General features: G+C 36.7%; 1 protein-coding gene across 1 annotated transcript; it reads left to right on the plus strand.

Moving 5' to 3' along the window:
• Positions 1 to 1,278: 1,278 nt before the first annotated feature.
• LOC102049132 (sodium channel protein type 5 subunit alpha-like) lies at positions 1,279 to 55,207 on the plus strand. Its single transcript, XM_055709925.1, has 28 exons — positions 1,279 to 1,445; positions 7,460 to 7,767; positions 9,184 to 9,302; positions 10,691 to 10,780; positions 11,852 to 11,980; positions 16,282 to 16,370; positions 18,465 to 18,671; positions 19,295 to 19,358; positions 19,981 to 20,125; positions 21,421 to 21,615; positions 23,141 to 23,332; positions 28,767 to 28,869; positions 30,574 to 30,812; positions 30,933 to 31,085; positions 32,229 to 32,582; positions 33,366 to 33,815; positions 36,539 to 36,658; positions 38,000 to 38,111; positions 39,180 to 39,334; positions 42,686 to 42,859; positions 44,267 to 44,404; positions 45,350 to 45,604; positions 46,510 to 46,563; positions 47,485 to 47,626; positions 49,072 to 49,172; positions 50,554 to 50,818; positions 52,112 to 54,301; positions 54,440 to 55,207. Exons 2-27 carry the CDS (start codon positions 7,498 to 7,500, stop codon positions 53,260 to 53,262), a joined length of 5,466 nt encoding a protein of 1,821 aa, XP_055565900.1. The 5' UTR covers positions 1,279 to 1,445; positions 7,460 to 7,497; the 3' UTR covers positions 53,263 to 54,301; positions 54,440 to 55,207.
• Positions 55,208 to 66,312: the final 11,105 nt, after the last annotated feature.

A 66,312-nucleotide genomic window follows, 5' to 3' on the forward strand; every position in this document is an offset into this window, starting at 1 on the left:
TCACTTCTTTGAGTGAACTCTTCACTTCTTTCTCCTCCATTTTTCACAGGGACAGATTGATGAAGAAGATACAGCAGAAAAAATAAGTCCAGGTAAGGATCTTTTTTGTATTTAGTGATACTACCTGGTACAGCATTATAAATGTGGCTACTTTTGACCACAGCAGATATAATGCCATTACAGAATGATGCTTTACTGGTCTTTAAAATTCTGGTCTCTTAATTGAACTTGTCTTGAGAACATACTATTGCTTTCTGGAAAATTAACTTACACTGGAACTTAAAATGGCTTATTGCTGCTTGCATTACAGAACACTTAGCAATTTATTTTTTTAAAACCATCTTTAGTTGTTTCCTTTGTTGATGATACCTATCAAGCAAAGTGTTTGATCACAATTGTTTTTCTGTTTGCATGCATTAGGGCTGCCTGGCTTTTAAGTACAGCATAGTTCTTTCAGTAGAATTCTTCCAGCAAAACCCATAGTAACTCTCTTATCGTCAGGAAAGATGGTAGAAAGGATTTAGAATCTACCCTATAAAGAGTAAAAAAATTTTTAGACAGTAATAGGTTCTGGTAACTGTAAGAGAAATAACTGTACATAGCGATAGGGTTTACCATTAATGTGTATGTGTTACTATCCAATACCTGTTGCTAGCAAGCTTTATACATAATTTTTATTTAAATAAATACAACCGATTTCAGATGTGAGGATAAATGTTGTGGTTTTATTTTTCTCAAACAAGGGTTGTGTGTTTTAATGGAAGTTACAGCATAATGTGATATTGAATGTATTTTGGACTCTGATCTTTTATATAAGATTATATTTGATTTTGAGATTTTCTCTTTATAAGGTGTAATGAACATACATCATAGCCTGGGAATAATAAAAAATAGAAATTAAGGAATGAAAACCAGTAATATATAACTCTAATTTCTAACCAAAAGCTTTTAATGAAGGGAAGATGTTGTGCCAATATTTAATATATGACAGAAAGTTCATCTGTTTAAAATCTCAAAAATGAAATGTGAAACAGTTTTTTTGTGAAAGCTTTTGCTTTCATATGTTTTTACATATATGTTTCTGATTGAAGAAAAGAAACCCTCTTTGCTTTTAATAAATGTAATTATAATTGCAGCAGAAATAAAATAATTGATTAATATTTAGGTGATTATTCTTCAAAAGTATCACCCATGTACTTTTTCCTTTTTTACAGTGTTCCAAATGAGATCAGAAAATTTAATTTCTTGCTGGCAGAAGAGCAACAATGCTCCTCCCTCCAGCCCTCCCCCAGACATCCCAATACAAAAGAAAACTTTCTGCATGGGAGGTAGCTGGGATGTTCTTTTGAGCAGAATGGTGAAAGTGACAAAATGAAGACTTTCTGTCTCTGAAAATACAAACTTAAGAAATCACTGTGAAGGTTTTTTATTTTGAAGGGGATGTTGTAAGTATTTTGGTTTTCCTAAATATTTGTATACAATGAGAAATCTCAATTGCTAATTTTCTTAATTTAAATCTATCTATGTTTGTTCAAAATATTTAGGGATATATGTATACAAGTGCATGCATGTATATATAGATATAAAAAAACGTGCACACGTTTTTAAGTCTTAGATATGGTACTATTTTAGGTACAGGCAGCATGTACATAAGAAAATGTGTATTTAACGTAGAACTACTATATTGCTGTAAACATGTAGTTCTTCCTATAGTTTACATGTGGCAGTATAACATTTTAATAAACGTTAATACAGTTCTCATATAAATTACTGACTACTTTCTGTCTTGTTTTGTTATATTGGCTTATGCACAGTAGTCCTCAAATTGGCTTTAGTACTATCTAATCGGAGTTATACTATGTCTTGACATAAGTGGAACTTCTTTACCTGCACAAATCTAAATGCTTTTCACACAAAAATGCTGGTGAGTGGGTTTTTTCAGGGTGTTTAAGTAAGGCACTGTCTAGCCTGTTACATACATTTCTGATTTTGTAGGTAATCAGTGAATAAATTTAATTATATTATATTGTTATTGTGAATAACTTTGTATATTACATCTGTTAAATAAACCAAAACAAAATAAAACACTGCCATCACACACACTGGTAGGTACTTGTCAAAAAAAGGTTTTGTTGGGGCAGGGGCGTGAGTGGGAAGCAGAGAGTGGGGGACAAAGTGCTAGATTGAAGAAATGTCCATGTACTTTAGAAAGAGCAGTAGTCCAATACAATATCCATGCTTGATTTTACCTAAGTACTAAAATCTGTTAAATCTGTTACTAATTATTGGTAGTTAAAGAGAAGAAAATGGTTATCAGACAGTGGAAGTATTTTCTCTTTATTGAAACTGAGCAGGCGATAGCAGTAGCCTTTTGCAAGGTATTGTACAACATAGGAAAAAGAGAATTCCTAGCCTGTTTCATAAGGTAATTGCTGTGAGCTGCTTTCTCAGTTTTTCTTATTCCAGATGAACAGTAGTTCATCTTGTAGAAAAATACCTGAGCTACATGTAAATAGTGTTTTGATTTCTTTTTTAATTACTTTTTTTTGTGGGATGTAAGTTATTATTTTTAATAATGGGCATTCATTACAGTATACATGTCTAGTGCATCCATGGTGATGATGAGCTTGTAGATGCTTATAATATTTGAAATTTTCAGATCACTGTTTCCTGTTGTATATGGTGAACTGACTGAATGTAAAGTTTGAAATCTGAAATAGCTCATGCAGACTATTGGTTTTCCTGACATCCAGTTCTGCTCTTGTGGGTCATATAGGAAGGTGACTCCAGAGTATTAGAGGTCTCTGTTTAACAGCAAGGAAATGGTAAAGGCAGCGATGGAATGATTCAGTGCAAGACTGATAGCTATATTTAGGTGTCTAAATTCAGTGCTTTGTCTGTGATCTAGGTGTTTAAACTCCCATTACAGTCAGTGGAGGTTTAGTTAATGTTGTTACTGGAGTTTTAGATGATTTTAAAACAGCTGTCTGCTTTTGGTTATTTGAATATCTCTACGGCCTTGATTGACTATACATACCACTAGATATCTGTTGACTGTAATGGGAGTTATGATGTCTTGTTCACATGCAGGACCTCAATGAAGATGTCTTTATCTACAGGCTGTGTCCATCCATAATATCTTTGTGTTTCTGTATGTCTGGCCTATGTGCTAATATATATTTGTATATTTTTAAGGTACTAATAAGGCTACTGATTTTGTTGATAAAGCTGAAAAGGCCATCTTGTTCCATGAACCACAAGTGAATGTGCTAAGTGTAGTTAAGTATTCCATTACGAACTACTTGGAAATATCTGGTTCTGGCTGTTTTGTTATTATCATTGTCTGAACTTTGTATAAGATTTGTTAAAATTTGATTTTGCAAATGCCCACTTAAAATGAGTTTTGGCAAATACATAGATTGGTCAAAACAAGCTATTTGGAAATACTGTGGATCGGTACTGAAAAAGCAACAGGACTCTGACTAGAGCATAGATTTTAACAATTCCAGTCCTGTGGTGGTGAATCTCATGGTATGTATTGCTACGTGTCTTATTCTTTTTATTTATTTATGTATTAATTTTAAGATACTTCTTGACCTATGTTAAGCAGATAGTTATTTGATTTTCAGCTTTCAGACAAAATCCTACCACAGGGACTTGTTTTTATTCTTTATTCCCATGTGAAAGAATCTACTAAATACATACTAAAGCCAAACTAAACAGATAGTTTATCCTTTAATTTTTCAGATCCAGGTGCTCACAGGAAATATTCAGTGGGTAGGTATTGACAAGGGAACAGATAGAAATAATTTGAGACTCAGAACTGGTTATAATACATTCTAGAACTAGATTGATGCACAGATAAGGACATTTTTCTACATACGTTCCTACTAGTTTTCCTATCTTATAGTTGGGAAACTTTTCCTTCAAAAAATGCCTCTTGCTGACTTTGATAGTCTTTTCCTGAGCGTATTAATTTAAATTCCTCTCTTAAGCACCATTGAATATTTTACGGTCAATAGTTTGATTGCTGTTACTTTGCTGCAAATAAAAAGAACTCTACATGCTTTTAGGGAGCTGGAAGGAGTTCTGAAATTCAGATAAATGGAACCAAATTAAAGAGTTGCATATAGGCCTTGAATTTGTATTTGGTTTTCATTCTAAAACTCTAAATCTGTTAGTTATTATCTCTAGTGATTAGTCGTTACCACAGTGAGCATTTTGTAACTTGTGTCAGTGAAACATTGTGTTAATAGACTCATTTTTTGGCAGTACTTTGCTGTTCTAGGAAAATTGTCCTAAAGGACAGCTTCCATCTTAAGAAATTTTTTTAGATAATTGTACTATTAGTAGTGCCCATGTGTCCATTTCATGTAATGACTTGTCATCCTATTCTAATACTTTGCAGATCATTTGTTCAGTGCGTTTCATCAGTATATCTGGAATTCCTTGGGTTTTGACAGAAAAAAATTCTGTGTCATTTTCACAGTACGCCAAGTCAGCCTTAAGCCAGTTAGACTAACCTAAACCCATGGCTAGCTATATATACTGAATGCAGTTCATCGCAAGATGAGAAAAATAAGAAATTTCAACTTTCATTTTTAAAAAAAGATGAATTTGAGGACATATTTTTTATCCCTGATCCTATAGAGAGTGGTCCTTTAGTAACTGAAGGTCCCACCAGTACTTTTGTATGTTACTGATGGACTGTTCTCTACTATAGGACCAGAGATACCAAAACTTGTCATAGGGTTTGCAATGCTTAATTTAATTTAAATGGAAATTTCTTACATATCCTGTGCTGGAAATTAACAGATCTGGACTCTGCCTTTGTATTTACCTTCAGCAGTGTGATTTAGGTAGTATATTGTTCCAATTTTCCCACACTAACTTGTATACACACCCAAGTTTGTTCTCCCAGGTTCTAGAAAAAAGCCCATTCAGTAGTACTTTAGCTTACCTCTGAGATTTGTTCTGTAGCTGCCCTCCCAGAATCATTTTCTAGGGAGACCTTTCTATCCAATCCAAAGACTGAAATTATTTCTAAGGGTAATACTTTACCTCAGTGTCTTGACTGAAAAATCCAGCTACTTCAGCAGCATATGATGAGGAGGCTGAGTTTAGCTGAGTTTCAGGAATTTGGAGTAGTCACTCTGTTTTCAAAATTTTATAGTCATCTGTATCACAAGGATTTCAGTCTGATTTTTTCACATCTTCTTAGCTTCCTTTTTCTAACTTCAGTCACCATTTGTAAATACATGGCGGTTGATGAAAGGCCAAAAAGTCTGTTGTTCCATGTGAGCACAAGTACATTGTGGTACCGGTCTTCTGAGGAAATCCTCTCATGTTGTCCATGAATGTTTGTCCAATTATGACTTTTAGTCACTGCTGCTGAAGGGAATTTGTAGGGTTTTTTTGCTCTTCATCACTACTTTTGACAGATCAGCCTTCAAAATTCAGCTTCCAAATCCTTGACACTAAAACGTTTGTATTTACTAAAACCATGTTCTTTGCTTCATTTATTAGTCAGTGTAGTTACCTAAAAGCTCAGTCTCTTTGTTGTCCTTAAAAGTGTTTTGAAGATAAAATGAATCTTCTTAGAATTATTAAAATGTGGGGGGGGAAAAGAGCATGTTGATTTTCATTTTATCTTTTGAGCTTTCAATTGGAAATGAGTCTGTGTGCTTTTACAAAGTAACAGTTTTTTGATTATATACTTCCAATTTGTTATCATGGTAAATTTTGATCTCTGAGCTGTGCTCCCTGATCAGATCTGAACTGGCTTGTAAAGTCCCAGAAGAAGAAAAAAAAAACCTAAATCCCCTAAACTGAAACAATATCATTGCCCCCTCATTCTGGCTCCAGGCAGTTGCATGTTCTTTTTAAATAAATATATCTATGCATGTAAAGAAGAGAGCTGTAATTAGATGAGAATATTGATTCTCTAGCATGGTCCACATGTGAGCTCACAAAGCTGAGGTAGCACAGCTGGACCTCAGGCAATCAAAAATGCAGAGTATTTTAAAGATTCGTTGGTGACCAGAAGTGTTTATTAGATGGGAGCAACTGGTTTTGACATGAGTCACAAAGGACAAATCATCCTGTAATGGGTCAAAATTTTCTTCATCTTTTGTGGATGAGAACTGCAGTCATATAAACTACTGTTAACTACAAGTAACGTAGTGAATTCGGGCCAGAAGTCATCAGTAACTGAATACTCATGGGGATTTGCCTTAAGTCTTCAGTGCTTCTTGCCGCCCTTCTTCTTTGTCAGTGATTTCAGCTCGAGGAGAATAGTTGAAAATAAATTCTTGAAGGTAATCTGCTACTACCCAGAACTGCAGTATTTGTGAATATGTGAGAAGGTGATTTTGCTTCATCACATTTACCTTTTTCCAGGATGGTATGGGAGGCAGAATTGATCCATACCTGTCAGCATGAATAAACAAGTCAATGACTTGGATCAAAATCCGAGTAGTTAATAGTAATTAAATGCTTCCTGTGATGTGTGGAAAAGAGTAGTTAGTAAACAACAAGGTCTCCAGAAATCACAAACACTGGTGCAGAGCCACAAAGTGTTAAGGCACCTGCAAAATTCTAGGTGAGACTCATCTTCCTATTGGCATGCAGGTGTGAGGAGGGCAATCCCAGGTTTACTTGATTATTTGGTTTGGATTAGTCCTTTATGGCATCTTTAGATTGTTTAAATTCTGCATAACAGTCAGTGGGTATGGAGCTTTGTGAGGGTTGATGGGTGGTCAAATCGTCTCCTAATAAATTTGTTCTGAGGAAATGCTTTTCTAAGCACATAGAACAGGAGGGTGGCTCGCAAGCAGAATTAATAGCAGAGCTATCCCAGTTCCGTCACTGATGTTACTGTAATTTTTTGAGAACTGTGTAATAAATGGTTCTTAAATAACAAGGTGTGAAAGCATGCAGGACTCATTGCCAGCAAAGTTTGTGAAATAGTATCAAGCAACATGCTACGCTTTGTAGTGTGATGCGTCATATATATGTAGCCTTGTGATAAGTTGTGTCTAAGTTAATTTCAACAGTTGTCTTATAAAAACTTTAGGAAATCTGGAGTTACATTTGAAATTCAGATGCTTCCCAGACACTGCATCTTGGTTTTGGCTTAGGTTTATAAAAGTTCATAATACAGTTTGTTATTTAATGTTAATGCAAATATTCTTTCATCAAACCACATATAGTAAAGCCTTAGTTGTGGCCACATTCTCAGTTTGCTACTCAACAAAATTAGAAAAAAGCTTCATGAGTCCTCAGTTGGACTAGATTATCATTGTTGGTCCCTTTCAACTGAAATAGTCCTGTTCTGTTCTCTTCTGTTCTATTTTCATACAGGGTTTCACAGAAGGAGAAAATCTGTCTAATGGATATTAGGTTTAAGTTGTGTATTATTTCTGTTATTTTCTAATTGTCATTAGCTTTCTCTTTTAAGTTACTTCTAGCACTGGAAACAAACATACAGAAGGAAAAATGGATCCCATGGTTTGGCCATCAGAAACTAACAGCTTTCGACGCTTCACCCCTGAGTCATTGGCAGCAATCGAGGAAAGAATTGCTAAGAAGAAAAAGGAGCAAGCAAAAGATAACCAGGAGAATAAGGACCAAGGAGCTGAAGATAAACTTACTCCTCAGCTTGATCTGAAAACCTACAAAAAACTGCCATCTCTGTATGGGGATCTTCCTGTGGAGCTCATTGGGGAACCCCTGGAAGATTTTGATCCATACTACAGTGATCACAAGGTTAAAACTTTCAAAAGCATTTTTATTTTAATTTTGTCTGCTGACCTCTTAAGAGATAGTAAAACCTCTATTCAGGAGATGCTGGTTGATTGTTCTGTAGATCTTTGAACATTACTAGTATTTTTGGGGGCAGGAGTGCTAAGATATGCTCCATATTATGTAATGAAAAGGTATTTCAAATTCCAGTTACCAATCAGAATTAATTATGAAAACATGGTACACCTCATAGATACACTTTGATAGGAAATATATTCTGGGATAACTGATGCTATGTTTCTCTGATGTCAGTGGGGCAGAACTCACTGTTGTATGGACAGGGCCTGTCAAACTGTACATCAGGCTGGAATTGCTGACTCACTACAGATGCTTTTGCAAAATTACAAATATTATACAATTTAGGAGAGACATATGTGAGATATTTCCAGTACTCTGTAGCAAAAACATATATTTTCATTATAGTAAATTAATTTTCTGTTATTTTCTGTGTCATCGGCTTTGTTTATTGTACCATATTTATATTGCACATATCAATGCTATTGCAAACTGTTTTGTGTTGTTGCCTATAGGAGTGTGTAAAGTAGATGCTCTAGGAATCCCTTGTAAATTAAATATCTATTGTATGATTGCTCTACTATTGAGGTGGACTTGACCTGAGGAGCAGAAGGTTCCACCCAGTCCTATGTTGCTGTCTTTTATGTATACAAGCAAGTCACTGGTATATAATAATTTAATCAGGGAACATGCAGAAAGCTTTGTTCTTCCAGAATTATTTTTTTTCTCAAAGTAATCAAAGTGATATTCTTTATGAAGAGAAACTTAAGGTTGAATCAGTTGAATAAATTTACATAAAAGTTGGTGAGCTGTGGTTTTGGCATAAGAGATTTCATTTTCACTTCTTGTGGTAAAAGTACTGAGCTGCATGGACCTTAAGGTGCCTTAGAGGGAATTTATAGTTTTACTTGGTAACTTAGAGATATTTCAAAATTAAAATTTTGGTTTTGACAGAACTGGATTCTGGAAGTCATACACAATACGTATTTTGTAAATAATCTTTTGTAGCCTATAAAACTATCCAAGAGTAAGGTTCTTCTGAGTATGATTAACACCATTGTTGCAGTCTTAGAATAATATCCTTTAATTACTTTGTCCAAGTGAATATGATCACCTGCTCTTCAAATTAATTCTCATTGCTACTTCTTCCTCATAGACAATAATGAACTTTTGTATAGCTGCTGTCTTTCTTTGAAAATGTAGGATTATCAAGTCATAGTTCCAGGTATGAATACAGGAAAGCTTTACTCATAATTGCAGTTAGATATAGTTCTAGATGCAGATTTGAAAACCTAAACATTACATTTTGGGGGAAAATTTTGTTCTATTGAAATATTTCATATACCATGAATCTTTCTTTTATAGACTTTTATGGTGATAAATAAAAGGAGGACTATTTTCCGGTTCACTGCGACACCTGCCTTGTGTATAGTTGGTCCTTTTAATCCACTCAGAAAAGCAGCAATTAAAATTATGACCCATTCATATCCTTTTGTTGGTTTCCCTTATTTCAGTTTTAAAATACACTGTATGATTTTCTATTGTTCTGTTCTTCTGTTCATATTAACGTAAATGTAAGCTCACGTGGCTGTGACAGATTTTTAAAAAGTTATATGGAATCTTGGTTTACAACAGTTATTTACATGGTGTTGGTACAAGTAAAAATGTCAAAAAAAGCTTATATTTAAAGTCAGAATTGCAGATACTGTTATGAAATAGCATTTGTAGCTACCGTATGTTATTTTAGCCCTTTTCCAGAAGTTTTTCTAAATCTCTACTGTGATGACAAGCTTAAATTAAAAAAAAAACCAAACACCAAAACCAACCCAACAAAAAACCCCAATCAAAACAGTGAATCCCTAGTTATTAAAATATGAAGGATGTGATTTACAGCAATGCTTTGCTGAAAGAGTCTGGTGTTATCCTAAGAAATATATTTCACAGTCAAGTATAGAAGCTTCTAAGAAGCACTCATTTTTTATATTTTTTCAAAAATACAAACATGGTTTGGAGAATGTAAGAATGTGGAGGATCGCAGGTGCAAAACCATATGCTGAGTAGTTTCTGCTCCTTCTGGCAAACATCTGTTTTCATCTGGAATTATTAATTTTTAGAAATAGGTCCTTTTATGGGAACTTACGGCTGACTTGAATGCATATTCATGCTATTAGAAATTGCTAGATTTGCTGTGGCTTAGTTTCATATAAACCCTATATTTAAGGCCAGTGTTTGTTTTAAGAAAAAGCCACCACTTTTTTTAGGTGATAAGTGAACTTTCATGAAAGGATGTTTTTTCTTATGTATGTTTTCATCACCTGCCACATAAAATGAGAAAGCTTTCTGAAGTTATGGCACAGCATAGGTATCTCTTGTGAACATATATGGACTCCCAGTGTCAAAGAACGCTGGTAATTGATAATTAAACTTTTTCGTCTGGTTTTCCTAGGCTTAAAAACTCTAGGTATTATGGGGTTGTGGCCCATTTCTTTTTATTCTGTGCTCTTGCTAGGAAGAAATTGAGGTTTCTGAAGTTTCAAATAATAGTAGACAGCAGAGTACTCAGATTTTTTTCAGTTACCTTTATGTTCCTCATCTCTTCTGTCAAATATATTATGTCCCACTAATGTCCTGACTTTGAAAATGATCTCCAAATGCAGATAATTCATTGTTATTTTTAAATCATGAAGTTCACTTAACTGAGCAGAAGTTTGATCTGACATCACTTTCTTTGGAAAACACATGAGAAGTTCTGAGCATATTCAAACCCAAAGTAATTATTTGAATATCTTTAGGGGGTTTTGTGTGTAAATCAGCAAATTTCTGAAGTTCTTTGTTTTATAATGCAGCACTTTTTCCTTAACTTATTATTCACATGGTTTTTTTGCTTTATTACATGTACTGTGATACTTAATTGTGTTTCCATAGCTGTAAATAAGCTTCCAGAAAAACTCAGCTGGGCTGAGTAAGTATCTCAGTTGCTATTGTTCACTCTTTGTCTGAGGCTACTAACACGCTGGGCTGAAAAATCTAAATAATGTGTGATCTAATTCTGGGGCTTGAAAATTCCTAGCCAGACCTCTGGTGAAGATTCAGAATTACTGTATTACACATTCTTCTGTGGAGCTTCAGTGCTTTTTCTTAGCAGCTAACGCCATCTGCCCTTTTCTCTATGTTGGCTAATTTTGCCAACTGGTGTAACATAGAAGGCTGCCCCATTTTTCCTTTTAAGGATTAAGCCTTTTGGAGAGACTGTGCAGCAGGACTCTAATTTAAATATTTATTTCTCATTCTAAGGCAATAACCTGAATGTCTAGTATGGCCAGCTCATGCAAAAGGTCTAAAGGGATAAATACTCCTTCCGTTCTTTGTTACTGTTTTCTGGGGATAGCCCTATTTCAGTTGTTCGCATTAGGAAGCCATCTATTTATGAAGTCTTGTTACCTGTCATAATTGTGCACTGTATCCAGTGTAACTTCAGTTCATGTTCTAGAATTAAATCTGGAAAATGTGCCTGGAGCCTCAAAGGTTTTATGATTTTAATTACTCTTATTTTGGGCTAAGATGGTGATAATGATAGCTGAATTTTATGTAGAATTTCTTTCAGTTATAGGGTATTTGTCGGAATAATTGCGTAAGATGTGCAAAATTTACAGGCTAAAATAAGGCTTTGTTGTTATTGTTCTGCCAAAACACTGAGGTTTTGAAATTTTCCAGCCTGCTTTAAAGCATAAACACAGTCCTAAAATTTTTTCATAGCAAAATGTGAGCTATCCTTCATCCAGAAATAGTATGGTATGCTTATATGAACATTTGTGATTATAGTATTACATGGAAATCTTACTAAAATTCAGGAAAGCATCTTATACTCATGATGTTTTGAAAGTAATGTAACCTGTCCTATTTTACTTCACATTTTCTACTTTAATCTCCATCCAGTGATTAAATCGTAGAAAAGGTAAAAGCATGCCTGAACGTGTCTCAATCTAATTAATATTTTTATATCTATAACTTTAATACACACTTTCTTTCTCAGACATCTTTTTACTGCCATATATACTGGTGAAATACTGATAAAAATATTAGCAAGAGGATTTGTTTGGAATGAGTTTACCTTTCTTCGAGATCCATGGAACTGCTTGGATCTTGTTGCTATTATCGTCACGTAAGTAAAACTCATTTGTTGTTTTACATTCAGGAGACAAACATGCAGATAAAATGCTATTTGATATTGCTGAAGTTCTTTAGAGTGGCTGGCATCCTACCTGCTTAAGAGTTACCGTAGTTGAGTCACCTTTGCATATGTGCAAAGAGAAAAATAGTCATAGACCTTAAAGCAAGACCTAAATGCAAAGGTCATCTTAGAACTATGTGATTGTTCTCAATTTAAATTTTGTTAAGAGACAATTGTGTGTACAGCCAAAACTAAATATGCCTTTTTATATTGTCTCAGTTGTACTCTGGATCAGATGAAACTCATTTGAGAAGGATCCAAAGTGGGTCACAAAGTGTTGAATGAGATGGTGATAAATAACAGATGAAATCCCAAGAATGTAAAGTAATGCTTGAGGAAAAACAGACCTGACTTTACATACACAGTTATGGGCTCTGAAATAGATTTCTTTTGTTGGGAAGATGATGCTGGAGTTAAAATAAACAGTCTTGTGAAAACACCACTCCAGTGTGCAATCATGGTCAGAGAAGGAAATAGATAATGAGGACATTACGGGTAAGAAATAAAAAAGTAGAACACATAGTTATTTCACTGTGTGGCCTGTATTTTTCTTCAGGACTACACACAGTTTTACTCCTGACATCTCAAAAGATGACAATTAAAAAAGGTGCAGAAAAGATGTATAACTTGTGTTCCACATAATAAGAAAATAAATGGAGAACTCTCATGAAAAAAATACAGAGCCGGAACATGGTTGAATTCAGTGGCACAGAGCCAAAAAGATAATAAATAATTTATTTTTTTATCCTACAACAAGAGCTGAAGGCACCAAATGAAGTTTTCAGATGGCAATAAAAAAGAAGGGAGTAGTTTTTCACACTATATGTAGGCATATTCCTGTAGGAGACTGTGGATGCAAACAACTTAGTCGCATTCAGAAGGCTTCCGGACAAAAACCTGGATGAAAACACATTTAGGGTTATTTTTAACACAAAGATACTCTTGTTCAAGAAGTCCCTGAGCTATAAATTTCCTGGAAGAATTAATCCAGCAAAACATCACTGCCTTGATTCTAAACTCTCCTGTAAGCCTCTGTTCTAGGTCGTTCTTGAAGACACAGTATTAGACTCTGTTAGTCCATCTAATTAGTATTAGATGGATCACTGCTGTGGTCAATTCTAAATTCATATCAAAGCCAAGTAGCTAGGCGGACAAGAAATGAGGAAGAAACCAAGTTAGACTGCGCATCTCAAATACAGAATGTTCATCTTGAAAGCAAAATAGTCTTGCTTGAAGCAGCGAACAGATTCACTTATGCCCATAAGTCTCAGTCTCTTTCAAAACAAATCTGTCATTTAGCATTTCTGAATAGTGTTCAGTTGTCATGTTTTAATTTATTAGAAGTGTAGAGTGATGTAAATTGGAAGAGACCTCTGGAGATCATGTGGTCCACATCCATGCTAAAAGCAGGACTAATTTAGATGAGGTTGCTCAGGACCTCATCCAGGTAAATTCTGAGCTTTTCTAAGCATGGAGATTCAACAGTTTCTCTGAGCAACCCATTCCAACCACGTTGTGGGGTTTTTTCCTCCCAAATTTCTAATTGAAATGTCTCGTGTAGCAGCTTATGTCTACTACCTCTCATCCTTTCATGGTGAGCTTCCAAGAACAGCCTGGCTCCACCTTCTCTAAGCCCCCACACGGGGCAGCTAAAGACAGCAAGCAGTAAGATGCCTGCTCTTCTTCAGACTCAACAAATCCAATCCAGCCTAACAATTTAACCATCTAATTGTCTTACTGCACACCTTAGAGCCCTGGCTTGGACCTGCTGCAGTATGTAAAATGTCTTTATTGCCTTAGAGACCCCAAAGCTGGACACAATACTCCAGATTCAGTGTCAGAGATCACTTCCTTCAGTGTATGAGCTAGACTCCTCAACACAGGAGCTAGACTCGTGCTAACCTAGCTCAATGTGTGATAGGTGTGCTGTGTCACAAGGGTGCTCAGCTCCTTCATCTTCAATTTGTCTGCCCTGACCCCAGGTCCTTTTCTGCAAAGCTCCTCCTTCCAGTCTGCCCTCAGCTCCTGCTTGTGGTAATGCTGATTCAGGGGCAAGAATTTGCCTTTGATTTTGCTGTATGAGGTTTATACAGCCGCTAACTGTTTATACAGTTTATAAACCTCCTTCATGAGGTTTATACAGCCGCTAACTCCAGTCCGTCAAGCTCACCCTGCAGAGCATCTTTCCCACCCTGCACTGACTGCTCCCCCCTCTGCCTCCCTGGAGTTCTGTAGTTGGGAACTTGCCGAAGGCAAACTCTAGTCCATTCTTCAGGATGTTAACGAAATTGTTAAACAATATTGGCCCCGGGACTGACCCATGAGAGATGCCACTAGTAACCAGGTGCCAGCTGGACTGTATCCCTTCGATCGCAGCACACAGACGCATGGACAGTATCTCACTTCCACAGGTTTAGACACAAGACTCAGGGACCTGGGAGGCCTGAGAGCAAACCCCACTGGTAAAGACCAAATCAAGGCAGTGTTGAGTAATTTCAGGTTTTGCATGTCCTTTGTCACTAGGTTCCCTGCCTCCTTGAACAACAGGCCTACAGGTTCCTCAGCCATCTTTTCACTGCTGATGGACTTAAAGTAGCCCTTCTTGTTGCCCTTCACATCCCTTGCCAGGCTCAGCTTCAGCTGCACTTTGTCTTTCCTTGCTTCATCCCGGCATGCCTGGCAATGTCTTAGCGTCCCTTCCCAGAGCTCTCCCTGCTTCAACCTTCTGCACTCTTCCTTTTTGAATATGAGGTTAGTCAGGAGCTCCCTGTACAGACAAACTGGTTTTCTGCCGCATCTGCTTGACTTTCTACAGAGCGGGGTGCAATGTTCCCGTGCTTTGGAGAAAATCCCCTTGAAGATCAGCCGTCTGTTCTGGGGGCCACTTTTCCCTTTGGGGAAGTTTGAGATCCCTGAACACAGTGAAATCTGCTGTCCTAAAGTCCAGGATTTTTATTCTACTCTTCATCTTGCTTACTTCTCTCAAGGTCTTAAACTCCACCATCTCAGGAGCTCTGCAGCAAAGGCTGCCAGCAACTGCCATACCCCCGGCTGGTTTGTCCTTATTTGTGAATAGTAGGCTATGTACTCGCACGTCATCACACATGTATATACACATATGAACAGAGTATTCGTATTGGTAATCTATAAACCACTGAGGAGCTTATGCATTGCTGATCATCAGAAGCTATCAAGTAGTCCAGCAGCTCTATGAACAATTTCATTTTATGGCCCGACTTTCCTACCCATACTCCTAATTAATTTGTGTTCAAGCAGATAGAAGCACTTTGCAATAGAGTATTTCCTAGTTTTTTGGGTCCTATCTTGCAACAAATAAAAGTATTTGGGATTTAACTCAATATGTAACTCAAGTGCAATTATTATTTAAGGTACTTGAGAATTATTTAATCTTACAGTCTAGGCAAAGTCACAGTGTTCTGATTTATTGTCCATGAAAGTAATGCTTTGAGTGGGAGGTTGCCTAGATCACCTCCAGAGGTCCTTTCAAACCAATGTTTCTCAGGCTCTGATTTTTTATTTCGGGGAATTGTGTTACCAGTTATGAACTTGTCATAAGATGAGTCACAATTGATGTCCTTTCTGACTTGAAAGAAATCTCACAAAGTATGGAGTAACGTTTTAAAGTGCTGCGTAGAACTTGTAAATGCAACTTGTAAAATAGTAATTTTCTGAAAATTTTAGATTATTGAAATGATTAAATTGAAACTAGTTTCAATACTCAAGTTCTTAGCTGACTGTTAAAGTTAGAAAGGCAGCCATGTGGTACAGAATTAATGTATTGCAAACTTAGTTTTGCTCAACTCCCTTCCAAAGTATATATTGCGTAGTTTTGAGATAGCTGCAACATATACTTCCGTGTGGTGTTTAAGTCAGATTAGCCTCATTATAGGAGGGTGTGAGTATGACACTGAAGAGTTTATATTTATTTGACATTTTGATGGATAAACACTTCAAAAGTTAAGCATCCAAATCCACGCTAAGTAAAAATTTGCTATGTTTCTTTTCAGAGGCACTGTTCAAAAGTCTCGATATTTTATATCAATACCTAGAAATGGGCTTAGGTTCCTAACTTTAGACATCTACCTTGGGACATATTTATTTTCTGTAACTTATTCATTACTGTGTGCTTAATGTGCATATGCTCTGAAAAGCTAGATCTTTGTCAATCATTTTATTTTTTTATAGGTATAGTTTTGTGGGTTTTTTTATAGGTATGCTACTATGTTTACTCCAAGTAAAGTTTCAAGTCTTCGATCTTTCAGAGTACTCAGGACTTTGAAAGCTATTTCAGTAATACCAGGTAAGGAACAACATGTCTTACTAACTTCCTCTCTGCTCCAGCTGTGTGCTATTTCTAGTTCCTCTCCTGTGCTTGTCTTCAGTTTTCTGGTCACTTTTTGTGACTGTTAACTGGACCCCAAGATGTGACTGTTTTGCAGCCTGTAGCAACTCTCAGCAGCATCCTAAGAAATTATTTTTATAATCTTTGCCCAAAATGATTTTGACACAGGCCATTTTTTTTTTTATTTTCTGCTTTTTCTCTCACATCACTAATGTTCAGTTTTACTTAGCTCAGTGCCTTTATCTTTTTACTTTTGTATTTCCTGAGCGGTGCCCTATTCAATATGTTGTCTTAACATAATGTGGCTATACCACATTTCTGGTTCATGTTCTAATTCATTAGCTTAAACTTCCATGGTTTATTTCCCAGTATGCTAACTTCACAATATTTCAATTTCCTTTGGTTTTGAACTGATCACAGCCACTATCTAGATAGAGCATAATACTTTCAATAGTGTTTTGCATATGCTGTCTGATATTTTTGTAAGTTGTGCCACTAATTAGGATACCAAAGTATGGATTTTAGAGCCTAACAGCAAAAACCCATTTTCAAAAGTATAAATGACTATACATCCCATTGTCATAATATACATATTAACTTTATAATTTCTGTGTAATTACAAACATATTTTTGATTTTGCTATGGAATTATAATGAGAATTAAACATAGGAAGTGTTTATTTTTTAAATGTCAAAGCCACCCATCAAGAGTTTTCATATTCATCATGGAGAACAGAGATTAAATGTAATTTTACATTTTTCTTATGTAAGACTTCTAGAAAAATCCTGGATATCACTCTCTGCCTGTGTCATATTTCAAATTCAATTGTTCTGCCAAAATACTGGTCTTCAGTTTATTTATAACCCGTTTTCATGGACTCATAGAATGGCTGAGATTAGAAGGGACCTTTGGAGATCATCTGGTCCAGCCCCTGAGCTCAGGCAGGGCCACTGAGAGCTGGTTGCCCAGGACCATGTCCAGACACCTTTGGAATATCTTCAAGAACTGAGATTCCACAACCTCCTGGACAACCTGCACCAGTGCTCAGTTAATTACCCTCGCAGTAGAAAAGTGTTTCCTGATGTTCAGAGGGAACGACCGGGGTTTCAGTTTGTGTCCATGGCCTCTGGTCCTGTCATTGGGCATCACTGAGATCAGCCTGACTCCATCTGCTTTGCACCCTCCCTTCAGAGACTTGTATCACTGATGAGATACCCCTGGGCCTTCTCTTCTCCAGGCTGAACAGTTCCAGTTCTCTCAGCCTTTCCTCATGGGAGAGGTGCTCCAGTCCCTTCCTCATCCTTATGGCCCTTTGCTGGACTTTCTCCAGTATGTGCATGTCTTGTACTGGGGAGCCCAGAACTAGACCCAGTACTCCAGTGCTGATTTCTCCAGTACTGAGTAGAGGGGAATGGTCACGTCCCTCGATGCTTTGCTTGATGCACCCCAGGCCACCATTCTTTGTGGCAAGGGCACACTGCTGGCTCATGTTCAACTTGGTGCCCATCAGGACCCCTAGGTCCTTTTCTGCCGGGCTGCCTTCCAGCTGGGCAGTCCCCAACATGTATTTGTTCCCTTCCCAGTGTCAGACGTTCTTTTGCTTTTAAACTGGTGACATATTAAGGCATTATCTTCTAAGAACAAATTCCCTGAGGTCAGTAGAAGCTATCCTTTACTGTAATGTGTATTTGGCACAATGTGAAGTACTTGTTTAATGTTAATCAAGCACAGAAATCAGTCCATATTCATTAAAGTTTGTAAGTTGCTTAGATGCCGTCTTAATTTAGAATTTAAAAGTCAGAAAAATTAGTGTTAGGAGGAAGTAACAGCCAAATAAGTTATGATTAGGAAATTTAAGTAAAAATACTTTACTCATTCCTATGCTTTTTTTTACCTCATTTATTACTTTAAAGTTACAAAAAGTTACAAAACGTTACAAACCCCTTTACACTGATTGTTTTTAACATACTTGAAACTGTTGTATATTGCTATATGGGAACGCTACTGTATTCCTCTTCTTATTTTGTGTATTATTGAATCTTATTTTTCTAGGTCTGAAAGTCATCGTAAATTCACTTATTGAATCTGTTAAGAAACTTACTGATGTGTTGATCTTGACTGTTTTTTGCTTGAGTGTATTTGCTCTAATAGGCCTCCAGCTCTTTATGGGCAACTTACAATTCAAATGTGTCCTCACTAATGCTACATACAATGACACATTATGTAAGGATGCCAAGATATATGTACCAAATGATGAAGGTAAATTTTATTCTTTTCTCCCTTTATATAATCTGTGTATCTTCCAATGTGTGTCTTGTTTTTTCACAGAAATGTTAAAATATAGTTTTATGTATTTCTCATAAGACAGTATATCCTTCCATTCACACAAGTAGTAATATGAAATCTCTGGGACAACTGAATGTGAGATTAGTAAATCTTAGATTTGGAGGAAGATTAGCAGTCTGTGGGATAGAAAAGATGGAGTTTTTTATAAGCATTTTCTTCTTTACCTATGTACATTGCACGGGGATCCTAATTTTAGGGGTACTAAACAGAGAATTATTTTTTTTTTCATCACTAAATCTGTATCATTCAGGGACTTTGCCTGCTTCTCACAGAGATTCTTATTTTTACCGGAGATCAAATACAATCTTACATTGTGAGTTGTGCAGTTAATGATTATTTATTTTTTTTTAATTGCCATAGGGACAGATCTGCTGAGAAACAGCCCTATATGCTCTTTGTTGTGAAAGGAGTCTTTCACAGAGATTTGGTCCATTCAGAGTGTTTTTTAAAGTGCAGTAATGTATGGTTTACTGTCAGAGTACTGTAGGAACTGACAGCTTCTGATTTTATGATTCCTTAATTATTTTTTTTGTTAGATATCTGCTACAGAATGAATAAATCTTCTGAAATACTGCTCTGTGGGTTCAGTTCACATCCTAAGTAAGTGAACAAAACAGCTTTGGTACTTCCTTATTTTTACCTCCAGATGTACTGTGTCTTTATTTTTGGCCTAAAGGAATGGTGATGATTTTTCAGGAGAGTGGAACGGAGGTTATTAAATATAAACCCAGATATTTCACATTAGACAAAGAACAAAGTACTAGGATGCAAGCAATTATACATGTGCTTTGTTACTAACTGCTGGTAATATAATGGTAATGTAGAATGATATAAAGGAGGAGGGGAACAAATAAAATTTCAAATAAGAACAGTAAAGAGTTCTGAGATATTAATAAACTCTCCTCACCTTGATGAATTATTTAAAAGGAAATATATTTTTTGGTTTTCCCCTCTCTCTGTAATTTTTTTGCACCTATCATACATCAGTGGAGAGTTTCTGTCTGTTCAGAAACTGGACAGGACTAGAGTTTCTGTCTAGTTTATTTGGCTAGATAAATGTCTGTTCTAAGTCAGCCCTTCTGGCAGAATTATATTGGGGAATAATAAAATGGACTCTCAGATAAACTGAACAAATTTGTGTATTTGATGTTGTGTACCAGATGCTTTAAGGTACAATCTAATACTGCAAGTAAATACTGTTTAACATTTCTTTTGTGGTTAGAAATGAGTGCCCAGAAAACTATAGCTGCCAGAATGTTGGGAAGAATCCTGACTTTGGTTATACAAGTTTTGATCATTTTGGCTGGGCCTTCCTTTCTGTATTCCGTCTGATGACACAGGATTACTGGGAGCGTCTCTACAGACAAGTAGGTGCTTTTATTACCTGCTAGAATGACTTTATGTCCACTAGAAAAACTTGCATCTGTTTTAACATCACTGACACCAATTTTATTTTAAAAGCAACATAAGTATTAAGGAAGTGGCTTCAAGTGACTAAGTTGTAAGAACTTCAGCAAGTGACATTGGATGGGAGCAATCCTGCTGTGAATGCTCATAGTCTTGTTGGAGAACACACTTGGGTCAGTGACTAATAGTTAAATGTTAATACATAACTACCAAAGGATCGGGGTGTATAGTAGATCGGGCTAGTGAGCTCCCTGCTGCAGGACTTGTTACATACTCTGTTTCTCTTCCTTTTATGTCCTGAATCCTCACCAAACTTTTTGGCTCAACATACACACTTTTATTTCAGATAATTTTTGAACAACTGGTACTAAAATATTTGGACCCTTTATGTTTTGATTCAGAGAGCTGAATGTAATTTCTAAATTCCCCTTTTTGACAAAAATGATAGAAAAATTGCATGTAGAGAATTCTCTGAATCCCTTACATCTATGCAGTGCCTTTGCTAGAAGAGAATTATTCTCTGCCTTGTTCTATAACTTTCATATGGTCCACTTTAATTTTTTTTTCCAGCAGCCTTTATTAACTGAGTTTTGGTTTTGTTTTTTTTTTAAATGGATATATCTTTTGCCATTTGGAGGTCAAGTGGGTTTTAGTTTTTAATGTCTGACAGCTTAATTTTGAGCCATCTCCTCTGCTGCCATTAAAAAAAAAAAAAAAAAAAAGGCAATCAGTCTCAGTATTGCCTCTGATTCTCTAATTAGAGCATCTTTTGTGATGGTTTAGGAGAACCTAGCTTTCATCCTTATTACTTGAGTTTTATTAATTTCTTCTGTAGTCACCAGTATATTTCTTTACAGCTGAAGTTTCTTCTCCCAACTTAAACTCTGATGAGCATTTGCCTGATTTGCTGAAAGATAATTTTAAGAATGGATTTTGTTAATTGTTCTCTGCAGTACATGATATCATTATGAATATTTAATGGTCTGTTACATAAAAATAAAACATTGTATGATCACAGAGAAGTTTTTAAGAGCTGAAATTTCTTTACCGGAAGTCTGGGGGAACACCTGCCTAGTTGTATTTCTAGACCTTCTGTGTAACTTAGACCAGAGGTAGATCCTACTGTTCTTTAATGAAAACAGTGCAGTATGTTGACCTTTTGTATTGTATAGGAAACTAAATTGTTTAAAGTTAGTTTGAGATTCTATTGTAAATGTTAGTTTGTTAAGAATTTATTACAACCTTTTCCTCACAGACTATCCGTACATCTGGAAAGAACTACATGTTATTTTTTCTGGGGGTCATCTTTTTATGCTCTTTTTATCTCTTCAACCTGATCTTGGCTGTAGTAACTATGGCATATGAAGAGCAAAACAGAGCTACTCTTGCTGAAACAGAGGCAAAGGCAAAATTGCTTCAGGATGCCAAACAAATTCTAGAGAAAGAACAGGTTTGTAAATTTTTCTATATAGTATGTAATATGTGGCTCCTTTTGTTTTCTTCTGTTTGTGAATATAGGGAAATGAGGTTTTTAATTAAACATGTGCTTCATACAATACTTCCCCACACTTAATTTCCCTTTCTCTCTTGTCTCTTTATAAATGCACATGTGTATGTATGTATATATATTTAAACATACAAACATTTCAGTGATACAAACAGCAGGAGTCCAAGTTACATCATTACGTTTTAGGATTGGCAGACCTGAAATTGTATAGGAATAGCTTGCTGGCAAGTATACATTTTTTATGGTATTACGTGGGTGCCTGTGCTCTGTGGTTTGTCCCATTCTTGCAATACCACCATTGCTGTGTACAAAATCTCCTTTTTCTGGATATTCCTTCTTGCTATTACTGTGTAATCTGATGAAAGAAGTATGAGTGGATCGATCTGCATCCATAAGAAAAGTTATCCTTTCTACGGTTCCCTGAGACTGGAAGTTGTGATGCTGATAGATTTCAGGATTGATTAAAAATGCAAGCTTTCTGAGAGCCATGGTGATCAGCTGTTGAAGGGCTGTCATGCCTCTTTTTGAGTGACTGCCTGCAGAAGTTCCACCAGTTGCCAAGAGCAGAATAGTCTTTGGCCAGGCTAATTCCATCACTTCCATACTAATGTGGAAAGGCATCCAGAGACTCTGTTAGTTTCTTTGCTGTTGGTTTGGAGAGCTAATAGACACACATCAGATTTCTACAGCGTTTCCTCTTTGCATATTATTGCCCAGATTCATTCCTTGGCTCGTATGGGACCAGGGATCACCTGGTGTTTATTTTATTTCTGAGAAGTGGAGCTCTGAGCTGAAGCAGCAAGATAAATTGAAAACTATTGGCAAAACATGTTATCTTCTAACTTTTTATAAAAAATACCTCTGATTTACTGCTAACAATCAGAAAAGTCAGACTTGTAAGAGAACATAAAAATATTCTCCAGCAACTATCCAGTTTTATCATTAAGGTGAAAGACATCACCAGTTTATCAGTTTCCTCCTCTACAGCTGTCAACAGGCCTGTAACGTTTCTCTGTCTGAAATTTCAGCTTGCCAAGCCTTCCTAGGCTTTTCTTCCTTCTATTTTTCTTTAAACAGGATTAGTAGTTAAGAAAGGTTTAACATTGTAGGATTTATTTTGAGCCTTTAGTCTTCTGTTGTCTTTGAGCTCAAAGTCCTTTCCAAAGCAAGAAAATGAGTGTAAAAGGATACACCATAATATTCTGTAATTCAGATACAAAATAAAGTATCTAAAGTGGCAAGGACAGACTTTAATTGCAGTAGCTGATAAGTAACCCTGCTTTATCTTTCAGTATTGTGAATAGCATTTTGTACTCCTGTCTTTATATAGTAGTTTAATGTTTGAAAGATAGGAATTGTTAGTACAAAGGATTCAGATAACATAATAATTAAAATGCATGTGATCCTAGTCCATGCACTTGCATTTGCCTTGTATTAACAGACAGACCTTTTGCTGTTTGTTTTACAGATGTTGGCTGCAGGACAAAGTAATAAGGCCTTACATGTCAGATCTGAAATGTCAGTTGATGACTTGAAAAATTCAGAAGAAAAAGGGCTGAAGAAAGAAAAACCAGTTTCAAGCCAAAGCTTAATTTTAGGTGATCATGACAAAGAGGAGCATATATTTCATTCACAGCCTGGTCATTGCCACAAGAAACTTGTAAGTATTGAAAATAGATACATTCATTAGACTTGTATGTGATATGACAATTTGATGAGCAGAAAAGCTTTCTTTATTTGCAATTTTTTATTATTTTTTTTCCTTCCCCTTTTTTCTCCTTCTTGCATGCATTAGATTAACTTGTTTTGTAAAGCAATCTGAAAGTTAGATTTTGGAACCAGAGGGAGACAGCAGTGTATGGATTTAAAAGGGAGGTTCGAAGTGGCTGTCAGTAGCATACTTATGACACATTGTAGACCTCTGCATTTACAGCTGTGGTAAGATCTGCTGCTGTCTCTATTGTGCTGCATAAACAAACATACAAAATCCTGTAAGCTTTAGAATTTCCCTAATGACCTAACCTTTCTCTTTTTTTTTTGTACACACAGTTAATTCTCTGGCCTAAATATTTAGGGTTGGATTTATTTCAGTATGAAGACTTCTGATGCTAAGGGTGTGATTCACTTGTCTAACATATCATCTAGTGCCATTTTAGATGTTTTTCAACAGGTTGAATATCCTGGTTATCTTTGACGTCTGTGGCACATCTTCCAGCATAGTGTGGATATCTCAAATACATTATGGTATCTCAAATGTTACTAATTTCCTAGATTTAGGCACGTGAATTGTGCTCCAGGTTTATGTTTGCAGGTGTCTACATGTGATTTAGGTTCTAAATTCCCTGAATAGAATGGAGATTTAATGTTTTGGGTCACAAATTCATACCTAGAAACATTAGAGTTTTTCTGGAGTGTCTTACTTGGTCCCCACCTCTCTACAGAGGGGTACAGACGTGTCATGTCTTTTTAGTCAGAGACTGTGGATGTCTCAGATACCAAATGTCTCAACAGAGCATCTCAAATGGCTTCCGACACTTATGTTTAAGTGAATCAAACTTATCAAAAAAATATGCATCAATTTTAATGGTATTATACAATTGTATATATAACGTGCACATAGACAAATTAAATATGGCTGTCTGAATATTAGGCTGAATCCCACATGTGCTATTTCACACCTTGATTACAACAGTGACTTCTGGCTTTTCTGCTCATCACTTTTCTAAATCCATTAAGAAACTGCTATTAAGATTTTTAATTCTTACTTTCCTTAATCTTGTGGTTTTTTTCATTGTACCTTTGACACTGGCAAAATACTGTGTATCTCATGGACAGTCCTTACTATCATGTTACCAATGGTACATCATCCATGTAGAGTACAGATTTTTTATCTTTTCAATGCTTAGTCCATGTGTGTATCTTCACTTGACCTGACCAGTGTGTGTGTGACTGCACATGGGGTATTGTGTTATGTTTTGAGCTTTCCAGTAAAACATTATTTTGAAATATCATGTAAAGCCAGTGGAGGCTGCCAAGATGATTACGGGGCTGTAGCACGTGATTTGTGAGGAGGAGTGGAGAGGCTGGTTTTGTTCAGCCTGAAGGAGAAAAGGGAAAGGGAAGAAATTGATTATTGCTGTCTACTAGTATCTGATGGAGTGTATAAAGAGGAAGGAGCCAAGATCTTCTTACAGGTGCACAACGGAAAATCAAAGGGAACAAGCTGCAAAAGATAAATTTGGATTATTTGTTAAGGAAGGGGAGGAAGTCACTGTGACAGAGGGTAAACATTAGAACAGGTCATCCAGACAAATTTTTGGGTCTTCATTTTTGGAGAGATTCAGAATGTAGCTGGAAAAGGCCCTACAGCTGAAGTTTGTCCTGCTTTGAGCAATGAAGTGGGAGGACTTGCAGAGGACCTTCCCAACTTCAGTCTTTCTCTGGCTCTGTGTAGACATCCACATTTAAATGCCTATTTTTAGGTATTTTCATTTTGAGCTGAATCTTCCAAAATAATTCTCAGGCAATTACCCATATTACTGAGTTATTTTTGACAATATCTAAAAAGAAAGCTTTTGATGCCGTGGTTCAGAACAGCCATTCTCCAGTAAAGGCTTGTGACTTAGACCAAACAAGGTCCACTGGAAGAACAGATGGTGCAAAAATAGTTGTTTGTGTCCAAATAACACTTTGACTGAAACCCTGGTTCCCAGCCACACCTTTGATAATGCAGTCTGGAATTTCAAACCAGTCTTCCTTCACCCTCTCAGATTTGTTTTCTCCTTCCATTTCTTTGGTGATCATTTACTGTGACTGAGCAGGCTCTCTAGATGTGGAGAGCTGGAACTCATCACCAAAACATACACTGTTCATTTTGATATTAACCCTCACCCCTCTGTCTCCCAACATATTTTCTGTGACCCCCATCATGATAATCTATTCCATCTCATGACAGATTCTCTCTTGCTTTTGGGAAAACATCAGAATTGTTCCCACCCACCTCAGAGGAAACGGAGACCTTCCAGTAACAGAGCTAAAGGAGTAATGGTCCAACTTACTTCCTTTTGAAAAGTGTCCTTGTAGGGGTGTTTTTATCAGACATGTCATCCTAGCTAAAATGGATTAGGTTTTCCTTCTGGCAGTCAGCGTGGTCAGAATTTCTTCTAAATTCCATGATCCTAGCTATATTAAATTATGTGTCTGAGATGAAGGAGTCAAAATCATCCACTTGGCAGCAACTGCCATCTGTCATCATCTTTAGTGTAGTATTTGCTTCTTATAAAGTGTCATTAATGTTTCCCCTGCTGTGTTAAGAATATTATACCATTTTTTGACCTAATTTGGTTCTTCTGTGCTTAAAGGGAGCACTCTGTCACAGTCCATGGTAGTGTATTATTATATCTATTGAGGGGGAAAAAAAGTCTTTCCATAGCAGGTGTTATATCATCTGTAAGTATAAAAATCACCTCTTATGGCTGATTATTTAATTTTTTTCTTCTAAGTCTGTGACTGTGTTGCAAGAGATGACTGAGCCAGGAGATAAATTTGGTAGGCCTTACTTCTCCAAGGGTGCAAAATCTGCACAGATGGGGTGCCAAATGCAATCTGTATTGAGACATTTCAGGAATAACATTTTCAGACCCTTCCCAAGGTCCCTTCTCCTCTGTATGTGCAGAGAATGGCAAAGTTATGAATATCTCTAGTATAGGAACTTTTGGAAATGGCTAATAGTTTGCATTAGAAGCTGGTACAAGAAATGTTTAGTGGAACCTGCTTTTCAGGAGTGTGTTCTGCAGAGTTTGTATTGCTGTGCTTGCTAACAGATGCCTCTACACTATCTGCATTAAAAACTCCAAGACCTGGCTCCAGGTAACTGTGGCTGTGTGAGATTCTGGTTGTAACATTACTCTGTCTTACACATGCTTACAGATGATCATTTGACAGCAGAAGCAGCTATTTATCAAATAAAGGTTCTTTAAGGTGCATAGTGCACCTGTACGCTCACTTCCTCTTGCTCGCCTACATCACAGGTCTCACTTTGTCCTACAAATGTTGATATTTCATATTAAAAAAAAAAAAAAACACAAAAAAAAACCAAAAGAAAAAAAGGAAGGCCTAGAGCATGGTGCAAGCAGTGTGAGCTGCTCCAGTGTGGAGTTCTGCCATTAGTCAAATAAGTGTAGTCTGCAACAAAAATGGCAGTATGTTTAACGTTATGGTAACTGCTAGTAGTACTAGCTCTGCTGCAACTGAGGACTCTTCAAGCAATGTACACTCTAATCACAAAAGGAGGCTAAATATGCTAAGTCAAAGAGAAAAAGGCATATTGGGTAGAAGCATTTCGGTAGGACATAATTAGTTTTATAAAAACTGGAATGCATGATTTCTCTAGCACATATCCCTATTTTAAATCCCAATTTGTCAGCGGATTCTCATCACCAGTTATTTACTTCACCTAAAGATAGATGAGCAGCAGTAACTGCTTCAGTGTTGGTGAATGCTCTTAGTCTTTCTAAAAATACTAACTCTGAATGCTTCTGAACAGACATGAATTTCAACAAGACTGAGGACTTTAGTCAGGCTCATACACAAATTCTTCCAGGTTTCTCTCCTCTGAGATACCAAACATGGAAAGGAATGAAAGGACAAGTCACACCGATAACTAGGATGTGATTAGAATAGTCTAACTGAGTCTTTTAGATTCTGAAAAAATAGAGGTAGAAAATGAATAGATATTTAGGTATAAGAAAGAAATTCTTCACTCTGAGGGTGGTGAGGCGCTGGCCCAGGCTGCCCCGAGCAGCTGTGGGTGCCCCATCCCTGGCAGTGCCCAAGGCCAGGCTGGACGGGGCTGGGAGCAGCCTGGGCTGGTGGCAGGTGTCCCTGCCCGTGGCAGGGGGGTGGGAACTAGATGGTCTGTAAGGTCCTTTCCAACCCAAACCGTTATATGGTTCTACGAACATTTTAGCACTGTATTATGAATTCATTTTATATGTCTATTCTGTGACAGTTCTATCAGCTAAATTTTACTTAGCTTTTCAAGTCATTAAAATACCAGAGACACAAAAAAGCAACAGTTATTGTTAAACCCCTAAGGCCAAGGATATCCGTTTAATTCCCTGAATAACAGTTTTATAGAACGTGTTCATAAAACTCATATTATCATAAAAGTTTGAAGTAATGATCTGACATATCTTTACTTATATACCCTCCCCACAAAAAGGAAATTAAACAAATCAAGCTGTGCTGAAAGGGAATACCAAGATGCTATCAGGATGTGGTCAGTCAGTAGCTCCCTGTCACGGGTCGTGCTAATTCTGTCCCCCCCGACACTGGAACCTTCCGTCTTTTTTTTCTGCCTCAATGTCTCACTTATTCTTTGCAGCCGGTGTTTTACTTAGTCTTTAAACAATGTGTGGGAGGGTATTAATATGTCATGAACTGAATCTTTGGTAAGAATTTAGTGTGTCCCAGAAGATACAGGTGTTGGTTTGTCTGTTATTCAGTGCACATCAGCAACACTGAGTTTAGCGTTCTGCAACCTCTAATGAAACCCAGAGTAGTCCCATCCCTAGTTTTAGGCAGTTCAGTATTAGCATAGATCTTGATAGGCTTAATAGGGCTGGGCAAACCAATAATTTTTATTCACTAAAGAACTATCACTAGTAAATAATTATTATTTATTAATCATCAATAATTCATATTTAATAGTCAGTAATTTATTCAAAGTGATTGTCAGTGTTCTTTTTGTATGCTCTTTTTATCAGTCACGGGAAAGATGGAATTATTTTTTTTCCTTTGCTCCCCAGTTAATGATTTTATACTTTTTATATAATGGAATTATTATTGTTAAATATTTTCAGAAGGAAACAACTCTTGAAACACATTACTGGTTTTGGTGAAATGCCCTTTACCTTCAAAGGAAAATATATGATATTGTTGCATTGTTTTCTTTTATATACCTTCAGCAAGGTGAGGCTTCATTAACATTTGTATTTAAAAAGGCATATTTTTGTTATGCTGGATGTAATTTTTATATTGCCATTTCTTCATATTCCTTGTTATATTATCTTCTGTTGTCTCTCTAACCAAAGAGGCAGATACTGCTGTCCTATGAATTGTCGGTGGACTCTATTAATGATCCTTTTCGAAGACAGAGGTTAATGAGTGCAGCCACTGTTATTACAGATAATTTGCGTAAGTAATTCTTCAGTGGTTTTGCTACGGTGGTTGTGTAACTTGACCTCAGAGATCAAAATGTCATGAACAGTTAGCATTATTTTTAAAGTCACTAGGAGAAATTATGCTACAATCAAACGTAAATTTCAGTAAAATAAATATTCTCATATCTCACGTAACTGTAACTTACCATTACCGAGGGTAAATCATGCCTGACTAACTGGATTGCCCTGTACAATAAAATGGCTGGGGTTTGTGGGTGAGGGGAGAGCAATGTTTTCACTTACACTGACTTTAGCAAGGCTTTCAACCCTGTCTCCCACAGTATTTTTTCATCCCAGGTTAAGGTGCTAGGATGTTAGGGTCTGCACGGGTGGCCAACCAGCTGGACAAAAAAACGGTTGTGTGTTTGGGTTTCAAGTGTCTGGTGGAGAGGTTATATTCCACCTGGAGGCAGGTAACAAGTGGAGTACCACAGGGGTGTATCCTGGGACACGTCTTGTCCTAAGTGACCTGGAGGAGGTAGCAGAGGGCTTGCTCTTGATTTTAGGATGGGACGGAACTGGGGGGGGAGGTACTTGATACATTGGAGGTAGGAGCTGCCATCTAGAGGGACTTAGGCTGGAGGAATGGGCCAACAGGAACCTTGTGAAAATTCGGCCAGTACAAATGTAAATTTATGCCTATCTGCAAGAACCTCTTGCAACGATCCAGGCTGGAGCTGGCTGGCTGGGAAGCAGCTCTGCAGGAAGGGCCCGGTGGGTCCATGTGGGCAGTGAGCTGAGCAGTGGCCAGCAACACGCCCTTGCAGCAGCAATGGCCAACAGTATTCTCAACTATATTAAAAGGAGCGTAGCCAGGAGAAAAGTGATTATCAGCCTTTATTAAGCAGTTGCTAGACCACATACTATGCTTGGTTTGCCCCCCAGCTCCAAGAAATATATTGAGTTCAGTAGAGGGCCACCACGTCAGGGGACTGGGCGTTTGCCCAGTGCTGGGCTGGTTCAGCCTGGAGAGAAGGTTTTGAGGGACAGTTAATGTCAGCCTTGCAGTGTGTAGGAAGACGTTATCAAGAATGCACTCTTCACAGTGGTGCACAGTGGAAAGATGAGACAACAGACAACAACAGAAAGAAGAAAGTTTCAGGTTGTGTATAAGGAGAAGCTTTCACTGTGAGGACAGTCAGAGGAACAGGTTATGCAGTCTCTGACCTAATAGCTGACCCTGATTTGAGAACAAGGTTGCACTAGGGATCTCCTGAGGTCACTTCCAACTTGACTTCTCTTATAACCCTATCCTCAGCTATGGACACCAAGATACGGGGGATGCACTTCTTCATTTTATCCTGCTGGTTTTTGGGTTTTTTTTCAACTCATGCTGCATCTGTGACTGTGCAGACGCAACTTACAGAAAACAAGTTGTCAGTTTCCCAGAGACAGTTAAGTTACTTCTCCTTAATGCAGAGCCTTTATCATCCTTCAATAGTGTAATAAACATATGAAGAGGTGGGTAATATCACCAGTTTCTGTAATTAGGAGATTTACTGATAGTGACCTTTGAATAGCCTATGATTAGTTTGTGTAGAATGAGTGAAACATTTTTTTTCTATTATGTTGTTCTGCTCACATGAGATTGATTTTTCTTTTCAGTCTTTTCTGTGATGGTCTTTTTCTTCATACTATGATATTCCACATAATTTCACTTTCCCTCTTTGTCATTTAGAACTGCAGGAGTCAAAACTGAAATGCCCTCCATTATGGAAACGTTTTGCTCGCAAGTATCTAATTTGGGATTGTTGTCCATTCTGGAGAGTAGTCAAAGAAAACGTGAAATTGGTAATTTTGGACCCATTTGTTGATCTCTTAATCATGGTTTGCATTATTGTGAATACCTTCTTCATGGCTCTGGAGCACCCTGACATGCCATATAATTACCAAGAAATGATTTTCATAAGTGACAAGGTAAGTTAGATCTGTGTTAGAGTGAATATGGAGTTATAACGCCATATTTATACTGGGACAGTCCTATAAGGACATGCTTTTTCAGTGACTTTTTGCTGAATTTCTTTTTCCTCCTCCCAGGTCTTCACCCTGATTTTTACAGCAGAAATGATCTTGAAAATCATTGCTCTAGATCCTTACAACTATTTTCAGCAAAAATGGAATATTTTTGATAGTATAGTTGTTATGATTGGCCTAATAAGCTTTAAAGAAAATCTGTCATCTTTCAGACTGGTAATTATTTCTTTATTCTTTTCTAAAAGTACACATGTTTTATATAGATTTGTTAAAGATTCCAGTGAAATACCCTCAAATTATTTTACTGATGAATCTGTTAAATCAGTTCTCTTTTTGGGTAAATAGTAATCCAACATTAATATTAAAGAATTCATTCAATGTTCATTATACGCTTTATATTGGATATGACAAATACTCTGACACAGTGCACCCTCTGGGAGGTCTGACCTGGCAGGGAGTTCACTGGTTCTCTGTTACGTCTGTACAGTGGTGCTGCTCAATTACATCTCAGACCTTCCATTAGGAAAAAATGTTATCTGAGTGTTTCCATGAGCTTAAAGATAGCAAGTATTCCTTCACAGCTTTTCCTTCTGAGCTGAGATCTGTAAAATAACATAGCTTTCCTCAAGGTTTAGGGGCTCTCCTCAAGACTTTCTTCAGCCTTAGGGAAAAGGAGGAATAATTCTGAGATGTCCATGTAAAATGTTACTTTGCTGTTTATGTCCTTCATGTGTATTTAGAATGCTAAATTTACTAAGTACTAACATTCTTTGTAGCTTTTGAGTCATCACACCTAGAAATATAGTTGGATTCTGTTTTGTCTTGTGTATGACTGAGGGATTTTAGCAGTCCCGAATGCTAATTTGACGAAAAGTGTCCTTCTTACTCATGAGGGTGCGTAGAATAGATCCATCCGGCTTTTCAGATCCTGTTTTAAGTGTGGGGAGAGGTAGAAAAAAAATCTTTTTTCAATTTTTGTCTGATTACATTTGATTTAGACCAGAATGCAGTCATTTCATTAGCCTCGTCCAAATACCTATGAGGCACTTTATTATTATTATTACTATTATTGTTATTGCTGTTAATACTAATAGACTTACACATGCTCATATCTAACTTAGCAGAAACAATTTGAGAGCTTCCTTTGGCAGTTCTCTGTTCTCAGTAACAGTAACCATTTGAGCTTAAGCACAGTGCTTTTGGATCAGAACAATTAAAAACCTTTCTTTAGGGGGGAAAATTATGATGGTGTTACTGAAGTAAAGACAGCATGATAACTGCAGGGTCTGGTTTTTGTGTGTGCTGTGCTATCCGTGCAGTGTTCACCACTCACATTGTTCTCTTGTGTTTTACTTACAGCTCAGGATCTTCAAATTGGCAAAGTCCTGGCCAGCCTTAAATACTCTTATGAAAATAATTGTAAACTCCGTTGGTGCTCTGGGTAACCTCACTCTGGTTTTGATTATCACTGTATTTATTTTTGCTGTAGTAGGAAGGCAGGTTTTAGGCATTCATTATAAGGAAAAATTCTACAAAATAAACACCAGTGAGGATTTACGCTGGCATATGAAGGATTTCTGTCATTCATTCCTGATCATATTCCGAATACTATGTGGAGAATGGATTGAAACCATGTGGGAATGTATGGAAGTAGCTGGAAAAGAGCTATGTCTTCCCATTTTCTTGTTAGTCCTCGTGATAGGAAACCTGGTGGTGAGTATCAAGCTATTTTTCAGTCCCTACTAAATACATCCAGTTACATTGGCATCTTTTTTTTTTTTCCAAAGGAAACCTAATCATCCAAAGAGTATTCACACTATTTGCTTATTTGGGTACTACTTAATATATGTTTTCCTTCTGTTTGTTTTTTTTTTTTTTTTTCCCCGTCTTCCTCTTTCTCACACAAGAGGCAGCTGCTAAGCAAAATAAAATTATTCCTTCTACCCAGAGTATAGCAGTGCCATTTTGATAATTTGGTGCCTGATTTCTTCATCTTTTGTGTGCTAGGTTCAGATAACCAAAGTGTTCAGTGCTTTTAATGCTTACCAACTTTTTATTTTCAAAAGTTTGCAGTACACAGATTTTCCAGTTTGCGTGACATATACTAGACCTAATGTATATATACTGGAAGATGAAATCTTTTTCATCTGCTTCATTTGTTGGTCTATACCAGATCCTTTTTGATGTTTGTGGTGGTGGTAAAATTTATCTTTGCCTGCTGTTTTTCAAAATGTCTACCTCCACATACCTTATGGACATCAGAGCATGTGAAAATATATTTGACATACCCAAACCCTTGTTTCATTCCTTTTTCTCCTGCCATTCCTTCCAGAAGGAGCCATATCATACTATATTAGTATTTCAGTAGAATACTAAATAATTTCATTACAGTGGTTGATGAAAGCAATATTGAGATTTTCTCATCTAGGGAAGGTTTTCTGAAATGTCTTTTCTGTTAGCAGTAGTGTCTCCAATTTACTTTAACTTAATTTTAAGGTGCTCAACCTATTTATTGCCTTGCTGCTGAGTTCATTCAATACTGACTCCTCAGTGGAACAAGAGGAACCTGGACAAATGACTAAATGTCAGATTGCTATTGCGAAGATCCACAAGGGCCTGTGGTCTGTTAAAGACAGAATTTTGGATCGTTGTGGCAAAACAAAGAAACAAAACCTTAAAACAGCCAAAAAGAAGACTTTAGTGAAAATTTCTGCCAAAGACATAGAGGAAAATAATTATGCCATGACAGATGTCAGAAGGGATATAGGCAACAATTGCTTTGACATGGGGTATTACAATACTGAAGAGACTTCCTCAATAACAAGGAAATATGAAGAATTTTTAACCAGTCATAGTACCTGTGTTCCCATTGCAGTAGCAGAGACTTACACCGATGAATGTGATGATGATTACAGTGCATGCACAGAAATAGAATACAGAAAACAGGTAAGGAATATTAATATTTGAAAAAATATTGTAACTTGCGTCTGTAAATATAATCTCAAAGACTGAACAGTAAATGCTATCCCTTCTGTCATTTCTGCAATTGTACTTTATTTGTTCTTCTAGTAGCTTCAAAATGCAAGAGCTACCAAATAATCTTAATTATTCGATAAGAGATGTTGAATATCCACTTTTTCATCATTCTCCTAATTGGCAGCCATAATTCTGCTTTTGTCTGTTTTGTTTCCATTTAGTGCTGTCAATTGCTAAATGATGTTTGATCAGAACAGACATTCTTTTTGTTTCCTTTGCCTTACAGATGGCACCTGGAATTTTTGGAAGTCAGGCCTCTTGTGTTGCTTGTATGTTGCTTCTCAGTTGCATGGAATCTAGAGGGAATTTAGTTAAAACCTTCACCTTAAAAATATTATTTCTTAGTGATTTTTTAATCCCCTATTCACCTCTGTGATACTTTGGACTCCCCTCTTGATTGTGTTGTGTTGGGCAAGATTAAACTCAAGTCTTGCTGCATGTGAGTGAGGCACTTACACTTGCCATGATAGTCAATAATGGTGCAATTAATATGCCTGCACATAGGCATTTAGGGGTATTTGAGATACTTCAGGTGCCCGTCACATCCACGAGGGACTGACAAACAAGGCACAGAAGCTATAGGAGCTCTTTGGCATCTGGAGACCAGGCATACGTAGAAACACCTCAGATGATACTATGCTTACTAGATTACTCCATTTAGATATCTGAATCTCAAGATTACACACACTACTTACCACAGAGATGTCAAGTACCATTTGAGGTTCTGGCTTACCTTGTACAGCTTCTATATGCACTTCCTAAAATGCATCTGTCAGTTCCTGTAGATCCTGTGCCAGTTTTAACCATGCCGTGTGTATGTCTTAGGTACCCCTAGGTATCTTAAACATACACATGTATGTACCTAAGACATACACATGTGGGGTGTGTGTCTTAGGTACCCCTAGGCATCTTAAAAGACACTAAACAGTCTAGGGCAAGCAACTGAATTAAACCCTTTGTGCCCTCACAGCATGCAACCGTGTCCCTTGCTTCACGTCTATATTGCTTGTATGTGCCCACTTTTGCACTTCATGTTTTCTCCCATTTTGCTTTCCTGGTTGTTTTTGGTTTTTTTGGTTTTCCTTATTTTTTGCTTTCTTCCCTCTAGTGTTGTGCTATACTTCTAATAAAATGGAATTTTACCTGATTACTTTCCTTTGAGGAGGGTGATGTGTCTTAGCGAAATTCTGTTTGTGACAGCAGTTACTTCTAATATATGGGATATGATGTGGTTACTTAGAAAGGATATGAATGCTGGTTTGAGTATGATGATATATCTGCATGAATGCATCTTAGTTCAGAACTATTGGATCATCCTCTGAGATTCTTATTCCGTATAAATATTTTTGCCTATAGAAGGTAAGGGTGATACCCTTTAGCCTATCGACAGTACTTCAGCTGTGTATGAAACATCCATTAGTAGTTTGAGCTCAGCTCAGCGCACAAGGGCCTCAAGTTAATTTCTTTTAGAAGCCTGCTTTGTTCACAGACAGTTGTAATAAGAAGCAGCAGACTTCAATATACCTTCCCTGCAATCTTTTGTCGGAAGGTGAACAAAAAAAATACTAACTCTTCTCAGACCCATACTAAAAGAAGTTCCGATAGAAGCTGGCTTACACAGCAGAATGAGCTGTTTTGCAGTTTCTTCACATAAAGCAAGATAGAAAGCCTCTTACAGAAAGTAGCTTATGATTTTAATTTATGTCTTTTTATTAATTTGTGCTTATTTCTCCAGCTGCCACAGACATTGCAACTGTGCTTTCCCTCTTCATAGGTTAAAGTGATGGTGTAAGCATGTGGCAATATAGGGTTTAGCTCATCTGAAAAAACACATCCAAATGTGTGAGGAGCAAGCTCAGATGGAACACCAGGCTTTGCCAACTATACTGTACCTAGACTAGCTTGTTAAGGATTGTATTTTATGAGTGTTAGTTATGTTATGATTGTGATATCACCATATTTTATATCTATCAGAACAGGTATTTGGGCTCAAAGTACAGTTACCTAGTATTACGCTATGGCAGAAATCTCAAAAGCAGGTGCTGTTTTCGGATGGATTATGATATGGTCAGTGTCTAGGTAGGATCCATTTTCTATGTTTTTGGTTATAAGAGGAGGCATTGTCAGTGGAATAGCTTTGGACAAATTCTCAAAGAAGCAGAAATTGCTAATAAACGTAGAATTATCTGTGGCAATTTGAAATATGTTGTCCATAAGCATCTGATGAAAGAAATTCTTTCCCTGCTGTAGTGGAATCTGGTATTGCTTGGAATTTGTTGTGGCAAAAGGACTGAGGACTGGTTTGGATCATTTAGCTCTTCTGCCTGTAACTAGAAACATTAGACTGTTGGGGTCCAGCTGCAAAGGCGGCTGCTGAATCCATCAGTGGGCTAAATGTAGATCTTGAGGAATGATACCTTTCCACAGTATAACCACAGGACCATGGTATTTGAAAGCAAAGAAGAAACCAATCTTTTACATGCCTTTTAGGGATATCATTTAGTTATCTGTAAAAAGATAAACATGGTAAACTTTGTGGATGCTTTAGATTCTGTTAAAGAATTTTGACTTTTAAGAATGACTGTCAGGAAGAAAAATGTGGAAAATAAACCAGCTTGCATTATTTCATGCAGGGAGACAGATTAAGACATAGAGAGCAGTGCCGGAGTTCAAGTGGTTTCAGTCAGATTTCTGGGACTTCTGAAACTATAAGTTATTTCTCCGAAACACACCAAAAGATAGAGGAAAAAGAGGTAATTATAACTTTTATCATCTTGTGTCATATGCTAGAGATTAAAATTGTCACAGCGGTTCTCTCATTCAGCAATGACAGGACAAGGTGGGGTTTTCTGAAGAGCAGAAAGTATAATCCCTGTGAAGACGGTACATCTTTCTAGAGGTAACAATAGTTTAAAGCATGGAGGTTTGTCTCGCATAAGCAGCCATGGCTAACAGTGTAATTTAATATATTATTTTGTACAAAATAAGAGAAATTAATGGAGAAACACACTCACTTTAAACATATCTGATACCGTTCATTTTTATAGATAACTCTGCTGTTATCCTTGGATGCAAAGATTTGTTCTCTAGAAACAGTTCCCAAAACAACCATACTTTTTCTGGTCTAGAAACTTATTCTAATGCATAATAGATCTAATAAGCTCTAGAAGCATATTCTGATGTGGTACAGTCCACATCAAAATAGGTGAAGAATCATGGTTTGCCTCCAGTGACCCAGGAAATTAAATGGAAGTTCATCAGCTTTTTGGATTACTACCTCCAAAAGTCAAACCACTTTAACATTTTCAGATTTTAGATAAAGTTGACAGTAGTTTTGTTTGTTAGGCATTATTTAATTATACTTACATAAAAATAAAAATATCAAAATGCCCTTGGATTTAAATAATTTCATTTTTGTCTATGCTGAAGATTCACTAGGACCTGAAGTTAATGTAAAGCAGCATGGCTGTCAACAGAGCTAATTCCCTCCTTCTGGCTTCTTATTCTTATCCCTATCCTCATGTCTTCCCTTTCCATGTCATACAGGGCACTTACACCTTATGGCTGGTAGATTGTTTTATTCCTTTTTCTTTATACTTGTTTTCCTTATTGTCCTTAGTTTTCTAGGTGTGTAGGTTACCTACTAATAACTACAATCCTTTGAGATGTGTAGACTATACATACATTTCTTTCCTGCTAGGCCTTTCCACTATCAAGCCTTTTGAGACATGCTTTGTATCTCTGAAAATGAAAAGGGTATTGGATTGGCATGAAGAAGTCAGAGTTTTCTCTAAATTAAAGTTGTAGAATAATCTCTTCTAAATGTTTTCCTTCCTGCAAGTCCAGTGTAAACAGCTAAATAAACCAATAAACTTAGGAAATTAAAACCATGGAAACAAACAGTAGGGATTAGTCTTTTCTGCCCTATTATTTGTAATTTTGGTTTGGTAGTTCAACAATATTAAGGTAATTTATATGCTGCAGATATTATTTTTTGTGTGTGTCTGTTTGTGTTAAGTTTCATTTCTTTTAAATCTGGTAACCGTATTAATTAAAAGCAAGTAAATTTTCCTCTTTGCCCTTCTCCTGTGCAGAAATGTGATGCTGGTAGCTATTCTGAAGCCAGCACTGTGGATCCAGTTACTCTTCTGGAGATGTTTTGCCAGCCTAAAAAGTCACGTCTACCTAAGGAATGCTTTGCAGAAAGTAAGAATCTTTTCTTTTTTTGCGGTGACCCCAAATGAAGCAGAATTCAAAGATATCTGTTTGGAACATTTCCAAATTGGCAAAAACTCTTTGCCTGAGACACTTGTTAATAAACATAAATCCTCAAAGAAATATACCTGAAGCCAGCACAGATCTGGAGTAGTGTTGAGAAGCCTGAACACAGGTATTTAGTACCATATGAGATGCCTGAAAGTTTGCAAGACAACGGCATTGGAGCTGGCAGAACTGTCACAGAAGCTGCAGAATATCTGAAGTGGCCTAAAATGGTTCTAAACTCCTGTGTTTAGGTAGCAAAATGCCACCTCTGGAGTGTGAGTTGATCTTATATTGAGGCATCAGGCTGTAAGTATCTGTATATGAGCAAAGGTACTCAAAGCACTCCTGAAGGGGCAGCTGGAGATCAATTACAATAAGTACATTGGTAGATGGTGTCTTAATACGGCACGTCAACCGAATTTGTCTGAGCTCGCAGTACAGTGGATGAATATTCAGTCAGTGCAGCTAATGGGATTCAGAGGGACGGTGTAGCTCATCCCAACGTGGACGCCTACCTTTGATTGCCTGAATAGCTCCTTAGATCCCATTGACTCATAGTTGAGTCCTACCACCTTTACATCTTACTGGTGAAATGTGTTTCTGGTGCGAAACAGTGAACAGAGAATCTAGTTGTAACATCTCCGCAGTACAATCAAGTGCAATAATCAGTGAAAATAATAATTTACTAAACCACTAGTAAGATAATATCTCTTTTCAAAACAAAAAGAATAAATGCAGAAAATAAAATAATCAAGGTTTTTTTGATGGAAGTAATGGCTTTTTTGTGCTTTTTCCATGTATAAGTTGCTCCATTAAAAGAGGTCATTTTGGACTACAAATCATATCTTCTCTTTAGCTTTAGATCATTTCAGCCACGGCATCACCCCATAAGTAAATCAGCACTTTCTTTATATAGTATATAGAAGGTCATTTTAAGATGTCTTACAGTTTTTAGATTCTATGTCTCCACATGTTCAATGGAATTTAATATGCTGTTCTTTCTCTTTTCAGGTTGTATTGAATGTTTTCCGTGTTGTATAGTGGATATAACTAAGTTTCCAGGCAGAACTTGGTGGAATTTTAGAAAAACCTGCTACAGAATTGTTAAACATAGCTGGTTTGAAAATTTTATAATTTTTATGATAATATTGAGCAGCGCAGCACTGGTAAATTTAATTCAATTTGTCAAATTTTGAATTGATGGTTGTTAGTAAAGGAAAAGAATCATATTATTATTTATTTCTTCTACTCTCACATTCCTTTTCCCAGGGAGAGACAAGAGCATAATAAATGTATCCCTTAGGAGTTACAAGGCTTTTGTCCACTTGGATAAGATATTTAACTATCTGGAACCATATTCATCTGCGTAGTCCCATTCTTCATGGAACATAGTTCTTCACACACTTGTGTACTTAATTAGGAGGCTAAACCACGGTCTGAAATTACTTAGGAAATCTTAAAAAAATAAAGCTTCTCCTAAATTTGTAAAGCAGACTAACTTCTCAGTAAAAACCTAGATTTAAAATCATCCAAACATTAAAATGATCAGAATCTAAAACTGAAGATGTCTGTAAACTGGTAGGTGATTTAATGTTTCATCACTACTCTGATTATGTCCCTTTCTACTGAAGCACAAAGGAAGTTTTATTTGATTTGAAACCATATTCACTATGTCTACTGAAAGTAATTTGTTAAATAAAACATTATTTAGCGCAGAAGGAGCATAACCAACTAGTGTGAAAGTGACCTATATGGTGGATGTCAGAATTTTCCAGATAAAATCTCTGTGCATTAATTTAGGTTGTCCACTGAACCATAGGTCTGAACTGTCTGCTTAAAAATGTCTGTGGCAAAATCTCCAAGGGAATTCCCTGGGAATCCCGAGGATTTCTCTGTACTCAGATGGAACCAAACTGAAGCAAGGAAGGAAACTGAGTTATTATTTAATGTACTGTAGGATCTGGCTGAGTTGAACACAAAACTGGTTGGTATCCAGATGCAAGATAACAGAACAATAATGATTTCTTTTCATCGAAGATGTATTGCAGTGGTCAGAACTTTCATTGAAAACTTTCAGATTTCAAAGATACTATTGTCCTCTTGCAAAAAGGGGCTTGCCCATTTTCTGTTTGTTTATAAAGTTATTTGCTGATACAGAATTTTCTGAATCAGCTGGAATGAAGGGTTACAATACCATCAGGCATGTCCATGGCTTTGAAGTATATTAAATGAGATGGTTATCATATAATACACGGAAAAATATGTGGTAAGTGCTCAGTGCTCAGAGAAAAGGAAGAATTAATGGTTAGAAATTTGGAAGAGCATCACTGCTAATGAATGGGTGATTTGAATAGTAGATGGAAATCAAGGAAGCCAAGGTTAAACTGTGAAAAAGACGATGCTAATTATTAAACTTGCTCAGAAAAAAGGTAGGAAATGGTAAATAGGTTTATGTACATGAATGACCGGAGTTCTCAGTTACCCATAGTCAAATTACTTGTCCTGTGGACAGTGACAGCCCTGCACTGTAGACATTTCTCCTAATTGTAGCACAACTGAATGACTGCCGCTTCAAAGACCACTTAGCTCCAGGAATAGTATTACTGCTTTCTTATGCTGCAGAGCAGGAATGCGTAACTCTTACCAGATGTTGGTAACTATACATAGATGCATCTCTGCCTTGTGTTTTTTTCAGTGAGAATATAAAGCAGAAACACAGCAATGATTTTACAGGAGTTTATTGTTTCAGGTCTCATTTGAGCTAAGCACTTGGTTGTGCTCCAGCTCCCCCTTTATCTATGGCCTTTTAGGCTGGTTTATTATTATCAGCATGTCGTAAATACAGGGGAGCAAATCAGGTCTGCTGTAATGACGAAATAACCAGTGTCTCCCAGAGCACTGGAGATACATAGCAGAGTCACCCAGGTGTTTCTGCAAGAGATACATAATGATTTAATGTGACTGGTGATAACTTACAACTATTAAGGCCCACTGTATTTGAACTAATCCTTGCAAAACCATTGAGCAGTCTTTGCTACCATGCTCCCTTGAACCAGAGGTCTGTGGACCACCTGTGTCAGTCTCCCCTGTAACACAGCCTGCTATTTCTTTAGGGAGTGTTGACTGTTAATGAATTTATTAAACAAAAATAGAAGGATAAGAGATTCCACAGTCAGGTAAGGAGCTGTTAAGTGAAGAGCTGATGGAGATTGGAACTGGATATGGATTAAAGTTTTGACAGACTCTGTTTGGTTCCTGACCTTTGTCACAGACTACAGCCATGTTCCTTTGGGAAAATGAATTGATCTCTCTACCCTTCATTTTCTCTATAAAACAAAGATATTTGTGTTCCATCATATCAAGGATGTGAGATAGTGTATTCCTTTTGAGAGGGCAGACCCTTCAACTTCTCATTTCAACTTTTTTACTCATGGCAAGATAGACAGAAAGTTAGCAGCTGCAGAGGCAATGTCAGAGAAGGGGACATGAATTTGAATGAGGGTAAGAGAAAGAGAAGTTGTTAAATGCCCTGACGTGCGCTAGAGGCACACTGAGCTCTTGGGACAGCGTGAAAGAGAAGGAGACAAGAGGAGACTGAGTAATTTACATGTAGGAATCATAAGGTCTGGGCGAAGCTATGGTACAGGATGAGTTCTGATATAACTACATAAATAAAAGATTTTAAGTAATAAGCCCGGATTTGTTGGGGGAAACAGTGGTAGTGAAAATGGATGGATAGATCATTAGAAATGTTGGCACAAAAGAGAAAAGAAGTTGAGATGGAGCTATAAGGTAGAGGAGGAATGGATGAAAGCAAGAATCAAGACATTGCCAGAGGCTTGATGAGGAAATGATGTAAGATGTTAAAAGGAATTGGGAACAGGTAGGCAATATCAAAAACTTAAAATAGGTTAGCGAAGCGGCAGCTATATTAAACAGTAGTGAACAATGGCATGAAATACAGCAATCAATAAAACGTGTTCCTAAACCCTTACTGACATCAAAGTAGTGTCGAGATTTAGGTGAAAAAAATGTGAAATTCCAGGAATTAACAGTTCCAGATAAGGTATTAGTCATATTTTTTTCATATCTGTATTACAAAAGCCTGCAGGCTGACTAAAGATGAATCATTTGGAAGGTCTAAGTCTGAAAGACAGTGGTTAATGTGTTTAATTCAAGCTTTATTATGAAGGATTTTAGACGAACAACTTCAAAATTATCCACTAACTTGGGAAGACAGGATGTTTAATAGCCAGAATTGACCCTCATCAGATATTTTTTTGAAGAAGTGTTGAGCATAAAGAACTGGAAGTATGTGATTTTTCAACCAACCTGAAAATGAGATTGTACTTATTTTACAGTTTAATTTTTTACGCCCAAGTATAAAATTAAGTGGTGGTTGCCCATGATTTAATATGAAATGGCTATAATAAGCCAAACTGTGTACTATTGTGCAATTAAAAAAAAAATCTGTAAAAACTACTGAACTGTTTTAAAACCAAATTTTGAAATTCCAGGCATTTGAAGATATTCACCTGCAGGAGAGAAAAACAGTGAAAAAGCTCCTAGAGTATGCTGATAAAATATTTACCTATGTTTTTTTTATGGAGATGCTTCTGAAATGGATAGCTTATGGTTGGCACAGTTATTTCACAAATGCCTGGTGTTGGCTTGACTTCATCATTGTATGTGTAAGTATTGTATTCAGCTTGTCTTACATTTTGAATTTTGATATGCTCTGTATAGAGAGCTACATGTAAAATCTGATGGTGAATAAACACAAGTTTCAACAAGGTAGCACTGTCACTGAGGAGAATGTTGGTTATAAAAACCTTTTCAAGTGCAGAAAGAGAGTGCAATTAGTGATCAGAAATAAAAATAAAATAAATTAATTAAGCCGGTAGAAAACTGTGAAGCTGCTGGCAGCTCTGACATTTAGAAACAGAAAAAAGTAGAGTTGCTTCCTTAAAGGAGAAGAAATTTAGACGGTAAAGTAATTGAAAGGTATTGTTGAAAAAATGGTTTACTATAGAGTTAAAGACGTAGGAAAATATGTTTGGCCTTACAACCAAGAAATCCTAGCAATGCTTTACATATCTATAAAGAGAAATGATGAAATCATCCATAGTGAGATGGAGGAAGTGCAGTGTTCAGTTCAGACTAAGTTAAATAATATAATCTTGCCATATAAAAATGGAATATTTTTGATTGTAATCAATACACTGGTAAGATACTGAAATTATTTTGTCCTTTTTTTTTTTGAAATTATTTTGAAATAAGGACATCTAAACAGCTGACTTCCAGTAATGTCAAAGTAGCTGTTTGATAGCCTCTGAATAGTTTAACACTGAAGGTGGAGGAGTACTAGGAAATGTCAACAGAAAAATCTAATATCATCACTATTTACAATGAATGTATAGCATGACTTCAGCATTTACAGTTGTGTAATATTAATAGTGATGCCATCCAAAACTGAGGAAAACCATGAAAATATCCAACAGCTAGACAATGAGGCAACAAACTCAAATAGGAAGGAAGAGGCAATAGGAAGAAAAATGGAAATCATGAATTGTTAGAAAGCACCCTAATTATTGAAACAATTTTGTGATGTTTTCAATTCATTTTCTCTCATGAAAATTTAAAGTGAAGACTGGATATCTTTTAAAAATATATTTTGTTTCCACATCACCATCTTAAGGTATGATATGAAATTAATGGAATTACTGTATACACTTCTGAGAATAACTGTGCAGAAAATGGGAATATTTTATTTGAATAACCCTTTCTGGCCTGTAGTGCACAAAATTACTATACTTACCAATTTGGTTGTTATACTAGCATTAAAAAAAATTATGTGAACTGTTTTTTAGAAAAAATAAAAAAAAGTTTCAAATTAGAATGAAATAATTCCATTGTTTTTAAAATATTAGAAGGCAATGAAGTAAAATTATATTACAATAACTTTGAATGCATATTTTCCTCATTTGACTTAATGGTCAATGATGCTGTAACATTCAGCCTATGATTATCTACTGACACAAATAAAATACATTTTTGTATACCCTGTAATGATCTTGGTTTCAATTCAATGAACACAGCTGTCATTTGTTTCCTGGGGACTAACTAGTGTTTCCCAAGACACATCACCTTGTTCCTCTGGGAGTGCCCTGAAATCTCTCAGGACTCTTAGAGCATTAAGGCCACTACGAGCTTTGTCAAGATTTGAAGGGATAAAGGTAAGGATCTTGGGTGTGTGTGTGTGTGTTTTGTAATAACTGCGTTTGAAGCTCTTGCAACAATTTCAACTTGAATCTCTATTTTGGGACATGATGGCATTAAGATGGTTCCGATTGCCAACTTACATATTATGGTTGTTATTTTGAAAGAATACCTAACACTTTCACAGAAATTTATAAATACAAGTGAAATAAGGAAATGGAATTATAATGTGCTACCACAATTAATTATTACATATATTAATGTGAACGCCAGAATATTTCTCCATGTTTCCATTTTCAGTGCAATTTGCAGAATAAACTAAGCAAGAATTTTTTTAGACTTATATTTTTCTGAAACCCATTCTTTCGTTTATCTTAGACATGGAAAAATTTCATCCAGCAATATTTGGCAAATTCTTCTGAACAAAAATTAATTTTCTTGGGAAAAAAGGAACAATTTTTAATTACTTGTCAATAGAAAAGAAGATATATATATATAGTTATGTGTGCTGTGTGCAGTCAGTTGCCAGTGGTTATTGGGTGATGTTCATTTTGTTGTGGAGAGCAAACTCTTGTTCTCTTACAAAACACCTCCAAGATAAAAAGAGAGTTATTTATGATATTGTAGTAAATGCAGATGATATAACCCATTCCCCTATACCTGATTTTTAGATCTCATAGCTACTACAGACTAATAATCTTATGTATTTCTTTTACCCAAGGATAATTCTGGTTACAATCTCTTTTACTTCCTTCCTCAAAAAGGCAAGATAGATCCCACAGAATTACATGTTAAGACAAGTTTGATGTTGAGCTGAAGGCTGGCTTTACATTTGTCATCTGCTAGTTTTTATATGGATGAGAATCTGCAATACCTACAGAAGAAGAAAAAAATAAGTGGTTTTCTGGGAAGGTGTCCTATTGAACGTGAATAATTCTTTCTTTTCCTTCATTTTATTTAAGGTTGTTGTGAATGCACTCTTGGGAGCTATCCCCTCAATCTTGAACGTTTTACTCGTCTGTGTTGTCTTCTGGCTCCTATTTAACATTGCAGGAGTAAAATTTCTTGGAAAAAAATTTTCAAAATGCATACTCAAGAAAGGAAATATCAGTCTAATTGAAAACAGAGATAATTGTACTTTCTATAATGGAACATGGACAAATAGTGATATAAACTTTGATAATGTTGGGATGGGATACTTGGCTCTTCTCCAAGTGGTAAGTTCTTTAAAAACGTACTCAGTTTTCTTCAAAGAAATGTGTTGAGCAGCCCAATCATGGGATACTACTATGCTTCTGTGTATTTCACTGAAATTAGGGATTTTTTAGCTTCCATAAATATTTTTCTTATCTATAAGGTGCTCAGTTCTTCCTAAAGGACATTCTACCATATGCAACCTTGTATTAAAATTAGGCACTGTGTTTCATGGCTCTTCAATTTTGTTTCAATTTTGATTAACATATGGAGCCTGAAACAGTCAGCATGTTACCACATTTAAAGTTATTCTCATTTTCTTTAGTAAAAGTGAAGAGTGGATGAGAAAGAAAAAGTATAATGCAGTTTATTTATATTGCTATATTTTCTTCTATTGTTTAAGTCATAAAATATTGGGATGCTAATTTATTGATCTCCCTAAAGAGATGCCTAAAGGCATTTTTTAAAGTGGCTGTTATCCTTGTATCTTTTGTAGATAAAGTTCTTTGCCCGTATCCACCAAAGTGTCCTATGATTCTGCAGAGTTGCTAAATGTTGCAGGAAGGAATCATCTGCTGTTTTCTTAGAAATTGTTTTTATCCTTTTAGGATATATATACTATTTAAGCTGAAACATTTACTGCTTTTTCAAAAAGCAGAGAATTTACACAAATTTAAAGTTAACAAGAATTAACATTAAAAGACATTTCACAGGATTCATGGCAAGTTTTTCTTTTCAGGAAATACTTTTTTTTCCCTTTACTAAACTCCAGTGAATCATACTTCCAAGCAGATATTTAGAAGTGATGCACATTTTTTCATAGCACACTGCTCACTTTTCCACAACTCTTATCTCATTTATATTACTCTACCTAATTTGTAAAAATTTTATTTTAGTGAGAATAACCTTAATAATGCATTTCTTTCAGGCAACTTTTAAAGGTTGGATGGACATTATGTATGCAGCAGTGGATTCACGTAAGGTGTGTTGCTAAAGTGAGATTTTAGTTCTTTTCCCTTTGCTTCTTTCCTTTTCTATCCACACAATGCATTTTTCAGCTTTGTCTGCAATATCAAGTCAGAAATATAACTGGATGAGTGCATCATACTACGCAGTAAAACAATAATCCTTGGAGTGCCAAATATCTGGTACTTAGACAAAAGAAAACTGGTCAAAATAGAGTGACACCAGACAAAAACCTATTTCAAGAATGCAGAGGGCAAGGAGTTGCAAGTTTTGGACAAGTCTGTTTTGGCGACAGAGTTCAGAAGGTCTTGGAGGGACTATGCCTCTGAAGTGTGTATAGTAGCATTAAAATGGCATGCATCTCTATCAGTTATTTCTGGAGGTTTTCTTCCCTGAATTTGACATCCTTACTATTTCTTCCCCATTTCCATGTGCTGTTTCGTATTCTCTCAGTAGTAGAGTGTGTTTTAACTTTTCTATGTTTAATTTAATTTGTGTTTTCCTTATTCATTCAAGTGCTGTGCTTTTGAATGTAGTGAAATAACTGCTAATTAAAATTGTTCCTTGTAGGGCTGATTGTAGTGAGCTGGATTTTTAAAACTGCTTCTTGGCTGGAATTTGAAGGGATGGCAGTTCACCATTATGTTTAGTCTCAGCTGTTTTTCTAATCTAGGCGTTCACAGCATCACTTCTGATTGATCTGTTTATCTATGACTGAAGAATTTACTAGAGCTGGATTTAGCTAAATATCGTTGTAATTATCTTTACAAACAATAACAAAACAGAACAAGACAATTGTTCTACTTGTACATCTAAATAAAGGTTTAAATAGGTAGGAATAATTTATCCCTCCTGGCAATAAAAGGATTTGTTCCTGTAAACTGGAAATGATAAAGCTGTGATTATCTGATTTTTCTGTTTTGATTTTTTTTAACAGATAGACGAACAGCCAAAGTTTGAAGCATTCTTAGCCATGTATATGTATTTTGTTATTTTCATTATTTTTGGATCTTTCTTCATGCTGAACCTTTTCATTGGAGTGGTTATCAGCAATTTTAATCAACAAAGGAAAAAGATAAGTATTACATGAGCTAATTCAGAGTCTCTCATAATCCAGATTTGATTAAGTGAATGTTAGTTTGACGTCTGCATGTCTAATATTTTCAGGGAACTATTTGACTGGAGAAATTTAAAATAATAGATACCAAGTTTTGAAAACAGGAGTCCCCTTCTCAAAGCTTTTAGTAATTTATCTGTACATTCTATTTTCGTACCAAATTCTGATTTTTTCTAAGTAGGAGGACAAGGAGGAAAGAGTGGGTAGTTTTAGAAAAGAGAAGCCAAAAAAAGTTACATTGACTTTTCTACAGGAGAGTGAAATTCTTTGCTTCTCCTTTGAAGATTTTCTCTGGAGAATAGAATAACCCTTTTTGCTCAGAGTAAACTACAGGAGGATTACAACTTCAGGGTTCATATTTGGAAGACAGAATCTCTACAGGAGCCATTTATTATTTCTGTAAGCTGATTTATACACCAAGTGTCAAAGAATTACTGCCCTTGGTGGTGATAGATGGCAATAAGGCCCACGAGAAATTCTTCTGCCCTCTACATATGAACAGAGAAAGGATATGTAAGAGCTGAGGAACAATGGTCCAACTTCACTATAATAATTTCCTTTTATAACAAAGTCCCAGTTATAATAATCCCAACAGACAGAAGAAACACTGGCTAAGTAGCTTATGAGCCTGAACATTTGCTAGAAGTTTATGTGGACGTAACACTTTTTTCTTAGTCCATGCTGTCAGTGGGCATTTTTTTTCATTTTCATTTCTTTGCTGCTTTTTGGGGATTTTCACGGAGATTCCATATAGTAAAATTAAACTGATTTTTCAAAGTTTTTTTTTTACCAGAGTGATTCAAAGTGCAGATGCTGTACTGAGTATTGTTTTACATGTTTCTTGTACAAAATGCTAATCATTCAATGCTTTTATGATGAGTGGCTCTCCTGAATTCTCAGATTCAAAGTGATTGCTAAGTAGTACAGGTGGTGTAGATGGTAATCAGATGAGCACCAGAAATTCAGTATCAGGAACCCCCCACAGAATTTGGTCCCAAAATGCTTGTTCATAACCCTCTCTTTACTTGCTAGCCCAGCAATATACTTCTGTTTCTACCTTTCCCAAAAATATAAATGGGAAGTATTTTACTTGTTGATGAGTCTTATGCCATTTTAAAAATATGAAAGAAATTTATAAAATTTCAGGAAGGCCCTCCCATCTGAGGAAAGTGACTTGGGAGCACTGTCGAGACTAGACTTTCATGATCAAATCCTAATCAACTTTTTGCAGTACTTCTTGTCAAAGAACAAGGGGAAAAGGAGAAATGGTGAAGACATTTGGTCTCTGTGCTCTCTGAGATGCCTCTTGTGACAGTTGTTACTGTTTTTTTGCATAAATTTGCTGCTGTTTATATAGTTGAGTGCATAAACTTCAGCTGATCAACAGTATTCTTTCCGTTTACTTAGGTGGAAGAGATCTGTTTTTGACTGAGGAACAGAAAAAGTATTATAATGCCCTAAAAAAACTTGGATCCAAGAAACCTCAGAAACCCATCCCAAGACCATTGGTAGGACCATCTGAAGTAGAATATGATAGAAGATATAAAGGTGGTGACTGTATTTAAACTTAGTAGCCAGGCATCTGGAATAAACTTCACTTTAGAGCCCATCATCTTCCTCATTCAATATAGTATTTACATTTTCCTCTCCATTTCTTAATTTAATCTGATGCAGTCTTTCTTTGTAGGTATTAATTAAGGAAATTTACAGCCTATTTATCACCTATTCAAATGTACAATCTATTTATAAAGGTTCATATTAAGTATTTGATATTCATACCATGACCTTGGTTGCTTTAGTTGCATGCTACTGCTCCTGCAACTAGATTGGATTTTTGCAGGTGAGAAGGAATAGTGAGTAGTGTATGCCCCATAGCTGTTACTTTTAAATAATCTTATGCTTTATTTCTTATAGTTTCTTAAATTTAATTCCAGGCCTGGCTTCACATAGTAACTATTCAGAATTTTCCTTGCTTATGACATTTTAATTAGAATAAGTATTTCTATTAAAAGAGAAATCACAATGTATTCTGAACGTTTTCCTGCTGTATTTTCTCTAAGGAAATGTGGTTGCATGATACCTGAAAATACTTAGCAAAATACTGTTTTCTTTGAAGGTCTAAACAAAACACCTAAAAGTGCTTCTAGAAGCTTATTGTTAAAGTTATATTCCCTTAAATTCTCTTTCTAAGCACAAATTACTGATTAATATTTGAATGTAGCCTGGATCTTCACAGTAGCATTTGATGCCAAAAAACCTTGGAATGAGGAAAACTGCTAAGAGACTTTGAGTACTTTTAGCAGCAAGCTATTTATTATCTGCGCAGGGGAGGAGGTGGTTTGCACCACAGAAACTCGCTCTGAAGCACAGGTGCGAAACAGGCTAATTTATACATTTGACATATGTGATTGCAACATCTCTTCATACATTATGCATGTAATTACAACATCACATTGCATATTAATGATAGGCGGAGTCTAAGCAGAATCCTCTCTTGGCATCAGTTTTGAGGGGGTCATTCCGGCCTTCGGCCCCGCTCAGGTAGCCTTCCTCAGAGTTGAACCTTTCAACTTTCTTTTATAAGTGACCCTGCCAGGATCTTTTATATAAATCTTGGCTTGTTACCATTTTCTTCTATTGGTGTGTCTAACTTTACCTGATTTATGATTTCTAGTACCTGGTACAGCAGTTTCCAACAATGGCTTAGGCCTGCGTACAGTGAGCAAGAACAGGCGATTCAGCACTACACGCTGTGTTTCCTCCCAAGCTGAGCAATTTTGCAAGGCAGAACGGGGCTTTTACAGACCTGAGACTCTTCTCAGGTGGATCTTAAGGTTTTTAGGCCTTATTCCTTTTCACATTAAGCAGTTCTTCTCTTTCTCTCCACAGAACATGTTCCAAGGATTACTGTTTGATATAATATCGCACAAAGCATTTGACATTACCATTGTGACTCTCATCTGTCTAAATATGGTCGTTATGATGGCAGAAAATAATGAGAATAACATCAAGGATGTTCTTAAAAAAATCAACTTCTTTTTTGTGGTGGTGTTTACTGGGGAATGTGTCATAAAAATACTAGCCTTAAGACATTACTTCTTCACCAGCGCCTGGAACATATTTGATTTAGCTGTTGTGGTCCTTTCACTAGTTAGTAAGTATCAGTTGTTATTAGATAGGTAATGTGTTTTACCAATACAAAACCAAATTGCAGTATGAAGTAACCACTTACATATAGCTGATAAATAAATTCCAGATCCATTGCACTTATTCAAACCATATGCTAAGTGATTCCTTAGATGTATTTTTGTTTTCCCTTATGTCTTTGCAGAGTACTAAAATGGATAGTTTTCAATTGTTTTTTAAAGTATGAGTTTTTATTGAGTAATTAACAGAATAGGAATTTAATGCAGTAACATCTTTTCTAAGTTATTGTACTTAAACTCTTTTCTTAATGTTTTTATGCTTTCAATTTACATGTAATCACATTAAGTGTTGTTTTCACAGTAAAAGTCAATTCAGTTTAAAAAAACATTTATATGAAAAATGAGAAAGATTTATTTCATTTTCCAGGAATTTCTTTTAAGAAGGCAGATCCCGAGGGCTGATTTAGAAAGCTAAGGAAAAATTTGATTGCTCAGCACCATTCTAATTCTGGGTCACCATTTGTGACAGTGAAAAGTCTTATTAAAACTGGCTTGGTTTTGTTTTGCTTTTCAAATGAGACTAGTTGCTTATCGTTTCCTCTGCAAAGGGTCACATATAGCTTGAATTTCTTGTACAGCTTATTAAGTCTGTGCTTCCTACTCAGGCTCAGTTTATATCATAGAATAAAGAAAAACTGATCTGAGTTCTCTGCTTCATCCCCTTTGCTATCCCATGCAACCCAGGAAAATGCTGACTTCTTAAGCCTTCTGTTTGTAATAATTTACATTACTCTGATAGTAAGATCATAGAAGGAGGTGCAATGGAGGATGAGTACTGAAAGACAGTTTTCCTTTATTTTCTTCTTGCTCTTCTCTGATCTCATTCAAGTACCAAGCATTAATGAAAATCTCACGCTTAGCAGGTGGCTTAGGCCTGCAGGAGAACCAGTGTTCAGACAGCAGCTAGGAGGCAAGCCCCATAGCTTCCAGCACAGGAGCTGAATGGATTTAAAAGGATTTTTTAACTACTTAGCAATGCGTAATTTCACCCCCTGAATTTGAGAAATCTGGGAGAATGCAATTTCCAAACCACACATATTTGTGATACCTCTTTATAAAGTTATTACAATTTATCTTTCTTTGCGTAAGCTCTTTTGTAAGTAATTAATGGTAATGTTTTTGTTGAAAATGATGTAATATGATCAATGTTACTTTCAACACCTAAAGCATAGAATGTAACAAAAGGGACACAAATAGGGAATTTCACTTGACAACATTTTGTTTTCTTTTTCATTTCAAAGGTATTGGACTTTCTGAAGGCTTTCAAGCCATGTTCTCTCCTACACTTTTGAGAATTTTTCGTTTGGTGCGAATTGGCCGAATCCTGAGATTAATTCGAAAAGCTAGAGGAATTCGAACTCTTCTTTTTGCATTACTGATGTCTCTTCCTGCACTGTTCAACATTGGTCTTTTGCTTTTTCTGGTTATGTTCATTTATGCCATCGTGGGCATGACAAACTTTGCCTGTGTTGGCTGGGAAGGTGGGATTGATAACCTTTTCAACTTTCAAACCTTCGATAGTAGCATTCTCTGTCTCTTCCAAATTACAACGTCAGCTGGCTGGGATGGTCTCCTGCTCCCTATGTTAAAAGGATCTAATTCATGTGCTCCCAACTTAAATTTAACAGCTGAACAGAAAGAAAATTGCACAAATAAGGGGGTTGGTATTATATTTTTTGTAAGCTATGTCATTATATCATTTCTCATTGTTGTAAATATGTACATAGCTGTCATTTTAGAGAACTTCAGTGTTGCCACTGAAGAAAGCACAGATCCTCTTTGTGAGGATGACTTTGATATGTTTTATGAGACCTGGGGAAAATTTGATCCTGAGGCAACACAGTTTATTGAATATTCTGCTCTTTCAGACTTTGCAGATGCTCTGGCAGAACCCTTACGCATTCCAAAGCCTAATAAAATTCAGCTTATATCTCTGGACATCCCTATAGTTACTGGAGATAAGATCCACTGCTTGGATATCTTGCTTGCTTTCACTAAAAGGGTCTTGGGAGAATCTGGAAATTTGGATGGTCTTGAATTACACATGGAAGAAAAATTTATAGCTGCCAATTCATCTAACATTTCTTACAAGCCAATTACTACTACCCTTAAAAGAAAACAGGAGGAGGTATCGGCTCTTGTTATTCAAAGGGCTTTCAGGAGGTATTTAATGCAGCGTTCTTTTAAAAATAAATCTTTCTTACACCGTCATAAACATTATAACAGTGCTGTCTTTGAAGAAGAAACACGTGAGAAGGAAAGTCTTATTGCATCAATGCTTAATGATAATAATGGTAGGAAGCTGGATAAATCACGAACTACCTCTTCCATATCTCTCCCTTTATTTTATGATGGCATTGCTGAAACAGGTAGCAATAAAGCGGATACATAATGTTGCCCCAATCTGCAGCATTTTTGATTAAATCAATATCGGTTGTTTTCAGATGGACAAAATATTTTGATCCCAGAGCATAATGCTCTAAATTAGAATAATGATGGGAGCCTTTCAGTATTCTGGTCGTTCAGTTTTGCAAATACTCCTTAGAACAATTAAGATTTGAACAACTATGTCATAAATCTTAAAGGAAAATCAAACCGTGGATTTTATTTTCCTCAGCTACTGGAGTAGGGGAGTTAATTTTTACATCTGTCATTTTTTGTATCACTTAGTATTTCTGTGTTTACAGAAGAAATCTGTACAAGGTTGTTGTAACTGTAATATGATTTACAAGCACACAAAGCTGTAGAACAATGTATATCTCTTTAGAGATAAAGGCTAGTTTGAAAAATTGGTTATTGTAGCAAAATTAAATAATTACTGCATTTTCTGTAAAAGAGCTCACTCAAAATTTGTGAGTATAATCAGCCACTAATTTCTATGTTGTTTGGGACCACCTTCCTCTTAGTGCCTTTGGATGGGTTTGTTTATGCTTATGGATTTTTGAGATGTCTTTACACTTGCACCTACATGGTTTTAACATATCATCAGGTGTCTGTGCTGGAAAGTTGTGTATAAATTGCTCTTTGTATCATTCAGTGTATGAAAATTGTGATACTAATAGTTACTGATATGAAGGGATGTTACACAAGAGGTATTCTTTCCAGAAAATGTTAAGAATTATTGTACATAGAATTTCATCACTATACTTCATCTAAATGTCAGAGAAATTATTACTTAGTAATATGAAAAGGAGTTCATGGTATATCTTACAAGGCTATCTTTATTAAAGTTAGAGTAAGTATTTATTTCATAGGTTGTGAAAAAAAACCCTTGTATGAACAATGTGTATTAATATTGCTTTTGCTGGGTTTTTTTGCAGCTTAGATTGGTCAGATGTTGTAGCCTCAGAACTACTAATGAACTAGGACTATTTTAGACTTTTCAATAAAGAGTTCATCTGCTTAACACATTTTTGTCTGTTTTGTAAGAGGTATCTTCAGTCTCAGATTCTTCAATAAAGCGTTCATCTGCTTAACACATTTTTGTCTGTTTTGTAAGAGGTATCTTCAGTCTCAGATTCTTCAGTAGAGTTCATCTGCTTAACACATTTTTGTCTGTTTTGTAAGAGGTATCTTCAGGGGTAGAACCACAGTAATGTAATTTTCCAAAAATAGCTACCTATTAGCACAAGAAAACCAAAAATATTTTACTTCTTACAGGGAATCATTTTCAGGCCAGGAGTAGTAGGGACAATAAGGTAATTCATTTTTACTGTCATTCCCTGTGTTAAATACTATTAAAATATGACAGATACAGTCAAATCTAAGCTACTTTTAGCAGAAATCAAGGCACATGGAAGCCACGAGTTAATGAGTTTGGATACAGTATGGTTTGAACTAGCTTCATTGCTTCCAGAACCAGCTTCTGTTCAGAAAAAAGTTGACGAGGATAACTCAGAAACCTGCCCCTGGTGCCAGCAGCACTGGGAAGCGGGATGCAGAGGTACTTGGTGGATCAGCTTGAGATCTGCTTCTGTCCCGCCTGGCTTGCTTGTGCCCTGCCCTGCAGAGTGATGCTTTTGAGGTGAAACTATTTCTTTTGTTCGGTGTAAGCTGGAATGAGCCGAGGGCTTTTGTTCAATAATCAGACACCATTAGATGGCAGCATTTACTGCATTTTAGAATATGGCCAGTCAAGTGAAACACGTCAAACTTGTACACTTCAGCATGGAGGTATTACATTAATTGTAAATAACGTAGAAAATAACATCATAACTCGCTTCTTTTTCTGTCCTGGCCTCTCCAGCTGGCCGCAGTCCTCAGCAGGCGTGTGTTCGCTGGCTGTTCTGATTTTTACATGTGACAGATTGATGGAATTAATAAATGTGGAAAACCCACCTATGTTCTCCTGTGTGCTTGGATCTTCCAGAGGGGTAGTTTCAAGCATTTCTCTATAGCACTGTAGCAGGAAATGTTTGCAAGGAAAGAGGTAAAAGTGCTTTGTTCTTGCATGTTGGAAAATGAGGAAAGACTGCAAAAGCCATATTTGGGAAATGAGAGAATCTTAATGATGAAAGAATGAATTTTAAACACTAATAATAGCTAACAAAATGCCATTTTTTTTTTTAATTAATCTGATGTTTAAGATTTAAAATTATGTTGTTTGAGTGCAACAGAAGGTGCTGCGCCCTGGTCCATAATTAGAATTACTTCAAAGGTGAACAGAAAGGTGTTAGGTTGATGGTTGGACTCTATGATCTTAAGGGTTTTTTCCAACTTAGATGGTTCTATGATTCTATTACTTTATTCCCATGTAGGGGCAGCAGTTTTGGACAAAATCATACCTGGCATGAACACATCCTTAGTGATTATTTTACCTCAGAAACATACAAAAGCCTGAATTCACCACAGTACAAATTTAAAAGCCTGGATGGATTTTTAATATTGCTTCAGCATTAATAAACGAGACTTAGCACGCTGTCGCAGGGTTGAAAGGAGAATGGTTATACCCAGCTTGTTTGTGCTAGGATTGCCCCAAAGCCAATTCAGCTGCTGAAGCAACACAGAGTTTCTTGAAGAAGACTGTATGTGGTGATGAGTTAATTGCAGTGAACAGGTGGGAGGTTTTGACATTCTTATATCTGGAACTGTGAATTTCTCCAGGCAAAACTGCTTGTGTGAACTTCATGAAAAGCAGTCAGGCATACTTGGAACACAGTGGAGGAATGTTCCTTTCTGTTTATGAAGTTTGATACTTAAATCAGAGAATAGCAAAAACAAAGGCGTTTTGGATCCCTCCAGTTAGGAAACACTGTGCAGGTAAAGCTACTAGTGAATTCCTGCAGACCAGCAGTGTGATACATAGCAAGGTTGCCTCCTTGGTGGGGATGCAGAGCTCCATTATTATATTTCCATTTATCACTTTCCTGGTTAGAAACAGTTAGCAACTGACCGCTGATAATTAAGAGTTTTCTCCTGCTTTTGTGATAGCCCTATATCCCTGACAACACGCTCCATAAAGGTTTTGTGGCAACTGTCCTTTTACTTTCTGGAGCTCTTCAGTTACTGCTAACCTTGTAATGTTTGTGCTATCTATAGTGTTCTTCAGGACTCCAAGATGCCCTGTATTTAATTTATTCCAAAAGAATTGTACTAGAGAGAATATCATCATGACATCTTTCCCTGAAACCTACCAAAGGTTATTGTGCTTGGCAAGTCTGTCCTCTGCAATGTCACTTCCCGAAGCCATCAGGGAGGTAAACATTCTGTCTCAGCTTGAGAAATCCCTCCAACTTATGTTATGCAAGAAGACACACCAAAATAACTTTTTTCTAGCTCATATTTAGAGTGAATGTTCCCATAAGAACAGCACACCCAACTGCAGCATCTTCGGCAGGGGTCAGGATTATGACCAGAAGTGATGGAGGTCTATCAAATAGTGAAACTGAACCTAGACCAATTTTTTCAATATTTATGAAAAAAGTTACAAAGATGGAGGAATTGTGTTTAAAGACTATTGTTAACTACCACCAGCTAATAGCAAGTCTGACTTAGACTTGCTTCATCAGACTTTATCAGTTTACTTTCTGGCATTTCTCTGTCTCACCAGCCAAGGAAAGGTTCTGCCAGTTGCTTCACAGAGCTGAACAATAAAAAGGGCCTGGCATGTGCAGAGCTGCCCATCTCTTCTGCTCTCCAGATCATGGACTGCCTTCCATCTGAACAGACCCTATCCCAGAGTATCTGCTGACCAGTAGCACCATTCCAGATACTGATCCCCTTCTGCTTTGGAGCTGCCTTGGAGATACCTTGGAGAACTGAACAGATATATTGTAGTCACTGAGACCTAATCCAGCAAGCACATTGCTGTCTTGGCAGGTGGGATCACTGTGTTTTGGGCAGGTCTCACGCCAGTGAGCCTTCTCTGTGGTTTCTCAGCCTTCTTCCCTTTTCTCATTTAACATCAGTGTAACTTACTGTCTGCTAGGGCTGTGCAGTGGAAGCCCATGCAATGGCTGCCTGTGCAAGCCAAAACTTACGTGTGTGTTAACTAACTCGCTCTTACATGTAGATAATGGTGTGGAAGGAAGAACTATTTGACATTCGACCATCTCTCCCTTCTCTTTTTTCTCATACCTGAGCAAATCAGATGGCTTCTTCATTTATTCCTACGTTTGGATAACTGTCTTCAGTTTTAGTAGCTGAATTCACAAATTCTTAGTTATTAATATTTTTTAGTAACATTATAAACAAATCATTTCCCACCTTGTGTTTTATCAGCACCAAGAGTGATACAGAAACATAAGGAAAATAAGAATGCAGCATCAGTAATCCCATTAGCCAATTCACTTACCACAGTATCTCATCACAGGTGCAAGATAAAGGTAAGAAAAATGACAGAATGTGACAACTAACCAAATACTGGTGTAATGATCCTTCCCCTTTGGTATCTCTAAGTGTCATCCACTTCTAGCAAGAGTAGGATAGCCTGAAATGAGAGATTAGAAGAACAAGAAATGGTTCAACTAAAAGGTTAGGTTGACTGTTTGGAAAAAGATGGTGCAAAAGAAACCTTGAACATGAAATAGTAGTTCAGAAAAAGAGAATGGAAATTTATGGGGAGAAGAGATGAACTTTGGATGAGAAAGAGCTATCTGGTATATTGAATACACACTTCAGGGGTCACTGGCAATCTAGGAAGGCTGAAAAGAACATCTGTTATGCTTTCCTGGCCCACATTAACAAACAGAAGATTTTAGGTCCAGAAGTGAAAGCTATATAATGAAAGAAAAAAAAAAAAAAAGATTTCACTGGTATCTTAGAGGTCTATATTGCTAAGAAATACATAAGCATGTCCCAGCAAATTGTTTGATCAATCTACACTGGAAGAAAAAAATGTCCAGTATTTCTGATACTTTGAACAGAAGGAAAATTCCTACTTCATCCTCAGTCTGGCAACAAAGTAGTCTGAGTTTTGCTTTGAATGGGCACATTCTGTCCCAGTTTATCTCAGGTTTTACTAATTCAACCACAGCTTTCCAGTGCTCTGCTACCAAGTGGTAGTCATAAATGATGAAGAATCGAATTCCACGTCTGTTGCAAATTAATGCAACTGGAGTATTGTCTGGTTTGGGGTTCCTCAGAACAAGAGACCTATTGGAGCAAGTGCAGTGGAGGGGCAGCACGATGCTGGATCACAAGATATATGAGCAAAAGCTGAAAGATTGGTTTGTTCAATCTGAAGAAAAAAAGGTGAAAGTGTGGATCTTACTTTTGGCTTCAACTACCTAATGGGTAGTTGTCGAGAAGTGAGAGCCAAACTCAGCTGTACACAGTGATACAGATAGTAGTCAATAGGCACAAGTTCCGACAGGGGAAATTCTGATTAAATATTAGGGAAAAAATCCACAGTGAGGGTGGATAAACTTTGGAACATTTTGAGAAGAGATGTTTTGGCATCTCTGTCCTTGGAGAAATTCAGAACTTGACTAGAAAGACACTGACCAGCCTCATCTACCTCCAGACTTGAGGTCTATCTGCCTTGAGTTGGGCTAGTTGAACTTCAGAGATCCCTTCCAATCTAAATTACTCTATGATGCCATGACAGCAGCCACACAATTTTCAAACTTAAATATTATGGCTGAACAGGACTTACCCACATCACATTCCTCAACAGCCATATGTATTATCTGGGAGTCTGAGTCTATACTGATCAGTATTATACTGGGCATGCAGTTCTAGACTGTCTGTACGATAAGGTGACAAATGAGTGCAAATTAACAAGAGATTTCTTACCAATCCACCTCTGGAATCAAATGATGACTCCTCTGTAACTTCTCCAACTTCATGTCAGATGTCTTTCTGAGAGTTTCTTTGGTACCCCCGTCCATTAATAATATTGGGATAAAGATACTGAGTGGTTTCAGAGCTGAATGTGGTGGCACAAGTTTAGGCTTTTTTCTCTGCCAAGTCCAGAGAAAATATGTGAAGGCATCAACTTAGTAAGTGGTTTTATTGATCTATAGAAAGATTTGAAAGAGCAATAGAGATGTTTTGGCAACCCCTCAGGAAAATATAGCTGTTTGGGCAAATCTGTTGCAGTTATCTGCTTTGTGGTTCCATGGAGCTAACGCGAGACAGGCCAAGCGGATCTTAATACTAGTCATTAGCGTAATGCAGAGCTGCTAGAGTTCTGGACAGATTGAGGGCAATGCAGTTTCCTCTTCTCTCCAAGTTCCAGGGAAGATGGACTTATGCAGGAACATTCAAAGGTTAGAGGTTCCTAGGTTAGACTTAGGGCAACAGCCACCCTTCTTTGCTAACCAAACATTGAGTAGAATTTGTCCCTGAAGACAAATTAGTCACTGGAAAGATCAAGTATCATGTAAATTTTCTTTTATATAGTAATACTTTTCTTGAAGAGAGTAGAACTGGAGATAGTATTTTAATAATGATTGTACTATGCTACCAGTCTTAGCATTCTCTGCAGAATTTATCAGCAAAGAGTTCATACCACTACTTCGATTATCTATACCTTTGTGTGGCTATGGCTGGAGTAACAACACAGATATAATGAGGCAAAGAGCAAGTCGTCCTTTTGTTCTTCACCTGGTATGCTTTTTGCTGCTTCTACTCGTGAAGCTTGTACCTGCTGCAGCCAGAAATGCATGTTTGTGTTAGAAGACAGATACTGCAATATCTGGACACAAAAATTCACCAAAATACATCAATACTGCCTTCTCCACTCCCACCCCTCCTTCTGAACAGCATCTATAGAAAATCTCTCCTCCTTTTCAATAAAATCACAGTAACTTTTAGCCTAAATAGCAGCAATAAGATCCCACCACAGCACCTTCAGACAATGGCACTCACTTTCTCCCTACATGTATGTAGCGCCCACCACTCATTTCTCAGGCTCTCTGACATCCCATTCAATAGAATCCTTCCGCTTATGTCCATTGTGTCCACCCTCCTTACCTTCAGCTTCCTCCTATAAATTGTTTTGTCTGCCAGCTGTGCAAAAGGTAGAATGTCTGATATCTGCAAGAACGTAAAATATAATGGGTTACAGTTAAGGTCTCCTGCTTTCCCATGAGTAGGGGGCTCATCCCTTTAAAGAACAGCCAATAATCCAAATGACAAATCCCAAAACATCCAGATAGGAAAGAGAGAGTATTAATGTATGAGCATGGATAAAGTCAGTGCAAGCCTCACTTTCTGATACACCTGGGAACCCACCAACAGAATACAAAGTCATAGGAAAAGGGGTTTGTTCATTCTGCTGCTCATGTGACTAGTTGGCATCTATTTGAGAATCTCTAAATGTTTATGCTGTATGTTCTGATCAGTTTACAGCCTGCAGTGTCAGCCTTAAACTCGTAAATGTTTAAACTGCTTAAGCTGGTTTTCTGCTTCAGCTGAATACCATATTAAATAAAAGAGAAGTTGTTTTTTACAATCAAAATGTATCTCAGTGTTACTTTGTTTCATTATGTTGTATTGTTTCATTATGTATGTGGTGACATGCATAGATATACCTGGCTGCCAAAAAAGAATCTTTTGTTAAAACTGATAATTGCCCAACTCAGTTTTCTACATTTACCCCATTTTCAGTCCAGGGCAAAGGTGTTTGCTCCCTGTATAAGTAAGTAAAACCCTACGATGAGAAGGGCTCAGAGGAGATGGGCAAGGGTGATGTGCCCAGGAGGTGCAGGGAATGAGGTAGGGTGAGACTGACCATAAGCTGTTGCAGAGAAAGCCAGCTTCAACATAAAAGGGGCTGGAGGGTAGCCTTTGTTTTAGATAAACAGCCATCAACAGTTGAGTGGATCAGCTGGTGATGGAAGTGTTTCTCCCTGAGTACATTAAAAGGGAAGGTCCTCTTGAGCCAGTAAGAGGAGCAGGGGGGTGGTGTGTATCTGGCTCAGCTCAACAGAGAGTATAAAACCAGAACAGGTACAAAAGAATTTCAAAGAGAGAAATGAAACTGAGGTGCTTCTGCCAGCAAACTTCTTCACAGTGACTGAGGACACCCAGCATCATGGTGGCAAATGTCCTAGAGAGGGTAACAGAGATCCTACTGGTATTGTGATTGAACTGTTTGTTGCAATTGCTGAATTTTGCTAAGTGTAACCTTACATTTGTATTGCAATTTCAGCATATTAGGTATCAATCTGCTAAATTGAAAATCCCATATAATGTCAAATACCTTCAGATCAGTAGATTTTTATATTAAAGTTCACACCTTCCATGAGTGGAAGATCTAAAAGAATCTGGTCAGAGAGTATTGGACTCTGCCACCCAGGCATGGCTGTTGTTTCTGCAATTATCCAGTCAGGAATATAAATGAGCAAATATTTAGAGAAGGGCTTTTCTAGTTGTTAAAGATGGGGCAATTGGAGAAAAAAAAAATTACAATTTTAGAACCTGTTTGCTCATCTTGATGTTTATAGAGACAGTGACAACAGCCACCTTAAGGTTATGAATTTTGTATGTTTATCTATGTATACAGAAACAGGTATTTTAATTGCAGGGCAATTAAATTAACTTCATAATGTTTCATAGCATGCCATGAATAATATACAAGTAAAGTGAAATCTATCTCCAGAGTTCCTGATTTGATGGTGCTAATTAGTGGATTTGAATCCTACCTCCAGCTGTAGTAAAGGAGAAAACCGTGGGCCTCTTTGGCAGAGGCTTATCATTTCCAAGTGCCACATCATAGCCCCACACATGCTGTCCAACAAGCCATTTCTCACAGGGAAAATGCAATGGCTGAAACCTGGCTTCCTGGCCACTGCTTAAACAGTGCCCGTGTTTCATAGATTTAAAAAAAGAGGATCACTGTAAATGCCTGTGGAATAATAAGCCACTTCCTCACAAGACACTTTCTGGCTTTCTGAAGGCAATTTTATAAACCTCCTACTCCACATAACCAAATGTCCTTCCATCCCTCTTGTAAAGCTTTCATCTTATTCCATCTCTTTATGGTGTTGCAGAGCATAAAGGTGTTTGCTGGGTTTATAATGCTGCTGGCCTCTTGCTAGGGCCAGTCCTACTCAATGCAAAGTTGAACGCCCAAGTCCTTTACCACAGCAGAGGGAAAAGTCTGTGGCTGGCCTCAGACTCCAGGAAGAGAGGTAAATCCTCAGAAATGCTGTAAGATAAGATCTGCCCTTGCCAGACTCTTGGCAATGGGATGATAAGGGGTATGTGTGCCTCGATCAATACAAAAAGACAGTCCTATGGTTCCCCAACATTGTAAGTGAAGAGTGGAAGCATACTTGTGTATTCCCATAAATCCCAACAGTTTTAAGATTCTGGGTGTAATCAAACCGAGCTATTAATACCATCCCTTCAGCTTTTGTTTGAATTTCAAGCCAAAGAGTGTTTACAGGCCCAACATCCCCCAAATAAAATATTTTAACATACCAAAGTAATGGTTGCTATAAAGCCTTTTAATTTTGTGTGAAAAATGTTGGATTTTGCTACCTTAAAGAGTATCCCTACCCTGTGCACCAGGTCTGGTATTATGAACTGATGGTACAGTTTGCAGAGGAAAAGATACTTTATGTCAAAAGTCAACCTCCCTCACTGGAAAAAGAAAATTAACCCCGTTTCAGTAACTAAAATGCTGTATGAAACTTGTAGATAAATACAAGCACTTCCTTTCTTTTCCCTCTCACTTTTCTCACCTTTTTTCCTTTTCAATGTTAATTTCTTTATATTTTATGTGTTGCAAGAAACTGCATGATAAAAACGTTCTGGTTGAGCTATGAGAATTAAACCAGCCTCTAAACATCTTGTGCTGTAGGTGTTTCATGTCCGGTACCTAGAAAATGTTTTTATTCTTTTAAATTAATGAAATTAACTTATTTCATTTATATATATGAAATGAAAGTATATTCATTAAGAATAAAAGTGCTTATAAAATAACATAAAAGTGTGGCCCCACCTACAGGGCATTTCATTTATTCAGGAAAAACCCACCATATTTAAGCTTTTATATGTGTAAATATGCTTGTGTGTTCATGTTATGTTACAACAGGACCCAACTACAGCATACAAATTGCTTGAATTTTCTCTTTTGGAGGCTAATGAAGCTCAAGTGTTGCAAGAAATATGAAGATGACTAATCCAGGCGAGGCACTGGTGTTATTTTAGATTAGTGCTTCCTCTGGCCTTTATATTATTCTGACACAAAAATGCTTGTGGCTGACAAAGTGCAGATGCTTAGAACAACACATTGCAATAGCAGAAGATCCCTTTGACCTTCCCATCGTGTGTGTTCCTGTTTCCACAAATCCAAAGCTCTAGTTTTAGCTTGAAAAGTTGAGGGCAAATTGAGTAATGAAACAAATCCTAGATTTTGTCCATTCTGTTTGTTGAATTTGATACTTTTAAAGCATGTCTTCTGAGAGGCAATTTCAGACACTTCTCTTAACGTCGTCCAATTATGCATTGGCTGCAGCTCACTGTATCTATCAAAGTGTCACAGATGCTTTCAGGTAGGCAATATACTGCTTTTTCAGACCCAAGAGAGGGGAAAAATCAGGCACCCCAGAGTCTTCTCCTTAAGTAGGTGTTGAGCGAATTAGCCCCATTACAATTCAACATGCATTAGTCCATTAAAGAGCTGGAGGAAGATTCCTTTGTGTAAATGACCAAATGGCTTCACTGTGTATTTGTATTAGTCATTTCCCGTTGTTCTTTAAAGAAAGTTCTTGATACCTGATGCTTGAAAGGTCTTAATTTCCACACAGGCATAACTTAAAAAAATAATAACAATAATAAAAATATATATAATATGACAGAAAGCATCCTCTTTATATATAAATATATATTTAAAAAGGTAATTAAATATTTTTTTATTATCATCAAATTACATTACTTTTTGGCTCAAAGAACACAAGATTTTCTCAATTTGCAAATACCCATATATTTATCCTATGATTAATGTGGCTCCTTGTACACAAAACTTCTCTTCCTTCCCCAAGTCATTGCTGCTGCTGTTCCCAGGACAGATTTAACGGGAGATCATGCAAAAGAGCAGGTATCTGAGCCCTCAGTCAGAGGGCTGGGGCAGCCCACCGGGAATGAACACGCTTAATTCAAATCAGCAGGATTAGGGCTCTTCAACTGGCTACTAGTTACTTCAGCTGGCTACTGGGTTGGAAAGCCTTGTGGTAGTGAATGGATGCCATGACCATGAAGACTGCCTCTTCTCACACTCCTTCTGTTACACATGAATTTTAAAGATCAACTGAAAATGTACAAAAATTGGGGAAAAAAATACTGCATGCTCAGTTCTCTTTTACCACAGACTGCCAGAGCCAGCAAAGCCATTGCCAGGAATCCAAAAATATGAGGTGGAGATGCTGAAGAAAGACCTCACAGAGCTATGTAGTAGGTGCAGAATTATTTTATCAAGATTTCAAAGGAAACAGTGAAAATTCCTGCAGAAACCCGTTGAAGATAGCAGGCTGTGATGGGCTCCTCTATTCCAGATCAGGTGGAAAGAATCGAGAATGTAGTTCAGAGTGCAGAAGCTGGTGCAACGACTGGGGGTTGTTGGGTTAGATCTTCTCTTACAACTGTTTCGCACATAGAAGAGGACCTCATTTCCCAAGCTTATTTGACACTCTTTTTCAGCTATTCCAATCTGATGAATAATACAGTCTCTACATCACCATACTCTGCCAAACAGATGCTTTAGTCAGTTGTCTTAGTATGTATTAAATAGCTTATCCACTTGTGCTCTGCATATAGGTCCTTACAACTGGCTGCTCCTGAAGGCTAAAGTGTATCCACAGCAACCTGGACCTGCATTCCAGGGTGTAATATCTTTAACTAACTGAAATTGCCTCTGATTTACACCAGATAATCAGGTTTTTGTGCTTTGCTTCTTCATAAAAAAATAGAGATATAATGGATAAAATAAATTTCTTAAAGAGTAAATATCCTGTGTCTGATACAGCTAGGCAAATCTCTAGATATGCTTAATGCTGCTTGATGAAATAGTATTAGGAATATTAATTTTCTAACTTGATTTACTTCACTACCTTAATTCTCTTAGTATTATTTTGATAGACCACTGAGGAGAGAGAAAAGAGCAATCCATATTTTTCCATTTGAGTAGATGATAAGCAAATTTTCCTGATTGAAATGTGCATCAGACCATTTAGAAAGCTAAAGAGTACTGTATGTAACAGAATGATTTTAATACATACTTACAAAGAAAGCAATTTCCTGTTACTCTGTAATACCAATTATCCATTGAAAAGAGTCTGAATTTTACATCACAATGATTTTTAAAAAAAATATAATTTCATTCTCTGATAAAGGGAAATGAGATTCCTTTATACTAGGTCTTTATTTTGACAAAAACGCCAATTAACTACTTTATACCATTTAGACTTCACTATTATGTGAATCAGAAAATGGCTTCAGCTATTCTTTTAAAATAAAGCAGCAATGTAATATATTATAAAAGCTATTCTAATCTCTGTGCAGTAAAAGGCCTTCATAAATCACTAAAAGCTCTCTGCAGCATCATTTCCTTGGTTTCAGACTGGGCTATGAACCCTACGTATAATAATACTCATCCCATAAACAGCAATTTACAAGGGTTTCCCCTCTTGACCAGAAGATCTCAGTCTCCGTTGTATTATAAAAGTGTTACAAAAAACCAAACAATCAATGACACATCCCTAAATGGAAATTTTCTGATATAAATCTCATCATGGTCATTTCTTTATCAAAAGAGAAAGCATAAAGAGGGTAAAATGGTCCTTAATTTATCTGTTTAAAACTGTATCAGTTTTTTTCATTTATTTTTCATATTTATACAAATTAACCAAAATTGTTATACTGAAGTAATATAGTCACAGAAGTTACAACATAATTTTTTTCAGTCTGTTTTGGTTGGCATTAGAAATCACAGTACTCGCAATCGAAAAGCTATCATTTATTGTTTTAGTCATAGGTACACTGCTCAGAGTAT

This window comes from Falco cherrug, chromosome 4 (genome assembly GCF_023634085.1).
Source record: "Falco cherrug isolate bFalChe1 chromosome 4, bFalChe1.pri, whole genome shotgun sequence".
NCBI lineage: Eukaryota > Metazoa > Chordata > Aves > Falconiformes > Falconidae > Falco > Falco cherrug.

What these genes read in the sequence shown, in the direction of transcription:
- LOC102049132 (XM_055709925.1), top strand. Translation starts at nt 7,498, where the DNA reads ATGGATCCCATGGTTTGGCCATCAGAAACTAACAGCTTTCGACGCTTC. An exon ending in GGGTTCAGTTCACATCCTAA is followed by an intron (nt 19,359 to 19,980) that starts GTAAGTGAACAA and finishes TTTTGTGGTTAG; the next exon opens with AAATGAGTGCCCAGAAAACT. An exon ending in TATTGAGCAGCGCAGCACTG is followed by an intron (nt 39,335 to 42,685) that starts GTAAATTTAATT and finishes TTGAAATTCCAG; the next exon opens with GCATTTGAAGATATTCACCT.